The sequence below is a fragment of the Hordeum vulgare genome, chromosome 7H (assembly GCF_904849725.1).
Source record: "Hordeum vulgare subsp. vulgare chromosome 7H, MorexV3_pseudomolecules_assembly, whole genome shotgun sequence".
Lineage (NCBI taxonomy): Eukaryota > Viridiplantae > Streptophyta > Magnoliopsida > Poales > Poaceae > Hordeum > Hordeum vulgare.
The window spans coordinates 488,759,356-488,831,444 of record NC_058524.1 but is presented as its reverse complement, the minus strand read 5'-3'; the positions used below and the strand labels follow the sequence as shown (position 1 = coordinate 488,831,444).

Genomic DNA, 72,089 nt, shown 5'->3' with positions numbered 1-72,089 from the left:
ATTACAATAACATGATCATCTTATACATCATACATGCAACATCACAACTTTGGCCATATCACATCACGTGTCAAACCCTGCAAAAACAAGTTAGACGTCCTCTAATTGTTGTTGCAAGTTTTACGTGGCTGATTTGGGTTTCTAGCAAGAACGCCTTGTTACCTACGTGACAGCCACAATGATGATATGCCAAAGCTATTTACCCTTCATAAGGACCCTTTTCATCAAATCCAATCCGACTAGAGTAGGAGAGACAGACACCCGCTAGCCACCTTTATGCACGGTGTGCATGTCTGTCGGTGGAACCAGTCTCACGTAAGCGTACGTGTAAAGTCGGTCTGGGCCGCTTCATCCCACAATACCGTCGGAAAAGACTAAGACTAGTAGCGGCAAGCAAATTGACAAATGATCGCCCACAACTTTTGTGTTCTACTCGTGCATAGAATCTACGCATAGAAAACCTGGCTCTGATACCACTGTAGGGTAACGTAGCATAAATTCAAAATTTTCCTACGCATATTCAGATCTTCCTATGGAGAGACCAGCAACAAGAGAGGGGTAAGAGCATCTTTATACCTTTGAAGATCGCTAAGCGGAAGCGTTGCTAGAACGCGGTTGATGGAGTCGTACTCGCAGCAATTCCGATCTAGTGCCGAACTACGGCACCTCCGCGTTCAACACACGTGCAGCCCGGTGACGTCTCCCGCACCTTGATCCAGCAAGGAGGAGGGAGAGGTTGGGGAAGAACTCCAGCAGCACGACGGCGTGGTGTCGATGGAGAGACGAGGTCTCCCGGCAGGGCTTCGCCAAGCACCGGCACAGAGGAGGAGGAAGAAGAGCAGGGCTGCGCCGAGAGAGAGGGAAAAACCGTGTGTCTCAATGGCCAAAAGTGCCCGATATATATAGGGGGAGGGGAGAGGGGGTGCCACCCCTAGGGTTCCCACCCTAGGGGGTGCGGCAGCCCCCCCCCCCAGATGGGAGGTGCGGCGGCCAGAGGGGGGAGGAGGGGTGGCGCACCATCTTGTGGGCCTTAGGCCCACCTGGCCTAGGGTTTGCCCCCCTTTTCTCTCCCTTGCGCAATGGGCTGAGTGGGGAGGCGCACCAGCCCACCTAGGGGCTGGTTCCCACCCCCACTTGGCCCACCTTATCTCCCGGGGTCGTTGCCCCCCTTCGGTGGTCCCGCGGGGCCACCTCCGGTGGTCCCGGTGGTCCCGGTACGTTACCGGTGATGCCCGAAACATTTCCGGTATCCGAAACCATCCGTCCTATATATCAATCTTTACCTCCGGACCATTCCGGAGCTCCTCATGACGTCCGGGATCTCATCCGGGACTCCGAACAACTTTCGGTAACCTTGTATAACAATTCCCTATAACCCTAGCGTCACCGAACCTTAAGTGTGTACACCCTACGGGTTCGGGAGACAGGGAGACATGACAGAGACACCTCTCTGGCCAATAACCATCAGCGGGGTATGGATACCCATGGTGGCTCCCACTTGCTCCAGATGATCTCATCGGATGAACCACGATGTCAAGGATTCAATCAATCCCGTATACGATTCCCTTTGTCTGTCGGTATAGAACTTGCCCGAGATTCGATCGTCGGTATACCTATACCTTGTTCAATCTCGTTACCGGTAAGTCTCTTTACTCGTTCCGTAGCACGTCATCGTGTGACTAACTCCTTAGTCACATTGAGCTCATGATGATGTTCTACCGAGTGGGCCCAGAGATACCTCTCTGTCACACGGAGTGACAAATCCCGATCTTGATTCGTACCAACCCAACAGACACTTTCGGAAGTACCCGTAGTGCACCTTTATAGTCACCCAGTTACGTTGTGACGTTTGATACACCCAAAGCACTCCTACGGTATCCGGGAGTTGCACAATCTCATGGTCGAAGGAAAATATACTTGACATTAGAAAAGCATTAGCATACGAACAATACGATCTAGTGCTAGGCTTAGGATTGGGTCTTGTCCATCACATCATTCTCCCAATGATGTGATCCCGTTATCAATGACATCTAATGCCCATGATCAGGAAACCATGATCATCTATTGACTAACGAGCTAGCCAACTAGAGGCTTGCTAGGGATACATTGTGATCTATTTATTCACACATGTATTACTGTTTCCTGTTAATACAATTATAGCATGAACAATAGACGATTATCATGAACAAGGAAATATGATAATACCCATTTTATTATTGCCTCTAGGGCATATTTCCAACAAACCTCGCATACACTATACGCCCGTCTACGACTAAGGAAACTGTTCGGACCAGCTAGCGAGCCCCCAAGCCCGTGGAGCCGGACTGAGGAACTCTCAATCGAGTGAACAACTCTTGCCATGAATTTGAAAGAGGTGTGCCTCAAGCACCAACTTGAAACACCCATTGCATTCATTAAAAATCCCGAAAAGAGAAGAAGATACATACGTACATGCTTTTTCTCTTGCTTTTTAGCAATAGAACGGGTGAAGCAATGCTGCGTTCCATGGATGCTCCGTTTCCTGACCGGAGTCATCTCTCTTGTGCTTCATTGGCTTCTGGGCGTCTATTAGATTGCATGCATTGTTATGCAATGCCCTGCTGATGACAAAAGGTCCTTCCCATGGGGAGGAGAGCTTGTGTTGGCTGGCTGTTCGTTGGATTCTTCTAAGCACTAAGTCCCCCTCCCGGAAGGAGAGGGGTCTCATCTTGTTGCTGTGGTAGTACCTCAGCTTCTGTTGATATATGGCTGTCAGGCTCAAGGCCAGCTCCAGTGCCTCTTCGAGCAGATCGACGCCATCTTCTCTTTCCTCCTTCACTTACGTCTCCGTGTACAGGGTGACCCAAGGTTAGTCGAATTCAATATCTGAGGGGATGATTGCCTCGGACCCATATACTAGGAAGAATGGTGAAACTGGTTGACCAGTTCGGCATGGTGCGGAGGCTCCACAGCACAGCCGACAGCTCTTCGATCCAGCAGTCGGCTGACGTGACAAGTGGCGCCACTAGTCTTGACTTGATGCCGGCTAGGATCAGGCCATTTTCCCTTTCCACCCGTCCGTTGGATTGCGGGTGCGCCACCGACGCCAGGTCGAGACGGATGCCTTCTTTGGCACAAAAGAGCACCAATTCACCCTTGGAAAAGTTTGTGCCGTTGTCGGTGATGATGCTGTCTGGGACGCCGTAGCGGAAAACAATGTCCTTGATGAACCTGACTGCCGTGGGACCGTCAAGCTTCTTGATGGGCCTGGCCTCAATCCACTTGGTGAATTTATTAACAGCGACCAGAAGATGTGTCATGCCGCCTCGGGAGGTCTTGAATGCCCCCACCATATCCAGCCCCCAGACGACAAACGGCCATGACAAGGGGATGGTTTTGAGGGCTGAAGCCGGCAGGTGGCTTTGTGTGCTGAAGCGCTGGCAGCCTTCGCACTTGTTGACCATGTCTATGGCCTCATCAACGACCGTGGGCCAGTAAAATCCATGGCGGAACGCCTTGGCCACCAGGGTTCTACAGGAGGCATGATGCCCACACTCACCATGATGTATATCTCTGAGGATTTCATGTCCCCTTTCTGGCTCGACCCAGCGTTGAAACACGCCGGTCACGCTACGCTGAACCAGCTCGCGGTTGATGATGGCGTACGCCGAGGATCAACGCTGGATCTGCCTTGCCTCCGCCTCGTCCTGGGGAAGCTCCCCGCGAAGAAGGAAGGCTAGAATGAGCTGTGCCCATGAGGGAGCCAACACTGGAGCCGGCTCTGCCTCGACCTGAAGGTTAGGAGCTTATGAAGCCCCCGCGCTTGTCGATGCCGTCGCAGGCTCGAGACCTTCTGTCTCTGGTGGTGTCGTGGCAGCCGGCACGCCGTGTACCTCCATGACGGCCACCCACTGGGTGTTGAGCCGACAGGATTCGAGGCCTGGCGTGGCCGATGTTGTTGTAGCTGGCAACGCCGTTGTGGCCGGCACAACAGTTGTAGCCGGCAGAATAGTTGGAGCCGCAATTTCTCCGAGCCCGACGCCGATGGGATGGAAGGATCAGCTGGTACCAAGATCGATGCCGACTCCGGAGACAGCTGGATGGAGGGTTTGTGCAGTTGCTCGAGGGAGACGCGGGCTGGCATTGCCTGCCTTGTGGAGCCAATTTTTGCCAGGTGTCTCTCGCCTCGTTGTCTGCCCTGGGGACATGATGGAACTCGCGGCCCTTGAAAGGACCGCTGAGCTGCTGAATGAGGAAGCGGTAGCTTGCCATGTTGGCATCCCTGGCGTCCCATTCGCCAGAGACTTTCTACACCACAAGGTCAGAGTCGCCAAAGCAAAGGATCCACCGGATGCCAATCTCTCTGGCAAGCCGGAGGCCGTGGTCGAGCGCCTCGTACACGACGACGTTGTTGGAGGCGGCGAAATGTATCTGGAGAGTATACTTGAGTTGGTCTCCTTTCGGAGACATCAAGACGATGCCGGCTCTCAGACCAGTTCACATCTTCGAGCCGTCAAAGTGCATCCGCCAATGAGTGGAGTCTGGAGGCGGTGGAAGGAATTGGGTTTTGGCCCAATCGATGAGGAAGTCGGCCACCACCTGAGATTTGATGGCGGTGCGCGGCTCGTAGCAGATGTCGTGGTCGTCCATGGAGATGGAGCACTTGGCAATCCGGCCCGTGGCGTCACGGTTGCCCATGATTTCTGAGAGTGGAGAAGTGCTCACCACAGTGATGGCATGCTCCTGGAAGTAATGCTTCAACTTCTTCGCGACAAAGTAGACACCATAACACATCTTTTGATAATGGGGGTAGTTTTGCTTGGAGGCGGACAATACCTCACTGAGGTAGTAGACAGGGCGTTGTACTAGCAGCACCTTGCCCTCCTCCTTGCGCTCCTCTACCAGAACCACACTAACCATGCGAGTGGTTGCCGCGATGTAGATGAGGATGGACTCTCTTTCAGCCGACGCTCCCAAGATTAGCCTGCTCGAGACGACACGTTTGGGGTCGCGGAAGGCTTCGTCCGCCTGGTCGTTCCACTCGAACTTGGTCGTCTTCTTCATCACCTGATAGAGTGGAAGCGCCTTCTCGCCCACCGACTGAGGAACCGGTGGAGGGATGCCAGACAACCAGTGAACTTTTGGACATCTAGGATTCGATCCGGCTTCGCCATACGCTCGATTGTTCTGATCTTCTCGGGGTTAGATTCGATGCCACGAGCTGACACAAAGAAACCCAAGATCTTGTCGCGTGGAACTCCAAAGACGCACTTCTCCGGATTGAGTCGGATCTTGTATTCGCACATATTGGCGGATGTCTCTCGCAAGTCTTCTAGGAGACTAAAATGTTGCTTGGTCTTGATGATGATGTCATCCACATAGACGTGAATGTTCCTGCCGATTTGCGGCAGGAGGCATTGTTGCATGCAGCGCTGAAAGGTGGCACCAGCGTTCTTCAAGCCGAACGTCATGGTGGTGTAGCAGTAGGCCCCAAAGGGCATAATGAAGGAGGTCTTCAGTCGGTCGACTAGATCCAGCTTGATCTGGTGGTAGCCTGAATAGGCGTCTAGAAAGGACAGCAATCCGCAGCTGGCTGTGGAGTCGATCACTTGATCTATCCGGGGCAAAGCGAAAGGGTCTTTCGGAAACGCTTTATTCTCGCTTGTGTAGTCGATACACATTCGCCATGTCTTGTTTTTCTTCAGCACCAGGACTGGGTTGGCCAACCAGTCTGGGTGGAAAACCTGCATTATGAAGCCGGCTGCAAGCAGCCGGGCGATCTCTTCTCCTATTGTGCGCCGCTTCCCCTCGGCGAAGCGGCACAGGGGTTGCTTTACCGGCTTGGCATCCGGCCGCACATGAATCTTGTGCTCGGTGTACTTCCTCAAAACTCCAGGCATGTCCTTTGGGGACCATGCGAAGATGTCCCAATTCTCACGGAGGAAGTCAACGAGCTCGCCTTCCTATTTGGCGTTGAGGTTAGCACCAATGGTGATTCACTGCTTGGGGTTCACAGGGTCGAGCGGCACCTGCTTAGTTTCCTTGGCCGGCTCAAATGAGCCTTCGCCGGCCGACTGGGACGATGGAGTAGGGATCGCTAACTGCTCGGTAGCCTAAGCCACGAGCCGGTCAATCTGTCTCTTCTCCTCAGCGATCACCAGGGCGTCGGCCAGATGGCTACTGTCGCGTGCACACTCGAGTGATTTCTTGTAGTCGCCTGCGATGGTGATGATGCCCTTGGGACCCGTCATCTTCATCTAGAGGTAGGAGTAGTGGGGGATGGCCATGAATTTTGCCAAAGTCGGCCTGCCCAGCAGCTCGTGGTAGGGGCTGTTGAGCTCCACCACATCGGTTCGTGGCGGAAATGCGCCTTGTCGCCAAAGAGGACATCCAGTTGGATTTTGCCAATCGGCGAGCATGACTGTCCCGGCACGATGCCATGGAAGACGGTGCTAGTCAGCTGGAGGTCCTTCTTATTCAGTCCGAGCTTGAGCAAGGTGTCGCGGTAAAGGATGTTAATGTTGCTGCCGTCGTCGACCAACACCCGGGAGAACCGGCAGGTGAGCCTCTTGGAGGTGAAGGTGGGGTCGAGGACGAGTGCGTATGAGCCAGGGTTTGGCACCACCGCAGGATGGTCAGCTCGACTCCATGTGATTGGCTTTTTGGACCAATGCATGAATTGGGGAACCGAGGGAACCATGGCGTTCACCTCGCGCCGACGCTGTCACTGGCTGTGCTTGCACCGCCTTCGCTCGTGAAGACGACGTAGGCCTTGTCTTGCTTGGGGAACTGGTTGTGGAGACGGCCACCGTTAGGAGGCGGCGGGTGTGGAGCCGGAGCCGGCACTAGAGCCGGAGCACGAGGCGTTGCAACTGCTGCCAGGAGAGCCGACAGACCCTCACCCCGAGACAGTTGCTGTATGAAGCTGCATTGTCAGAGTGTATGGGTGGCCGGCTTCACCCCGGTGTGCATCTTGGACCGCCAGGTATTCTTGCTGGTCCGCTGTCGCTGAGAGCCGGCCTGAGCAGCCGGTGCCTCTTCCTCCATGTTAGCCACCTGCTTGCTTGCAGATCGCGTATCAAGTTGATCCGCCTTGCGCTTGTTGTTCTGGTCGCCTCGGTTGTCGCCAGCCGGCTTGGAAGCAAACGGCGTCGGGACAGGCTTGTCCGAGGCGGTGACCTTGACCCGCATGGCGGAGTCGGCTGTGGCATCTTTGTCCACCTTGGCCATCAGCACCGCCGAAGAGGTGGGCTCGGAGCACATGAGCTTGTGCTTGAGCAGGGTGCCGTCTCGGCAGCACTCAATGAAGTACTTAATTGCTTGTACCTCATGTACACCTTCACAGGAGTTGTGCAGCTCTGTCCAACGCATGACGTAGTCGCGAAGGGGCTCGTCGGGCTTCTGGACGCACATGGCCAACTCGCGAGGCTAGCCAGGCGTTTGTAGGTGCCGGTGAAGTTGCGGATGAATGCCTCCTCAAAGTCAACCCAAGAGTTGACGATGCCGGCTGGCACGCTGTTGAGCCAAGTCCGGGCCGAGCCGGTCAGCATGACAGGCATGTAGCGGACTGCTACGCGCTTGTTGGCCCGAGCGATGCCGACTGCGGTGATGTAGTCGATCAACCAATCCTCCGGCTTGGCGGTGCCGCTGCACTCGAGGGTGTCATGGGGGAGAGTGAAGCCTTTAGGGAACGCCTCCCCTCGGATCCGGGGGCCGAAGCACGCCGGACCAATGGGAGCCTCCTCCTCCAAGAGGGCCGACTACGCCAGAAGGTTGAGGCGCTTGCGAGCGTCGTTGTCGCTGTGAGGGACGCGAGGGCCGATCCGGGACGAGATCCCAAGGGTGCCGTGGGACTCAGCCGCCTTGGCATTCTCCCGATGCCTCAGAGGGGGAACCTCGTGCACCAAGTCACCCTCATCACCAGCCTCCTTGCAGTGCCGGCTGGAAACCGGCTCGCTCTGGTGCTGGGAACGCCGGTCTTGGCTGCACTCGCCCTTCCAGCTAGAAGTGCGATGCATGGAGGAGCCTTGGGCGTGATGATGGCCGTTGGGGTTGCGGTGAGCCTCCGGGTTAGCTACCGGAGACATTGACTGCGCGTGGCTAGGGTTGAAATGAGGTTGCTGCTCGCTGGCAGCGTTAAGGAGATCCCTGACATGCTTCTCTTGAAGGGCGCGCTCCTCGCCCTCCAAACCAGACATCTCTGCCATGGCCACCTGGGCGGCCCGCATGTTGGCCACGGGGGTATCATAGATGGGATGCCTGCCACCTAAGATTTCATCGATGACCCGGCCGCGGCCACGAACTTCGCCGTGCCAGCTGGGACCATCAGCACCCAGAGTGAAGCCGTAAGCGGATTTATACTCACGCTGCGCGACCTCCATCCGACGCTTGGCGGTGGCGATAGCAATCCCAGAACAGAAGTCGTTTTGCAAGTTCTCGACGCGGAGCCGCCGTCACCCTCGGTTCTTCGTCAGGAGAGCTAATATGGAGGCTGTTTTGGCCTCCGGAGAGGGGAAATCATCGCCATCGTCATCACCATCACCACTCCATCATCCTTACATGGCTTCTCCCATCATGTGTGAGTAATTCCCTGCTGTAGGTGAAGGGGATGGGATAGATTGGATGAGTTAGATCATGTAACAGTTCGTTGGATTGTTGGGGGCATGTGGCCTATCATTGGTGTTTATTATCTTTGCTACTACCTGTTACTCTTAATGCTTGTCACTTTGGGCCCGAGTGCCATGATTTCAGATCTAAATACCTTTTTTCATGAATATATTTGTGTCCTAGATCCTATCTATGAGTACTATGCACCTATTATAGTCCAGAACCGGCGATCCAATGGTGACAGCTTGGGACACCAAAGGGGATAAACTATAGCTTGAGGATTCCATGTATCCATTGGTTGTTAATGCTTTCTTCCGGTGCTCTTTGACAGGAGCATCTTAATCTCCATAAGTTCCTTTTGGCCCCGTTGATAGCGGGATGTTAGGACAAATTATGTTGTCCAAGTTCTTATTGCAAGCACGCACGACTACCTCGGGATACATGCCTAGATGATCATTACTTTTCTATGTGCCATGCCCCAAGTTAAATACATGATATCTCTCATCCATGACCAACCATCCATCTCCCTAGCCTAGAGTGTTTTAATCCTGCTGGTCACAAGTTGCTTTACTTTCGCTGTTTTACTTTCGTTGCTTTGTATTATTATTTCCGTTGCCACCATCACTTCCATATCACCGTTGCTACTAATATTTCGTTGCCAAGCAAGTATATTTCAGGTGAGGTTGAATTGACAACTCAATTGTTAAAGCTTATAAATATTCTTTGGCTCCCCTTGTGTCGAATCAATAAATTCGGTTATCTTACCCGCGAAAATTGTTGCGATCCCCTACACTTGTGGGTTATCAAGACCATTTTCTGGCGCTGTTGCCAGGGAGCATAGCTTTATTTACAAGTCTACCTGGAGTTATTTTGCTTGCTGCGATTTATTCACTATGGGTAAGAAAGGAGACTCCAAGGTTCCAATTTTACCATCCACTACGAGAAAAGGTACGGTTCTTAGCACTAGCGCTACGCTTTATTCACCTTCCATTATGAGTATGTTCGCTTCACCACCATCACATGATGCCTCTACCGAGTCTATTACTATGCGTGATACTTTTGATGATGCATCCACTACTATTGATGAGCTTGGTTTACTTGGTTATTTTATTGAGTCTCAGATTGCTAAGGCTGCTAAACAGTCTGGAATTGAACTTCCTGTTACACGCTACCCCATTGGTAGATCTTTAGGTTACCCAGACCTGAGTGGTCTCAAGGAAAGAATTCTTGATGACGATTATATTGAATTTGATGATGATTTATGCAGGGAACTTACAAAGTGTGCTGACTCTGACCCTGCTTCTGTTAAGAAGCTGCTTGAAAAGTATTCTATGAAGAACAAGTTTACTCCTGATCCTAAGTTTGCTTCATCTCCTATTTGCATTGAGGATGCTGATTTTGATTTCTCTGTCGATCTTTCACTTATATCCAGAGTTGAAGTTGACCCCTTTTATGGCAGATAATATGACGATGCTATTGCACACCTTACCAAACATACTGAGTTGGGTGTCTTATTCACTACAGAGGACAAGAAGAGAAATTATTATGTTACTAAGCTACTTCCTTTCTCTTTGAAGGAAGATGCTAAAGCATGATATGACCATGTGGTTCCATTAAGAGTCCTCAAGATTTAACTTAATCTTATTTTGCTAAATATTTTCCTACTCATAAGCAACATGCTGCTTTACAAAGAATTTAAAACTTTAAACAGTTGCAGGATGAGCACCTCCCTAAAGCTTGGGGAGGTATTGCACTTTTCTTAAGGCTAGACCGGTACATGGAATCCCTAAGAATGAATTGCTTGATATTTTTTATGCTGCTCTAACCGATGAATCTAGAACCTATCTGGATAGTTGTGCTGGTTGTGTTATCAGGGAAAGAACACCGGACGATACCGAAGAATTAATGGGAAAGATAGCTAAGAATCATGATGACTGGTCCGTTCCTGAACAACCTCCATCACCCAAGAAGAGAGGTATGCTTTTCTTCAGCCCAAAAGTTATGCAAGAAGCCAAGAAGTCTATGAAAGAGAGAGGTATTAAAGCTGAAGATGTGAAGAATCTACATCATATTGAGCAATTATGTGAGCGTACCACTCACCCACATATGGTACAGGTACACTCTCTTTTAGAATTCAATACAAGTGACATCCCTCATGGTAAGCCCCCTGATCAATGTTTAGATGAGCTTGATAATTTTATTGTCAAGGAAAATCACTTTAATGAGAGGATTCAAAGTCAATTGCATGATTATTCCCTTGCTATCAAAAGTTTGCTTGATGTTTTAAGTAGAATTGTCAATGATGTTAAAGGTCTTGTTAAGCATTTTCATATGGTTCAAACTCAGCTTGAACAAATTTCTAATGTGCAAGAAGATTTGATTGCTAACAATGCCAAACAAGTTGATACGCACGCATATGGTATAAAGACCCGAGGAGGTACACATACCCAGGACCCCCTTTATCCAGAGGGGCATCCATAGAGGATCGAGCAAGATTCTCAATTGCAGGAAGAAGACATTATCAGCTCCCCTAAGAAGAAGAAGAAACACAAGGAGGCTGACAACTCCAATGATCCCATAGTTGATGAAGTACCTATTGTTGATCCTAATAGTATATCTATTTCCGATGCTGAAACTGAAGATGGTGCTGAACCTGATAAAGATAATGAGAAGACTGATCCTCCTGAGATACGAGAAGAAGAAGCACCCGACAAGCGCAAAAGATATACTAGAAAATATTTTGTTGCAAGAAAACATGGAATGAAAGAGAACCATGGGTACAGAAATCAATGCCCTTCCCAGGTAAGTCTTTCAAAACCAAAGAAGAAGAGCATTACAATAAATTTTGTGAATGGATGAAACCTCTTTTTCTTCAAATTCCTTTGGTCGATGCTATTAAGTTGCCTCCGTACTCGAGGTATATGAAAGATATTGTTACTAATAAAAGAATAGTTCCTAATGAGGCAATATCTACTATGCTTGCTAATTACTCTTTCAGTGGCAAGATTCTTGAGAAGCTTGGTGATCCAGGTATACCCACCATTCCTTGCTCCATAAAGAATAATTATGTCAGAACTGCTTTATGTGATCTTGGTGCAAGAGTGAGTGTTATGCCTTTCTCTCTTTACAAAAGGCTTTGTCTAGATACACTAATCCCTACAGATATCTCTCTTCAAATGGCTGATAAGTCAACAGCCGTTCCTGTGGGTATTTGTGAGGATGTTCCCGTTGAAGTTGCTAATTGCTTGATCCTTACTGACTTTGTTGTGCTTGACATTCCCGAGGATGGGAGCATGTCTATTATTCTTGGTAGACCTTTTCTTAACACCGAAGGTGCTATTATTGATTGCAATAAAGGAAAGGTGACCTTCAATGTTAATGAGAAGGAGCACACAATATATTTTTCGAAGAAGATTGATAAAAAGCATGGCCTTAATTCTATTGAGAATATTGAGACCGTGAAGGTTGGAGAGTGAGATTGTCCTCTACATGTGCACCACAAATACAAAACCATTATGGTGGGGACAATATCCATTGAAAAAAGGTACCATGATTGCTTTATAAGAAGCGAAACTTTTTGCTCAATATAACACATGTTTGGTAGTAAGACTTGATCAACCTTGCTAAGAAATATGTTTTATATGAGTAAGAAGAGAAGCTTGTTATGTTTTCATTTCCTTTATCGTTCATCCTCCTTGTTCTACTAAAGCTTTATGTTTTTGAAGATTCATATGTTTAACCATTGTTTCGAGCTTTTTGGAAGTTTTGCAGCTTTCAGTATTTCGAAAGAATTCAAAAGTGAAGTTGTCAGAAAACTTCCGGAAAATTTATAATAAAAATTTCCATCAAAAAGAGACGCACGTGCACCTAGAGCTAGCCAGGGAGGCCACCCTTGGTCCAGGCGGCCAGCTGGCGCGGCCTGCCCCCTAACCGTGCCCACAAGTCGCCTGGGCCCACCTGGGCTCCTTTCCACGTACTTCTTCCTCCCTTCTCTCTCTCCCACTCCAAAAATCCCTATTTTTCTCCGGGAGCTCGAGTTCTTGCTGTTCTTGGTGGCAAATTTCAATCCCTCTCTACAACCCATCATTTGCATTGAGAATTTGAGCATTTTCTCCCTGGTATGTGACTCCTCCACTCTTCCAATTAAAAATTTTATTGGTGGTCTTATATGTGAGTATTTAGGAGTTCTTGGTGCTGTTCATATGAGCTTGCATGCATGTTTAGAAATTTATTTGTTAAGTTTTGATGCAAGCTTATGTATGAGGGAAGTGAGTGGAATAGTTTGCTCCAACTCATTTTTGCTTAAACCTCCATTTTTGTGCTGAACCAAAAATTTCAAAAATGAGCTTGTTTGGAAAAGCAAAAGGATGGCTTGGGAAGAAGAGACCCGAGCCTCCTGATAGACTAACTAGAGCTGCAGCTTCATACTCTACTGTGAGGACAAGTTACAATGATGATATCGTGCCACCAGAGTTGTTCCATGAGACGGACACGGCACGTACCATGGCATACCCGTGTTCAGATTTCCTTATGGCGGCAGGTATTAAGGATGAGTTTGATAACCTCTGTGCAACTGAAGGTTTGACACAGCTCGTAACACGTGGTGTGCAACAATATCCAAAACTCACCTACTTTTTTGTCAACTGGTTTAGATATAATGATAAAACTTCCATGATTGAATTCAGATTACATGAGGATGTCTTCACCATGTCTTTGGCAGAATTTTGTGATATTATAGGTGTGCGGAATGTCGGGAAGACGACCAAAATGAGCGTTCAGCCATACGAGCTGAAATCTCTATTCGCTTTCCTTTGCAGTAAGGACCCGCGAGAAATTCACCGGGGGAAGATCTCTAGCATCTTGTTTCCTCACATTAGGTATTTTGCATACTATATTTCTCGAGGGGTGCTAGCTCGTGACAACACGAGTAACATCACATTAGGTATTTTGCATACTATATTGCTCGAGGGGTGCTAGCTCGGCTCCAGATCTCGCTATCTTGGCAGCCGCCCTCTTAGGAGATAACACGTATAATATTGGTGCTTTGATTGCTCGTCGCCTCGCCGCTAACAGCGACAAAGGGCCTCACTTTGGTGGCATTTATGCCACCCTTATCCTCGAGCACCTCGGGCGCACTGTGCACACGGATGATACGCCTTTTTCATTCATAAGCTTTGATCTTTCCACTATGAAGAGGCATGAGTTTGTTACTAGGACTTCCGAGTTTGGTAACCTTGTTTATATTATGAGGTTTGGCGAGCTTACTACTCGCGAGATCCATCTACCTGCACCACTTTTGTTTGATTACACTAGCAGGAACGGGTGGTCTTTCACCTCGACTGAGTTGGACGAGTTCGTGATCCAGCAGTAGTTCCACAACCCCGTGGAGGAGGTTGTTCCTGAGGAAGAAGAGTCTTCTGCTTGGGAGGCCAGTCGGGCATCAGTGTACGCGCCCGAGGCCTTGAATGATTCTTGGAGCCACAAGTACCACTCCGGAGCCGGAGGAAGCTCCTGGAGCCCGCAGTAGCCAAGCTCAACTTAGGCCAAAAGCATAAGCTTGGGGGAGTACGTATCCTTCTCCCCTTTAATTGTATCATTTGTAGCATCCTTTTTAAGTCTTTTTAGAGTTTTTGCCTGTTCTTTCTTTGCAAAAACAATAAAAAGATTTCTCTTTTATTTTGCTTATGTTTAACCTTTGGAAAATCCAAAAAGATTTCTTTCTCTCTTTAGTTTGCTTTGTTTGCAGAGTTCATCTCCACGTCCATGGTTGCAATTGCACTTGATTATATGTTTCTACGTTCAATCGTGCAAGTAACGATGAATAATGACGAAGATCAATGGAAGGAATGCAACAAGGAAAGCCGTTATGAACTCTATTTGTTTCTACTTTTCTACATATGCGAGTACTTATGATTTGGAGACCAGCTTGTAGTGACATAGTGCTATGATTATAATGCTTTCCCAGTAGTTCATGCTTTCTTTGTGACTACTCTCAAATAGCTAGAGTGCATAACGTGTCATTGAAATGTTTAGCATGCCTTGCATTGTTCGTGGTTTGGCATATTAGAGTGGTATTTCCCTTCGGAGAGTTTTTGGATTGACTTGGCACATGCTTACACATGTTTATGACTAGAAGTCTATCAAGCCTTGACGATCTTTTATTTCAGAATAGTTATATCGCTTTCATGCCCGATTCAATGTTGCTTTGTCGCTCTGCATGATTATGACCGTTATTGCACTCTAGTTGGTCGCTTCCCAATCTTTTGCTAGCCTTCGCCTGTACTAAGCAGACTGACTGCTTGTGAATCCAAAATCCTTAAAACCAGTTGCACCATATGAGACCACCATACCTACCTATATGTGGTATTTATGTGTCGTCCTAAGTAAATTTGCATGTGCCGTGTTCTAAATTTTCAAATAAATATTTTGTTTTGTATGCCCAAATCGCTCATGTAGTGACTACGGGCTATCAGTATCTTCCATGCTAAGTAGGTTATTCTCAAGATATGTGTTGTTTCACTATCATTCACGAGAAAGTGGCTGGTAACCGGGATGCCCAGTTCCATGCTCAGAGTCAAATAAAATTTAATGAAACAAAACTCCCCCAGGATTGTTGTTTGTATGGACGGTACCCGTGGATTCGGCCCGCCGTGGAGTGTGATTGATTGGTGGAGGGGAGTTAAAACTTTACTTTTCTGCTTGGGAACCGCCTATAATGTATTTAGCGTGGAAGATATTGAGATCTCTTAGTTGTTACGTTGACAATGAAAGTGTACCACCCAAAATTTTGATTTATCTCTGTTTTAAAGCTCAAGCTCTGGCACCTCTGCAAATCAATGCTTCCCTCTGCGAAGGGCCTATCTATTTGACTTTTCTGTTGAGTCATCCTCTTCTTATAAAAAGCACCAACTATAGAGAGCATAGTTTTCATTCTCAGTGTAATGTGCATTGTCCCAAAGCACCACATTGTCTTCTGCATGATTGTGATATTGCTTATTCTGAATTATTTATTTCTAGTCTCCTTTAATACTCCGAAGGAGCGTCTGCATTTATGATTTGCTTCACTCTTGGGGGCTAGCGAGATACCACCCTAGTATATCCAAGTCATGTGCATTGTGATCTCGTTATGATTTTCAGTTACATATTATTCATTCTTAATACTCCGAAGGAGCGTCTACATTTATGTTTTGCTTCACTCTTGGGGGCTAGCGAGATACCACCCTAGTATATCCAAGTCATGTGCATTGTGATCTCGTTATGATTTTCAGTTACATATTATTCATTCTTAGTTGTTTGAAACTCTTCACATGATCGAAGGATTGCTTCGTGCGTTGTCTTTGTAGAATTAATTCAATACTTGTTGGACTAGTTCGTAGTGCATGCTTATATACATCTGATGAAGCAAAAGAGTTTGTCAAAGTTTTCTTTGTCGCGTTCAGTTCGTTAAACTGAATTGCTTGAGGGCAAGCAATATGCTAAGCTTGGGGGAGTTGATACGTCTCAAACGTATCGACTTTTCCAAACACTTTTGCTAATGTTTTGGCCTCATTATTGCATGATTTGAATGAAACTAACCCAGACTAACATTGTTTTGAGCAGAGCTGTTTGTATGGTTTTCTTGTGCGCGGAAAAATGGATATTTAGACGTCCCGGAAAATTCCCATAAAATAGAGAAAATCCACGCACGAGGAGGAACCATGGGCCAAAAGATGGGCCACAGGGTAGCCACAGGGCCCGAGGCGACCTGCTAGCGCGGTCTGCCCCCTGACCGCGCCGGGAGGTCGCCTGGGTGGGTCCAACCCCCTCTGGTAACCTATTTTGACTGCTATTTTTACTCGTGACGCAAAAATACGAGAACAGAAGTCGTCTTGCAAGTTCTCGACGCAGAGCCGCCGCCACCCTCGGTTCTTCTTCGGGAGAGCTAATCTGGAGGTTGTTTTGGCCTTCGGAGAAGGGAGATCATCACCATCGTCATCACCATCACCACTCCATCATCCTTCCATGAGTTCTCCCATCATGTGTGAGTAATTCCCTGCTGTAGGTGAAGGGGATGGGAGAGATTGGATGAGTTAGATAATGTAATAGTTCTTCGGATTGTTGGGGGCATGTTACCTATCATCTACTATGGTGTTTATCATCTTTTCTACTACTTGTTACTCTTAATGCTTGTCACTTTGGGACCAAGTGCCATGATTTCAGATCTGAATACCTTATGTTTTCATGAATATATTTGTGTTCCAGATCGTATCTATGAGTAGTATGCACCTATTATAGTCCGGAACCGGCAATCCCAATGATGACAGCTTGGGACACCAAAGGGGATGGACTATAGTTTGAGGATTACATGTATCCATTGATTGTTAATGCTTTGTTCTGATTCTCTTTGACTGGGGCATCTTAATCTCCATAAGTTCCTTTTGGCCCCGTTGATAGCGGGATGGTAGGACAAAATATGTTGTGCAAGTTCTTATTGCAAGCACGCATGACTACCTCGGGATACATGCCTAACGTTTGATATATGCCTAGATGATCATTACTTTTGTATGTGCCTTGCCCCAAGTTAAATACATGATATCTCTCATCCATGACCAACCATCCATCTCCCTAGCCTACAGTGTTTTAATCCTGCTGGTCACAAGTTGCTTTACTTTCGCTGTTTTAGTTTCGCTGCTTTGTCACTATTATTTCCTTTGCCACCATCACTTCCATATCACCGTTGCTACTAATATTTCGTTGCCAAGCAAGTATATTTCAGGTGCGGTTGAATTGACAACTCAACTGTTAAAGCTTATAAATATTCTTTCGCTCCCCTTGTGTCGAATCAATAAATTGGGTTATCTTACCCGTGAAAACTGTTGCGATCCCCTACAATTGTGGGTTATCAACCATCTCCTCCATGAAGTTGGAGCTGATTGTGACGTCGTGCGGGGCAAAACATCCCACAGATGAAGGTGGATCGTCGCAGACGAGCACCTCGCTAGGGTACTCATCAGGCGCAGGCACATCCTCAAGGGAGAGCCTACTTAAGCTTGCGTATAGCGCATCAATGTCGATGCCCACACCAAGGTGGCAAGGCTCATCGTCGAGGCGCAAGTCGCTGAAGAGGACGCTGAGGTTCGCGACGGCGGCGACGATATCGTTGGGCAACGGCCCGATGGAGAACTCCTCATCAGAGTCCGTGAGACAACCTGGATCATCGATCAGTATCGCAGAAACCTCTGCAAGGGCAGGTTCCATGGGCATGCTGATCGATCCGGATGCGAGGCATCCGGTGGTGTTGGCGAAGGTCCCCGCCCGGAGTGAAACTCCGACAGGTGCCGCGGATGGCCCCAAGGTGGACGCCAATTGTCGTTGTTTACTCACGACAGTAGTCATGGGTAGGCTACTCGAGAGTGGTGGGAACCGAAGGACACCTGCGGGCTCCGAGAACGGGATTGGTACAAGCGAGATAGACGCACAATGTACCCAGGTTCGGGGCTCTCCGTGGTTGATAATACCCCTAGACCTGCTGGAATGGTTCATGAACCAGAGTGACTACAATGCGCTCCTTGAGCTGTTCGACGGAGGAGGAAGAAGGAGCTGCCGGCTCGCGTCTACCGCTCCTGTATGAGTGGGTGAGTGTGTGTGTGAAGTTGGCCCACCCTCCGCATGGAGGGGTATCGGGGAGGTTTATAGTCGAACCCACCGACCTACAATATGGATAAAAGTACATAAGAAGGGGCCCTCCTGGCAGCCTCGTCGGCTGGCCAGGGGGCCCGCCGTGGTCTGCTGTTGTCGATGGAGGGGCCCGCCGGCTACGAGGTCCCATCTGGTCATGGGACACGTTGGCTAGCCAATGGGGCTCTCACGTGAGGCCCATGCGGGACACATGTGGTACGTCCGGCGTCGTCTTAAAAGATTCATCATGGGTCGCTGATACAGCCGTCTCCACTCTTACCACGCCGAGCTTGGTAATGGAGTGGGTGCTGCCGGGCTGGTACTGTGCCGGGTTGACGGATCGGAGTCGGCGTAGGTCAACGGCATGGCCGCTGACACTGTATATGTCGTGCGCCTCAACCTTGTACCCGTGATGACGCGTCTTCACCTTTAATCATAGAGTCCCATCACAACCTAGGATTGGATGTGACCGGAGCTCACCAGGCGGCTAGTGGCCTCGCTAGCCGACCTTGGAATTGTCGTCTTGCCCCTACGTGGCACGCGCTTCCTAGCAGGCCAGGAGGACTGGTTGTCTCGCTCCTAGCCGGCAAGCGCTTCCTAGCCGGCCAGGTGGAGTTGGTCGTTTGGAGGCAGCTGAAGATTCCCTTTATACTTGGGCACAAAGGAATAGGCTCGATGAGCCTACCCTGGAGTTATCCCCCCGTCAGCGATATAGAGATGGAATAAGTGGGAGGTACTAGTAAACGGTTGTGGTTAGTAAGAATATTGGTGTTAAGGTTTGTGATTCCTGAAGCATACACGTATAGTATCTCGTTATACCGGGAAGTTGGAGCATAATTTATCCTTGATTGTCTATCTTTGTGTGCAGGTCGGGGACGCGCGATTTTTAACTCCTACCAACCTACCCCCTACGGGCATGCGTAGTAGTACTTTGCTTCGAGGGCTAATAAACTTCTGCAATAAGTATATGAGTTCTTTATGACTAATGTGAGTCCATGGATTGTACGCACTCTTACCTTTCCGCAATTTGCTAGCCTCTACAGTACCGTGCATTTCCCTTTCTCACCTCGAGACGTGGTGCAAACCTCGCCGGTGCATCGAAACTCCGTGATATGATACGCTTTATCACACATAAGCCTTATTATATCTTCCTCAAAACAGCCACCATACCTACCTATTATGGACTTTTCATAGCCATTCCGAGATATATTGCCATGCAGTTTCGACCGCCTTCGTTTGACTTGAGCATTCATTGTCGTATTGCTTTGCATGATCATATAGCTGACATAGTAGTTGTGGCTCAGCCATCGTGCATCATTTTTTATACATGTTACGGTAGATCATTGCACATCCTGGTACACTGCCAGAGGCATTCATGTAGAGTAATATTTTGTTCTAGGTATCGAGTTGTAATTTTTTTTCTTTTGAGTTATAAGTAAATAGAAGTGTGATGATCCTCATTATTCATTATTAGAGCATGTCCTAGTGAGGAAAGGGTGATGGAGACTACGATTCCCCCCACAAGTCGGGATGAGACTCCGAACAATGACAGAGAGAAATATATAAAAAAATAGAAAAGAAAGAAATAAATAATAAAAAAAAAGAAAAAAAAAAGAAAAAGAGAGAAGGAGCATGCTAGTTCCACACTTGTGCTCCAAAGTAGCACCATGTTTTTCATATGGAGATTCTCCTATGTTGTCACTTTCATATACCGATGGGAATTTTTCATCATAGGATTAGATGCACACCCACTTAGTTTTCATACGTAGCTTTCCTACACTTATAGCTCTTAGTGCATTCGTTGCATGGCAATCCCTACTCCTCACATTGATATCAATTGATGGGCATCTCCATAGCCCATTGGTTAGCCGCGTCGATGTGAGACTTTCTTACTTTTTCGTCTTCTCTATATTTACCCCTATCATCATACTCTATGCCACCCGTAGTTTTATATCCATGGGTTGCGCTCATGTATTGCGTGAGGGTTGAAAAAGCTGAAGCGCGTTAAAAAGTATGAACCAATTGCTTGGCTAACACCGGGATAGTACATGATTTATACTTTGTGCTAAGAAGACAGAGCATGACAAGATTATATGATTTTGTAGGGATAGCTTTCTTTAGAATTGATATTTTGAAAGACATAATTGTTTATTGGGATGCCTGAGTATAGATGTCTTTATGTCAAATTATAAACTATTGCTTTGAATCACTTATGTCTTAATATGCATACCATGATTAGATATATGATCGAGTTTATGCTAGGTAGCATTCCACATCAAAAATTATTTTTTTTATCATTTACCTACTCGAGGACGAGCAGGAATTAAGCTTGGGGATGCTCATACATCTCCATCCTATCTATAACTTTTGATTGTTTCATGCCAATATTATACAACTTTCACATACTTTTGGCAACTTTTTATATGATTTATGCGACTAACCTATTGATCTAGTGCCCACTTCCAGTTCCTTTTTTTAGATGTTTTTTGTATCGCAGAAAATCCATCTCAAAAAAAGTCCAAAGGTGATAAAAATTTACGGAGAATTATTTTGGAATTTATGTGATTCTTGGGAGGTGGAATCAACGCAAATGGGGGGCCATAGAGCCCACAACCCACCGGGGCGCGCCACAGGCCCCAGGCGTGCCCTGGTGTCTTGGGCCCTCCTCGAACGTCGGTTGGAGCCCTTCTTCTAGTGCAATAAATATAATTTATGGAAAGAATCGTGTAAAAATTTCAGCGCAATCGGAGTTACGGATCTCCAGGAATTTAAGAAACCGTGAAGGTCTAGATCTGGGAAGCGCGAAACAGAAGAGGACAGAGAGGGAGATCCAATCTCGGAGGGGCTCCCGCCCCTCCACCTCCATGGAGGCCATGGACCAGAGGGGGAACTTTCCTCCCATCTAGGGGGGAGGCCAAGGAATAAGAAGAAGGAGGGGGCTCTCTCCCCCTCTCTCCCAGTGGCGCCGGAGTGCCGCCGGGGCTAGGATCGTGACGTCGATCTACATCAACAACCTTGCTACCGTCAACCCCAACTTTCTCCCCCTCTATGCAGCGGTGTAACAACCCTTCTCCCCACTGTAATATCTACTTAAACATGTTGACAAAAGCTATCCACTTTTATTACCTTGCAGTTTATTCGTAGTTTTATTCTCGCAAAGTACTCGTAGTTTTATTCTTGCAAAATAGTTTCATACTTATTTTAGGTAAAGCAAACGTCAAGCGTGCGTACAGTTGTATCAGTGGTCGATAAAACTTGAGGGAATATTTGTTCTTCCTTTAGCTCCTCGTTGGGTTCAACACTCTTATTTATCGAAAAAGGCTACAAACGATCCCCTATACTTGTGGTTTATCATCATTCTCGACGGAATCTCATCTTCCTCACCCAAATAAGGCTTCAAATCTGCAATGTTGAAAGTGGGACTAACCCCAAACTCTGCAGGCACCTCAAGTTTGTATGCATTATCATTTATTTTCTCTAACACCTTAAAAGGACTATGAACACGTGGCATTAGCTTCGACTTGCACAAATCAGGAGATCTATCCTTACGCAAATGTAATCAAACAAGATCTCTGGGTGCAAAGACAACATGTTTTCTACCCTTATCTCCAACATGTTTGTATTTAGCATTCATACGATCAATGTTTTCCTTAGTTACTTCATGCATTTTTAAGATCAATTCAACATGTTGTTTAGCATAAAAATTAACCTTCTCCGAAGATGGGAGAGGCAAGTAATCAATAGGTGCACGAGGTAGGAAACCATACACAATTTCAAAAGCGCACATCTTAGTAGTAGAATTCAATGAACTATTATAAGAAAATTCAATATGAGGCAAGCATTCTTCCCACATTTTCGAATTATTCTTCAAAATAACCCTAAGCATAGTAGACAATGATCTATTGACTACTTCAGTTTGTCCATCAATTGGGGGTGACATGTAGTACAAAAAAGCAGTTTAGTCCCCAACTTAGCCCATAAACATCTGCAAAAATGGATAAGGAATTTAGCATCACGATATGAAACAAATGTGTTTGGCATACCATGCAAGCGAATAATATCACGAAAGAACAAATCAGCAACATTAGCAGCATCATCACTTTTATGACATGGTATAAAGTGTGCCATTTTATAAAATCTATCCACGACAACAAATATGATATCCCTCCCCTTCTTTGTTCAAGGTAAACCTAAAACAAAGTCCATAGATATATCCTCCCAGGGAACACTAGGTACAGGCAAAGGCATATATAAACAATGAGGATTGAGTCGTGACTTAGCTTTCTGACATGTAGTGTAGCGAGCCACAAAACGCTCAACATCTTGTCTCATCTTTGTCCAAAATAAATGTGTAGCAAGTACGTCCTGCGTCTTCTTCCCACCAAAGTGACTCATTCATCCTCCTCCATGCGCCTCCTGCAACAATAAAAGATGAACCGAGCTAGTTGGAATGCATAGCTTGTCAGCATGGAACACAAATCCATCATGAACGACAAACTTGTTCCATGTTCTCCATTCTTTACAATTCTGCAACACATCTTTAAATTCAGCATCATGCACATATTGATCTTTGATGGTCTCCAAACCAAATATTTTAAAGTCAAGTTGTGAAAGCATAGTATAACGACGAGACAATGCATCAACAATAACATTTTCTTTACCCTTCTTGTGTTTAATGACATAAGTGAAAGTTTTAATGAATTCAACCCATTTAGCATGTCCACGGTTCAGTTTTTCTTGACTTCTAATATGTTTCAAAGATGCATGATCAGAATGTATAACAAATTCTTTGGGCCACAAATAAAGTTGCCATGTTTCCAAAGTCCGAACAAGAGCATATACTTCCTTATCATAAGTAGAATAATTCAGAATAGGCCCACTCAATTTTTCTGAAAAGTATGCAACAGGTTTACCATCTTGTAATAATACACCTCCTAATCCAATTCCACCAGCATCACATTCAAGCTCAAAAATCTTATTAAAATCAGGAAGTTGGAGTAAAGGAGCATGTGTTAACTTATCTTTCTATACCGTGAAGGTTTCTTCTTGTGCAGTACCCCAAGCAAAAGGCACATCCTACTTTGTAATCTCATTGAGAGGTGCAGCAATGGTGATGAAGTCTCTCACAAAACGCATATAGAAACCAGCGAGGCCAAGAAAAATTATCACTTGTGTGATCGTTTTGGGCTCCAACCAACTCTCAATAGCTTCAATCTTGGCTTTATCAACTTCAATTCATTGTGGAGTAACAACATAGCCAAGAAAATAGACTCGGTCGGTGCAAAAGGTGCACTTCCCAAGGTTACCAAACAAACGTGCATCATGTAGAGCAATAAAACCAGCACACAAATGTTCCAAGTGTTCCTCCAAGGATCTACTATAAATCAGTATATCATCAAAATAGACTACCACAAATCATCCAATGAAAGCACGTAAAACCTCGTTCATTAATCTCATGAAAGTACTAGGTGCATTAGTTAACCCAAAAGGCATGACTAACCACTCATATAATCCAAATTTAGTTCTAAATGTTGTTTTCCATTCATCTCCCAATTTCATACGAATTGATGGTATCCACTACGCAACTCAACTTTGGAGAAAATAGTAGAGCCACTTAATTAATCAATCATATCATCTAGCCTAGGAATAGGATGATGATAACGAATAGTAATATTATTAGTGCCTCTACAAACAACACACATAGGCGATGTACCATCCTTTGTCGGCACTAGGATAATAGGAACAACACAAGGACTAAGGGATTCACGTATATAACCTTTGTCAAGCAGCTCCTGTATTTGAGCATAGTCTCCTTCGTCTCCTCTAGATTGGTACGGTATGGCGCACGGTTGGGTAGTGACGCACCGGGAATTAAGTCAATCTAATGCTCAATCCCTCTAATATGTGGTAGTGCCGGTGGCACGTCTTGTGGAAAGATGTCAGTGAACTCCTGCAAAATGTTAGTGACAGCAGGAGGCAAAGAGGGAGGCACATCCTTGAATGAAAATAATACCTCTTTGCAAAGAAATGCATAGCAAACAGATGTTGTAAAATCCAGATCAGTAATATCAGATTCAGTAGCAAGTAAACATCCACACTTTAATTTTATTTCAGATGCAACGCTAGATGATGGTTTATTAGGCTTATTGTGTTTCTCAAATTCCTTTTCCATAAACCGATTTTCACTCTTATTTAGCTCATGTTTTGCTTTACTAGATCTAACAACGTCATCTTTCAAAATATGTTCAGGAGACATAGGAAGCAAAGCTATATTGTGATCCTTATGAACAAGAGTACATTGATTTTTCCTGTCATGGTGTACATAATTTTTATCAAATTGCCATGGTCTACCAAGTAAAACAACATTCGGGCCTCATTGCTATCATTGTTGTTGTTATTGTTGGAGAGGGACAGAAGCTGCAGCTGGTGGTGGTAGAAGGACAAGCACCTTAATGAACTTGGCGACCATCTTGGTATCGAATGTCTTCTCCAAACCGTCTAGCTTCTCCATGGCCTCTCCAAGGCTGGTCACAGAGTCTTGTACCTGGTCAACAATCATTTGCTAAAATTTATCATGAAGCTCCTGGTTGGTCAGACTCTCCCAGTCGATCTCGTTGGCTTGTGAACCTGACATGGTTAGCAGCAATAGGAACACAAAAGAATATTAACCTACAGACTACTAGGAAGTGGTGGTGGTGGTGGCGTGTCAAAAATCCGTCAAGCAAATCTCAAATTCTTACCAGTTCTTACCCACCAGCAGGTCGTGATCGGCAACCGGTGTAGTCAAAACTCTCAAAGCTTAGACAGAGTGATTGCGAGGTGGTGTCAAACACACGATGTAGTGGTATGTGGAGCTGGGAAGGCTTATAATATGGTAGCAAAAAGGGTCAGCAATAATTAGTTAAGAGATGCAAAGTTGAAAGAACGCTCAACGAAGGTACTGTGCTAGTCCTAGGCTAGACCGGACTAGAGACACGGGCCTAGAACACCAACAAAATCACGACGCTACACATAATCATGGGAAGAGCCACTCTAATATTAGTTTTCCCTTTATTGTTTGCGCTCTTTTTTTCAGAAAATCACTATAATGGCGAGTGTCCCAAAACGCTTCCGGAGGACTAAAAAGAGGACATGCACTAAAAATATTGACTATTATTTTCGGGAGTGATTCGAGGCTGCGACGACCAAAAATTGCGACAAAAAATCGCTATGATGGCGAGTGTCTCAAAACGCTCTGGACAACCTAAAAACACGATACGGAAAAAAATATTTTCACCCACTCAAATTTTGGCCTAAAGACTGCTCTGAAAACTATGCTAGATTTTTTTCCGAAACCTACTCACGCAAGGAAACGCGGAACCGAAAACAAAGGAATCTCAAAACGACACCCAATATGTAAAGGACTCGGATTGGTGGTGGATATGTGGTGGAATATATGGTAATGATGATGATAATAATGGGTGATGCTATATGGCAGCAGTGATGATAGTGGTGGGTGGCAATGAGATCAAAGATGGGGCGACGACAGCGTGTCAACTCGTGAATAAAACTCGAAACTCTAAAGGACTAGACTCTAAGACCAACAACTCGACACGACGATGGAACCGCAAGTTCAAAAAAGAAAAATACCGAATAGAAAATTGCAAAAGGCTGACATTGTTTCAGATAGGATGAACTAACCCTAATGTTTATGGATTTTTTGCATGGACTATAGGTACGAATAACAGATGCGATCTAAATTATGAAAAACTAGTAAAATCTCACTAAGCAACCTGGAAATATGATACCACTTGATAGAGGAGAAGTTGTCCCTGTCTTTCGATGAGAGGGTGGCTAATGTTTTCAGTGGAGTAGGCTTTGACGATCCGACTATGAATGTGCGAAGAGTTTGCGCCTTATCAATCGCTAAACCAACTCCGATAAGTTATTGACCACGCTGGAGCACGATCAACATGACCACAAGGGTCTATTTCCTGCACGCAAACCAAGTACAAGTAAGAAACTAAAATTGCAATACGAATATTGCGAATATAAGAGGAAAGCTTTATTGATGAAAGTGGGGTTTTGTGACGTCTTGATCTAGTCGTAGAACACAAACGAAGAATGCGAAGTTGCAGCTATGGCAAACTTGTAATCTAAACAAAACCCACAGTCTAAACGGTGCCCTAAGGGCTGCATATATGGGGGAATAGAGGTAAATTTTGTGACCCCTTCGAGGAGGGGTCAAAAACCAACCCTAACTCCGTTCCCCCACACATACGGTCTCTAAAAACAGCCTATAAAGTGGTATTTCGAAATTACATGGCTCTGGCCCAAAAATAAGGTAACAGAATGATGATTGTGATCTGCCTTGGGTTTTCCGTGAAGAGGAACGGGTTATGGCAGCACAGTGCAGGTAAGTATTTCCCTTAGTTATGAAACCAAGGTTTACCAAACCAATAGGAATAATAATCCTCAACCGTTTTCACTGATTACACACAAAGAAACAAACAACTTGCATCCAACGCGCGCAAGAGGGTTGTCAATCCCCTTGATCTCGTTATTTGCAAGTAAATGAGGTGTGTAGATAATTGTTGATAATTGTAAATTGCAAAATAAAATAAAACACAAATAATGGCAGCAAGGTAGTAGTAGTGTTTGTAAATATATAAGTGAATAGACCCGGGGGCTGTAGTGTTCCCTAATGGCATCTCTCATGGCAAAGGCATATGGTGGGTAAACAAATTACTGTTGGGCAATTGACAGGACAACGAATAATTATGCGCTTTTCACGGCAATGATCATGTGTATATAGGCATCACGTCCATAAGCAAATAGGCTAACTCCTGCCTGCACCTATTACTATTACTCCACTTCAAGAGCGCAACTATGTTTGTGTCTCTACTATTAAGTAAAAACCAAAGTAATGCTTGGAGAACAATGACATGATGTAGACAAAGTAAACTCAATTAATATGAATAAACCCCATCGTTTTATCCTTAGTAACAGCAACACAAATACACATCTTGTCCCCTTCTGTCACTGGGATATACAAACTCGCCAGGTTGAACCTACTACAACGCACCACTCCCACTGAAGCAATATTAATCTAGTTGGCCAAACTATCTCAATAGATGGGAGAGCATTACGAAGCTATGATGACCATGCAGTTAAGAATCATAATAATCAGAGGTGACTCAAATAATTTTCATGAATAATCTGAACATAAATCCACAATTCATCGGATCCCAACGAACACACCATACATAATGATTACATCGGATAGATCAAAGCGAAGATGCGATGAACATGGTATTGAATATCATAAGAGAGAGAGAGAGAGAGATTGCCATCTAGGTAGAGCCTACGGACCCGTAGGTCTGTAGTAAACTACTCACACATCATGACGAGGGAGCAAGGTTGATGTAGAGGCCCTCCGTGATTGATCTCCCCTCCGACAAATCGCCGGAACAGAAGTTTAGATGGCCTCCGTCGGAACAGAGACTTGCGGTGGTAGAAAAAGTGTTTCGGGAGCGCTCTTAGGTTTTTTGGAATATTTGTGAATTTATAAGCCAGAGAGGGACGTCGGGATACATCCGGGGGGGCACAAGCCATCAAGGCGCGGGCGCGCCCTGGGCCGCGCCCTGTTGGCTTGTGCCTCTCTCGTTCGGCCTCTTGTCCACTTCCGATGCTTGCAAGTCTTCATATAGTCCATAAAAAATCATATTAAAGTTTCGAGGCATTTGGGCTTCATTTGGTAGGGTAAACCCGCAAAGCAAAAAACACGGAGAAAACATGAACTGGCACTGGGCATTGGGTCAATAGGCTAGTACTCAAAAAATATTATAAACTAGTATATAAATGCCCAAAAAGTATCCTAGAATGATAATATATCAGCATGGAACAATAAAAAATTATGGAATAATTGGCACAAGTGTGGTAAAGGATAGTAGCATTGTTCCTTCTCTCTTTTTCTCTCATTTTTTATATGGTGGGATTTTCTCTCTTTTTTTCTTTTTGTCTCCCCCATAATATTATATATATATGGTGGGCTCATATGGCCTACCTCATTTTATTTATTTTTCATCCGGAGTCTCATCCCGACTTGTGGGGGAATCATAGTCTCCATCATCCTTTCCTCACTAGGACAATTCTCTAACAAGGATGATCATCACACTTTTATTTACTTACAACTCAATATGGAGAAATGATAGGAATAGATGACTCTCTGAGAATACCTCTGACAGTGTACCACGGTGTGCAATGATCTAGCGTGGCATGTACAAAAAAACATGATGGAAGGTGACTTTTCCACAAATACCATGTCAGCTCTATATGATCATGCAAAGCAATATGACTATGAACGAACTAGTCATGTGAAGTGAAGATGGAGTTTGCATGGCAATATATCTCGGTATGGCTATGGAAATTCCTAATAGGTAGGTATGGTGGTTGTTTTGAGGAAGATATAATGAGGCTTATGTGCAACAGAGTGTATCATGCCGCGGGGTGTGGATGCACCGATGAAAGTTGCACCAATCCTCGAGGTGAGAATGGGCTATGCACGGTACCGAAGAGGCTAGCAAATATGAGAAGGTAAATATGCATATGTCCAAGGTGTCACATTAGTCATAAATAACTCACATACTTATTGCGAAGTTTTATTAGTTTTATCACACATCAAAGCACTACTCGCATGCCCCGAGAGAGGGGTTGGTAGGAGTTAACTGTCGTGCGCCCGCGACTCGAGACAACACTAGGATTTTAACGAGGAATGAATGCTCACACATCATCACCATGCCTCTTTAATATTTAGATGAACAACAAGTTAACACCCCTTTAATACCGACACTTATATGAATCAATAGTTATGGACTTACACCTTTTTCATATTACCATATCAATGTCATTAACTCACAATTTCTCTACGTGTGCTACATGATGGTTTTGATTATCATTCATTGAATGCCTATTATTTTTGGACTAGTCTTATGACCCATGCAAATTACCGTCGCTATTATTCAGATCTCAAACAAATATAAGTGAAGAAAGAGATAAAGTTATTTCTACAAAATCTACACGCCACCGTGCTCGAAAATATATAAGTGAAGTACTAGAGCAACGTCCAAGCTCAAAAGATATAAGTGAAGCACATAGAGTATTCTAGCAAATCATAATGAAGGTGAGTCTCTCTCTAATAGGTGTTTCCAGCAAATTATGATTGTGATAAACTGAAAGTAAAAGAAAACAAAAGCAAACGACGCTCCAAGCAAAACACATATCATGTGATGAATTAAAATGTACCTCCAAGTGACATACCGATGGTTTGAGGCGAAAGAGGGGATGCCTTCCAGGGCATCCCCAAGATTAGATGCTTGAGTCTTCCTTATGATAATACTTGGGTGCCTTGGGAATCCCCAAGCTTAGGCTCTTCCAACTCCTTATTCCATGGTCCATCGTGATCACACTCAAAACTTGAAAACTGCAATCACACAAAACTCAACAAAACTTTGTGAGATCCGTTAGTATAAGAAACATATTGCATACTTTATGTATTATTATAAATTGATTCTTAATTTATAATTTCATAATAGGTACTGTATTCTAACTTACCCAAGACTTATACACTCCCATATAATCCATAGCATCATCCCATATAATCCATAGCATCATCCCATATAATCCATAGCATCATCAAAACAAGAAAACTATGCACGCAAAACAGAATCTATGCAGGCAAAACAAGCCATGAGGGCGCGACCAAGCCCTGGGCCCCGCCCTGTTGGCTTGTGCCTCCCTCATGTGGCCTCTCGTCCACTTCCGATGCTTGCAGGTCTTCATATAGTCCAGAAAATCATACTAAAGTTTCGTGGCATTTGGACTTCATTTGGTAGGGTAAACCTGCAAAGCAAAAAAAACACGCAGAAAACAGGAACTGACAGTGGGCACTGGGTCAATAGGTTAGTGCTCAAAAAATATTAGAAATTGGTATATAAATGCCCAAAAAGTAAACTAGAATGATAATATATCAGCATGGAACAATAAAAAATTATAGATACATTAGATACGTATCACACAACACCTATATTGGCTTATGGACAAAATTTATGAAGTGGCATCTTGTATATTTCGTCCAAGCATTCATGCTCTCATTATGGTGGCTTCAAAGTGGGAAAATCACCACGGGAAGCTCCATTGTTCTTTCCTGCGCGCGCACCTTCTCATCCATGCTTGTTCCCTCTCCAATAGCCATCCTTCTTGTCCATGCTAGGTCCTTCAGTCATAAGTAAAACAAAAGTATCTAACTTAGGCAACATCATATGTTCATGAATATTAGAAGGCTTTCCAAGAAACAAAAGTATTTGGTAATTCAATTGGCGTGCACGTGCTCTAGTAACTGGTCGAGTGTGTATAGAAGTAGGGGATGTGGGTATAACAATGGTATTGATATCCTCATCACTTAACTAAGAGAAATATTTTTCATTGTTATGCTACATCATCCTTCGTCCTTCAGAAAATCCAACAACTCATATGGAAGTAGCAGCATTGTGTGTCCTGAAATATCAGTGGCTTCAATATTTGGGTGAGTGAAGGATGAAGTATATAGCCACATCCAACTTCAAATATTTAGGCTCGTGGATTGGATTTTGAACCGGACACCAAAAACTATATCGATCGAGCATTCAATGAGGATTCTGCTAGAGCGATTTTTTGAGTAACATTGGCATTAAGGCGTGCGGGCTTGATTTGGAGCAGACCACAAAACTTTATGCAGATCGAGTGCCAAATAAAAAAATTCTTCTAGAACAATTTTTTTGTAAATTTATCATTATAATAGTTATCATGATGACCGGGTTGATACGATGAATAGAGTTCGTATGCATTGGTGAAATTACCCCGCAAGAAAATTATGCAATTGGGAAATCGAACGGGATTGTGCAGCCGATTATAGTGGCAATACTCCATCCGCAGCTACTGCATCACAGCTTCTACAACCATACCCCCCCCCCATATCCACCGCAAGCGCTCGAGTGAGATGGCCGGTCACTAACTGGACGCAAAAAACCACACCGAGTCGAACCTCACAAATCCATCCTAAACGCCCGAACTGTTCGGCAACCCCCCATACCCGATCCATATCTAGGAAGGATATGAGGATGCCCGGATACACCCAAACATGCCCACCACATCGTCTCTGACAAGTCCGGCCCATCCCAAATCCTCTCATAATTCACTTCTTCTCCTCCTCCTCTTCGACCGAAACCCTCCCGCCCCCGTCCTACATTTTCTGTCTCCGTGCAGCCGCCCACCTCCTCCCTTGCTCGCCGACCTCGTGTGTCATCATTTATGTCATCACCGACAACCCTTTCCGTTGCCATGGCCACTCATGATGCCTCGGAGAATTCGTTTGGGCTTTTCATCCTGGCGCTTCCTTACAATGAGGAGAAGCATGCCCGGAAGGAGAAACGTCAGGGGCAATGCAAGCATGAGGTGGTGACGAAGGCAGCGGAGGCGACCGGTTCTGAGATATCGTTCGTGCTCACTGCTAAGGGCATGGACTTTATCGCAACAACCAACAATCTAGGGGTCATGTCTAAGGTTATAGGCAGCTTGCCGGCGGATCCTGACTGTGTTCCGCCCTCATAGTTGACGGGCATCCTAGATTTGAGCTTCTCATAAGCCCCCCCTCCCCGACGCGTCCATGATAGCCGACTCACCGCAACTTCAAACGCACCGACCAATGCTGTCTTCTGGCATGCCCACACGTTATTCGATGGAATGCTCGACCAAGACTTAGTAGAATCTTTCTCCTTTTCCTACTTGCGTCAGTAATTCAATTGTTGCACATACCATCGGATCAAACTTGTATGACGGTATAAATTGTGATCCATATTGTAGGAACAAATATTGCATGAAATGATAAATGATGGTCAAGAGTCTCTACAATTTACCATGGAGGATACCAATTCCTCGATGTTTGGGTTTAGGCAAAAATCACGCACTAAAGCAAAAAAAAAGTTGGTCCGAAAGTAGTGAAGACTAGAGGTGTGACATTCACGTAATTTGAAGATTTTTTGTTTTTGTGAAAGTTTGTGTAGCACGACATGTACCCAATATGTGGCACCAAGCAAAAAGGCGAGAAATATTAGGAAAGAGTCACAAACTTTACCATGAGCAATAACACTATGTGAAGCCACACACAATCATTACCAACCATGTCCCAACCTCTCTCTAACATAGATGGTCACTCATTCAAGAGGCCATGAGCAAATTTGTTGGTTATCTTAAGCAAATTGTTGGACGGAACCAAAGTAGAATCAGAGTTCAAACCGATGCAACTTTGGTAGCGGTATTATACCATCAAGTGGAGAAGAATACAATCACTTTTTCACATTGTTGGATGGCGTTGAATGGGAAACCATCGTCCTCAACGATATTAAAAATGCACAAAGAAGATGAACAAAAATGATGGGTATAGCTCCACCCAATCCATTGGACTAGATGAGGAAGAAGAAGTAAATGATGGGGCGGACATGCAAGCAACCATGTCGAAGATAAATCAACACGTGATGGGGAACAAGTGAAAGAAGGATATGCCGGCGCGTGAAGACATAGCAGGAAAAATGTCTGCCACTTGGAAGAGCATTATTTCCACCAAGGAGGAGAAGAAGGAGGAAAGGTACAAGATGTTGATAGATAAGCAAAAGGAGAAGATGGAGTTCGGCCAGTAGAGGTTGATCTTGCAGAAGAAAAAGTTGAATTGGAGAGGCAAAAAAAAAGGTTGCAAAATAGGAGCATGAAAAACCTATAATGATGCAAGGACTTGAACTCGAGAAAGAAAAGTTGAGACTTGCGAGAGAGATGGGGGAGTCGAGGATCATGTTGCAGGACATCAACCTCTTTGATGATGAAGGAAAGAAGTGGTGGATCCGCATGAAGAAGTGGATCAATGACGGGGAGGAGTGACGTAATTGATTCATTCGTGTATCGTTTACCTATATATAAAGTATTGTTTTTATTTTGATACGTAATGAATTTATTCGGACTACACTATCATTGTATAGTTGAATTTGTGATGAATTTGCATTGTATGATTGACGTGTTTGGATTTGCATGAATTTGAGTATCGGGATATGAGGAGTGCGATTGCAGATGCGGGAAAATGGGGACTTGAGAGGCAGTGTCTTCGAGCATGTCTACAAACATATAAGCGGATCTACAGTCGGGCACCCCATACCCCCCTCAAATGCGTGAGAGGACGTCCCGGTCAATCAATGAACGGTCAAAAATGAACGGACACCAGCAGGCACCTCAAACAGGCATCAAACGTCCGGGCCGACCAACCCCCCTCATATCCAGCCAAAATATGGGACAGAAATCAAAGAACGCGACCTAGCACGTTGAGTATGTCAGAATTGATAGCACAACCCCAACAAAAAGTGACCAAATCTCCCTTCGACCCATCCCCTATCACTTGCTCCTCTGTGTTGGACGTCTGCTACCTCACCTCCACCGCCACCCTTGCATCGGATCTTGCCTTCCGCCGCCGAACTACATACTGCAACTATGAAGCAAAAAAAGTAGGGCAACCATCAGTGTTCTTTTTGTGAGGGATATTGACAATGGTTATGAGTCATTCACAATACCACTCAATAACCTTTAAAAAATGTACAGTAATGATCAATGCTTATCATTTTTTTAACGATGTGATTATTTAAGTTGGTCGCCTTAAAAAAGCTGGCAGCCTTGCTCCTCGCACGATGAGGTGGGACTAAGCCCCCTATTACATGAGGCCAACGCGAATCTAACACTGGAAATATGAACGACCCCGACGGCCCAACACGAATTATTAGTTGGGGATCATCTACACTTGAACTGACATCTAAATCCAAAATTATCAACGTGCATATATTTCATGTTTTAAAAATAAAGTTTGTAGTTTTTTTTGTGAAGAAAATAAAGTTTGTAGTTACAAATGATTTTTTTCTTAAGACCGTCCTATCATTGTCCTCGGCTGCCTCCGAACGCGTCTGGCAACACTTGATGGATCAAATTTATTCATTATGGCTGTAGATACTCTCAGTCTATCTCGCAACCACTGAGGATATATACCTGACTGATGATATATATCTTGAGTGGTCAACTTTTATGAAGATAATCTCAAACCCTCAAGGAAAGAAGAGAAAGAGATTTGCCCAAATGCAAGAGAGTGATAGAAAGAATGTGGAGCGTACTATTGGTGGGCTTCAATTCCGATGGGGTATCGTTTGAAACCCTGCATTGACAAGGGATGAAGGGAAGCTTTGGGGGATGATGACGGCTTGTGTGATCATGCACAACATGATCGTTGAGGACGAGCGTGATGATTCCATTTTCGACCAAGGATTTGATTTTCAAGATAACAATGTTGAGCTCCTGCACCAAAAACCGACCAGTTATCCAATTCCATCGTGAAATCCGTGATTGACACACTCATTTGCAGCTTCAAGAAAATTTGGTTGAACACATGTAGGATCACATTGAAAACCAATAGATGTATTTGTTAATTATCTTTATTCAAGGCAATTTTGATTTCGTTGTAAAACTATTTTATTCGAGACAATTTTGATTGGGTTGTAAAACTATTTTTATTCGAGACAATTGATATTTGAACGTGCAAACTTGTTTAAAATATTGATGAATGTGAATATATGGACATATTAGTCGTGGCTGACAGGATGCGGCCGAAGGATGCGTCCGCGCGTTGGACGCACGACCACCGCATTTCAAGACAGGTCCGGACACGACCCCATCGTTCATCCCGGACGAAAAGAATCCGGACCAAACAGACGTCCGGATCACACGTTGAAGTTGGGCTTAAAACGTTTGCATGTCAAATATTTTTTTTAGAGCGACATGTGAAAAGCTAGCTCCGTCGCTGGATACTCACATTTGGTACTTTCGACTCTCACATTTGGTACTTTCGACTGCAGATGCTCTCACTCTATCTCGCAACCACCGACAGCGCGCGAGAAGTGAGATCCACCATGCGGTGCATGCACCATGCACCATCAGTCGTCGCCTCCATTGGCATCATCACGAGGCGGACGATCAGCCACGCGGTCCACGCCGCTGCTCCCCGAAAAGGCCCGCAATAAACCGGACCAGACACGCGCACAGTTGCCTAAGCCGCTACGCTCGCCTACCCCGCGCGGCCGCGCCCCTCCGCAGCTCCGCATTCTGACGCCCACCGGTGCCGCTGCAGCGCCGGGCCCGGTGTCCCAGAGGCCCGCCCGTCGGCGAGGCGAGCCGGGGATGCGAGGCCTGGATCGCGGCCACGCAGCGGGGCTCGCGACCGGAGGATACCTGCGGCCAACGCCTGGCGTGGCGCGGCGGTACGTGGAGGACCAGCGGCCGTGCGATCGGTACGGGAGTCGGCGGGGTGGACGGCTGCGGGTGACGCCCGAGTCCCGACGCCTGGACTTGAGTCCCTCTCGGCCTCAAAATGGCAAGCTGGATGTGTACAGGGAAAAAGCGCTCTGCTTTTTGCGTAAAGGTCTAGCTAGTCTTGGCTAATGTCGAACGGCGCCCTAGCAGTTCTGTAATTGTTTACATGAAGGTCCATGGATCAATCCGTTGGTCTGGCATGGTTTAGCTTGGCAAAAAAAAAAACCTTGGCAATGCTGGACCGTGGATCATACAATAGGTAAATTATGTATTATACTCTACAAAAAACTTCATTGCACACGTGAAAAACCATGATTGTGATGTCTTGTCTGAAACAAATGATTCGGTTCAAATTTGGTTTGGGACACCTTGAGTTATTTGACTAGCTTGAAATTATTTCTACTGGAATTCTTCTTTTAGTTTTTAAAAGTTTTGGAATATTTTTTCAAGCTTAATGTTTGTAGCTATGCTCCTAAATTAATGCAAATGAAGCTTAGATTGGCTAGAACATCAGGATTGATATGTTGTCTAATTCTCATGTTTTTCATTCACCACACATGACATTTCTGTGCTTTCTCACTCCTCGCCTTTTATGTCTTGCGTTTAAACAAACAACATGCAGTGACTAGTCATTGTATCAAAGAAAACTCTAAACTTAAGCAAGGGTCATCTGCTTAGAAACCATTTGCCTTCAGCGAAAGGATTACCAATTGTTGTTATAACCAACTAGCTATGTGTACTATCAGTTCCATGTTGAAATGAAATTAAGAGCATGAGCTCCTTTCCTCGGGAAAAAAGCAGCTACCTTGCGGGAGGGAGAGGGGGGGTGCTGATACCCTACCTAGATGATTGCCTCCTCTATTGGTAGCAAGATTAAGTTTGTGTTGTTGAATTGTGCTTTGTTGCATTTATTTTCTTATTCTTTCATGAAAAATATGCACACAAAAAGGGAAAATCTCTGGTTAGCCAAACGATAAAAGAGCAAACACTGCAACACCAAAGTAGGCTAAGCATGCGTAGTATTAGATGCCATAATTGATAATGGAAAAATAGTACTAGGTCCAGAGAAGGTAGATGGCTTTGTATGCAAAACAAGAAGGGCACGAGCAAGATATACGCGCGACCACAGGGGTTAACCTGCAACAAGACATAGTGGCGTCGGGAACAAAGAGGCTGGCCATGCCCGGCAGTACTTCCAAGCAAGCCAACAAAGGAACAGCCAATCAGAGATCAAATCAGAGGATAGAGAGAGAGAAACGTGCACACAACTAATAGGATCTCCCCGGAACAAGCGCGGGAGAGGGAAGAAATGCAAGATCAGACGGCCACGACGACGAGCTCGCCGCCTTCCAGCAGCGACAGGTCGTCCAGCTCCAAGGAAGGCACGTACTCGCTCGTGCACTCATGCACGCAGATACGCATCTATGCGATCAAACCCTGGTTACAGATTTTTGTCCATGCATGATCATGCGAGACTAGTTAGCCGTAGATGCTAATTGGTTTGAAGGGTAGCTGAACAAGCGCGCGCGTGCAGGGATGGACAGCGACGACGACATAGGGAGGGTGCCGGAGTTCAGGCTGGGCCAGGGAGGTCCATCGACGTCGGGAAGGGAGGCAACGGCGGCCGGGACGTCGTCCGGGCTCGCGCAGTCGGCTGCGGCTGCGCAGGCCAGCTCCCACCGCCGCGGCCGCAGCCCCGCCGACAAGGAACACCGGCGACTCAAAAGGTATATATGGTACTCCTATGCGCCACGATTGCTGTGTCGTGTTCGTAGCTCGCCTAGTGTCGATGGTGCACTAGTTTTTCCTTTTTCAAATTATTAAAACTGAAGGATATTGCATACTGGTGTAGCCGAGCGCTAGACGGCCGGTGCTCGGCAGTTGGCTGCAACTTTTTGTGTTTAGAAACATGGCTGTAAAATAGCTGACCTTGAATTAACAAATTCATCAACCGGTCACGAATCACATCGACCGAATACTTACAACAAACAAGAAAATAAAATGGGAGATACATAGTGCTTACACACAGCTAACATGCCACACCATAACCAACACTACAAAGACATAAATGAAAGAGAGCGCTAGCATAGTAGCATTGTTGAAGCCGTCATACACAAGCACACCAAAACCAAAGGAACCATGCTGGGCTAGGGCGAGATTTGACCATACTTGGGACGAGATCTTGGCGTCTCTCCAAAAGGAACACGGGCAAACCCATCAATTTCCTTCGCCGAAGAGGAACCCTGCCTCTCGTACTGACTCGAAGGACGCCGCACCGTCGGCGTAGAGAAAGTTCACCCTAAAACCCGGATGAACGAGCAGGATGCCTAGGGAGGGGAACAGCTGGGCTGCCCGTTGCACTACTCGAGCTCCACCCTTGACAAAACACTTGCTCACTTAACTGAATTGCCGATAATTTAATTAAAAGGTCAAGTTTTGAAAAAAATAATTGAAAAAGGATGGTATATCACCAACCTCTGCCCGTGGCGATGCATGCAATCATTTTATTAATTATTCATAAAGTATGTATAAAGTAGTACATTTGTAAGCCTGAAGTCATCATCTAAACAACACATGTCGCTACTTTTATCCCCTGATGGAGGGATGCCGAATGTCCGAGCCGAATATCAAACAAACATCGCATCAAAGCCTAACATCTAAAGTCGAATGCCTTAGTCCAGCCACCATGCCGGGACTGGGTCACACACCGTTTTAGCGCACTCTGAGCAAGTGGCACAACCGGTCTTGAAGACCCTTAGCGCGTGCCAGCACACACACTCGAGAAGTCTATACCGCCGCCGTCTTCCGCATATCCATCTTCAGGAAAAATCAATGCAATGATCTTGCGAGGCCTGGCATCAACGCCACCATGACACCAGACGGTGCCACTGTCCTGCGCGTGTTCATCATCCCGCGTCCTTCGTCGAGACCCTGCTGCACCATGCCGCCGAAACTCATCTTCGTAGATGGTAGATGCCATTCTGCCCCACCGTGGTCACCACCCGACAATAACGTGGAGACTGACGCCCAGCCACCAAGCCGTCCACATGTTCGTTCAGCCGATGAATGCCTCCAAGGATGATGCCCCCACGAGGGGTGATGAAGAAGTCGTCACCATCATCCGATCCAGGACGCCCCTTCAACGCCTCCAACGAGGGCTATGCCACCCACGGGCGCCACCGTCAATGGTGACCTCCCCCAGATCTGAGGTTTCCCCTGGAAACAATGGAGCGCGGGACCCCCCCACCATCACGTCCAATGAGAAAAACGACACCCACGGGCGCCGCCGACAATGGTGGCATCCTTACCCACTTCAGCAGCTAGGCCCCATCTCCTCCTCAACTTGATCTGCCGCCAGGAAGACACCGCGAGGCAGCACCCACCGTTCAGATCCCTTTAGATCGACGAACAACCAAAGGTAGAGGAGGACACACCGTTGCGTGACCGGGGCCATGGCCACACACGCATCGTCCCGAGGTGCGTGCTCAAGATCCCTCGCCACAGCCACGCCTTCAAGCTGCGATGGAGGGTTTCCCTGCCACTGCTATCATCCCCCTGCATGGGCTTTGCCCAGCTAGGATCCGACGACGGCGGGAATGGGTGGCGGTGGCAACCCTAGGGAGGGAAGGGAGGCGGAGGAGAGGGAAGGGTGGCGGCCGAAGGAGAGGAGGGGGAACCTGAGTGGCTATTCCCTTATTATACTTTCTTAACATTACAACAATCCATAACAAGTTGTCAAGGCTCACTGTTGTTAGATGCAAACCAGAATTGCGGTGAGTTGATCCATATGGCCTGGGATATAAGTTGATCTTAATATGCATTGATTATGTTCAATATATGTAGTGATTTATTTTAGACAATTTATTTTACTTAATTTTCATGTTGATTATAGTTTGCATAGATGATGAATGATGTTTCCATCACACTGATTCTACAAAATGCAAGTTCTAGAAATCGTCATACGTTTTCAAAACTAGCTATGACTTCAATAGAATTAAGTACATCTTCCTAGCTACATCCCACACTTTGCAGTCCCGGGCTATCTTATGGAAGCTTACCTCAGATCTGATCACCATCTTGGCAACCTTGCTTAGAATTTGAGATTATTGATTGTTTTATTAAACATGAGTACCTGTGTACACCATTACACACCTCACATCCAATCAAAACAACGGTGACTACAACTCAGTTGATATAGTATCGTAAATGTTAATATATTTTTTCTTATATAAATTTTGTCAAACTTTGCACCTTTTGACTTCAGACAAAAGTTACAAGACTTCTTTGAGAGACGAATGGTGTATTTCTTATTAAACTACTAATAGTCGTCCAACCAATACATTCTTATTTTTTTTGCACTTGCATGAAAAATTCGAATTAAACTATTTTTAGCAGTGACATATAAATAGTTGTTTCCTGTTTACCTAAGAAATACCAAGTAAAAGTGAACTACATAACTCAAATTACCGATAAGCTCAAAGCTATAATTAGCAATTACTCCCTCCGTCCGGGTTTATCGGGCCCGAGAGAAAAGGCTAGCAGTAGCACGGTTTTTAAGGCTCTCGGTAGCGCGGGTACCGCGGTACTGATACGACACTACAACTAACGCTTATCAGTAGCGTGTTTTTGCCTGCGCTACTGCTATAGCTACTTAGCAGTAGTGTTGTCCTTACCAGCGCTACTGCTAAGTGGCTTAGCAATAGCGCTTTTTATTTTCAGCGCTAAAGAGCGCTACTATTATATTTTCACATTTTTTTTGCTACGTATTTGCGATGTTTTTGTACAGATTTTATATAGTTTTCTGGACGAGCATATATCAGTTTATGATATGATTATCATACACATAATAGTCCCATCATACCATCCAACACAAATCATGTTGTCACATCATAATCATGATATAGCTATACAAGTTACATGGCATGTCTCATCATACATAATGTAGTATTTCTTAAGGCACCGGTTCGTATCCCTCTCTCGCACTAGCGTGAACCTAAACTAACTACTTTCTGCTTCGGCTCTGCTATCTAATCCTCTCTGGCTGTCGCTTGGAAACATGTACACCTGGGCCTGACACTCCGATCACTCGTCGTATACTCCTGGCGTAGCACTTCTTCGCCATCGATGATCTATGTACCTGCATCGTCACATGAGTCGATAATATGCAACATATATAGTTGAGCAACAGAAGGAGATAGACTTGGCAAAAATAGAAGCAACATCTCATAAGCAGAAATAACAAAGTTCACAGTACCCAAAATGCGCTAACTAGAGTGATCTTCGCTAGTTGAGGCGGACGGTTTAATTACATCACAAATAAAGTTTCGTCGTGCATAACTCAAAGTTTCGTCAAAGAGAAAGTATGGACTAAACAGACACTTTGTCATATATCGTCAATCACTCCAACATGTCGTGCCATCCATCCAAGTCTGGGAGATAGTCCCCGAGCGCAGTGAAAGTATGGACTTAATGGACGTCTTCCCACGACATTTTCCCTTCTTCGTAGAACATCCCTGTTTTTTCGACGATCTCCTTCATGATGATTTGGGCAAGTTCACGCTGGATATGGTAGAACTCAGCTCAAAGTCGGTGATCCGGGATATCTCCTAGGTTCTTTGCCCATTATAAGATATGGGCATCGCCGGATGTAGGTGACATGCGAAGGTTCTGCTGATCCCGTTTGTACTCTAGCATGTGGTGCGGGACATAGAATCCATCACTAAGAGTACAACTCGGTTGCTGGATGCAGCAGAAGTCGGTCTTATGAGCGAAGGCGGGCGCGCAGTACCTTGTTCTCTGATGTCTACTACGCAACCTTCTCCTTGTAGACGTTGTTGGGCCTCCAAGTGCAGAGGTTTGTACGACAGTAGCAATTTTCCCTCAAGTGGGTGACCTAAGGTTTATCAATCCGTGGGAGGCGTAGGATGAAGATGGTATCTCTCATGAAACCTTGCAACCAAATAACAAAGAGTCTCTTGTGTCCCCAACACACCCAATACAATGGTAAATTGTATAGGTGCACTAGTTCGACGAAGAGATGATGATACAAGTGCAATATGATAGTAGATATAGGTTTTTGTAATCTGAAATTATAAAAACAGCAAGGTAATTAATAATAAAAGTGAGCACGAATGGTATTGCAATGCATGGAAATAAGGCCTAGGGTTCATACTTTCACTAGTGAAGTTCTATCCATAATGATAACATAATTGGATCATATAACTAGCCCTCAACATGCAACAAAGAGTCACTCCAAAGTCACTAATAGCGGAGAACAAGCGAAGAGATTATTGCCGGGTACGAAACCACCACAAAGTTATTCTTTCTGATCGATCTATTCAAGAGTCCGTAGTAAAATAACACGAAGCTATTCTTTCCGTTCAATCTATCCTAGAGTTCGTACTAGAATAACACTTTAAGACACACATCAACCAAGACCCTAATGTCACCTAGATACTCCATTGTCACCTCAAGTATCCATGGGCATGATTACACGATATGCATCACACAATCTCAGAATCATCTATTCAACCAACACATAGAACTTCAAAGAGTGCCCCAAAGTTTCTATCGGAGAATCAAAACGTGTGCCAACCCATATGCATAGGTTCCCGATGTCACGAAACCCGCAAGTTGATCACCAAAACATACATCAAGTACTCACATGAATATCCCATTGTCACCACAGATAGACACGTGCAAGACATACATCAAGTGTTCTTAAAGACTCAATCCGATAAGATAACTTCAAAGGGGAAACTCAATTCATTACAAGAAGGGAGAGGGGGAAGAACATCATAAGATCCAACTATAGTAGCAAAGCCCGCGGTACATCGAGATCAAGACATCTCAAGAACACGACAGAGAGAGAGAGATCAAACACATAGCTACTGGTACATACCCTCAGCCCCGAGGGAGAACTACTCCCTCCTCGTCATGGAGATTGCCGGGATGATGAAGATGGCCACCGGAGATGGATTCCCCCTCCGGCAGGGTGTCGGAACAGGCTCCCGATTGGTTTTTGGTGGCTAGAGAGGCTTGCGGCGGCGGAACTCCCGATCTAGGTTTATTTCTGGAGGTTTCTGTATTTATAAGACCAGATGGCATCGACAACAAATCAGGGGGACCCACGAGGGAGTCACGAGCCCCCCAAGCCCCTGGCTCATGGCTTCCTTGGGACTCCTCTCCGGTATCGTTTTCTTCTGGTATTTTTGATATTTTCCATAAAAAATCACGGCGAAAGTTTTATTCTGTTTGGACTCCGTTTGATATTCCTATCTGAAAAAGGTTAAAAACAAGGAAAAAAAACAGAAATTGGCACTGGGCTCTAGGTCAATAGGTTAGTCCCAAAAATAATACAAAATAGCATATTCATGCATATAAAACATCCAAAGTTGATAATATAATAGCATGGAACGATCAAAAATTATAGATACGTTGGAGATGTATCAAGCATTCCCAAGCTTAATTCTTGCTCGTCCTCGAGTAGGTAAATGATAAAAACAGAATTTTTGATGTGGAATGCTACCTAACATATATTGTAACATGAATATTCAGATCCATATGATTCAAAGCAAAAAGTTTAATATTGACATAAGAACAATAATACTTCAAGCATACTAACAAAGCAATCATGTCTTCTCGAAATAACATGGCCAAAGAAAGTTATCCCTACAATATCATATAGTTTGGCTATGCTCCATCTTCCCCACACAATGTATTTAAATCATGCACAACCCCGGTATTAGTCAAGCAATTGTTTTCACAATTTTACTTTCTCAAACTCTTTCAACTCTCACGCAGTACATGAGCGTGAGCCATGGACATAGCACTATAGGTGGAATAGAATATGGTGGACGTTGTGAGGAACAAGGGAGGAGATGGTCACATCAACTAGGCGTATCAACGGGCTATGGAGATGCCCATCAATAGATATCAATGTGAGTGAGTAGGGATTGCCATGCAAGAGATGCACAAGAGCTATAAGTGTATGAACGCTCAAAAGGGAACTAGTGGGTGTGCACCCCAACTTGCTTGCTCACGAAGACCTAGGGCACTTTTGAGGAAGCCCAACATTGGAATATATACAAGCCAAGTTATATAATAAAAATTCCCACTAGTATATGAAAGTGACAAAATAGGAGACTCTCTATTATGAAGATCATGGTGCTACTTTGAAGCACAAGTGTGGTAAAGGATAGTAGCATTGTCCCTTCTCTCTTTTTCTCTCATTTTTTTGGGCTCTTTGGCCTCTCTTTTTTTCATTTTTTTCATTCATTTTTTTTGGTGGGCTCTTTGGCCTCTTTTTTTTAATCCGGAGTCTCATCCCAACTTGTGAGGGAATCATAGCTTCCGTCCTTTCCTCACAAGGGACAATGCTCTAATAATGGTGATCATCACACCTTTATTTACTTACAACTCGATACTTAGAACAAAATATATGACTCTATATGAATGCCTCCGGCAGTGTACCGGGATGTGCAGTGAATCATGAGTGACATGTATGAAAGATATGAATGGTGGCTTTGCCACAAATACGACGTCAACTACATGATCATGCAAAGCAATATGACAATGATGATGCGTGTCATAATAAACGGAACGGTGGAAGTTGCATGGCAATATATCTCGGAATGGCTATGGAAATGCCATGATGGGTAGGTATGGTGGCTGTTTTGAGGAAGGATATATGGTGGGTGTATGCACCGGCGAAAGTTGTGCGATACTAGAGAGGCTAGCAATGGTGGAAGGGTGAGAGTGCGTATAATCCACGGACTCAACATTAGTCACAAAGAACTCACATACTTATTGAAAAAGTTTATTAGCTATCGAAGCAAAGTATTAGACGCATACTCCTAGGGGAAGGGTCGGTAGGAATTAACCATCGCGCGATCCCGACCTCTACACAAAGGATGACACTCAATAAATAAATCATGCTCCGATTTCATCACATAACGGTTCACCATACGTGCATGCTACGGGAATCACAAACTCTAACACAAGTATTTCTATCAATCCACGATTACTCACTAGCATAACTCTAATATCACCATCCTTATATCTCAAAACTACGTGCAAAGAATCAAACTTCTCATAGTATTTGATGCACTCTATATGAAAGTTTTTATTATATCCCTCTTGGATGCCCATCATATTAGGACTAGATTCATAACCTAAGCAAATTACCATGTTGTTTAAGACTCTCAAAATAATATAAGTGAAGCATGAGAGTTCAACTATTTCTATAAAATAAAATCATCGCAATGCTCTACAAAGATATAAGTGAAGTACTAGAGCAAAAGGCAAACTACTCCAAAAGATATAAGTGAAGCTCAATGAGTAGTTGAATAATTATTTGTATGTGTGGAGACTCTCCAATTTAAGAATTTCAGATCTTAAGTACCTTATTCAAACAAAATAAATTTACACTCCAAGGATAGCATGAATCGTGTGAAGAAGCAAAAAATTTAGGTTCAACCGATACTAACCGATAATTGTTGAAGAAGAAAGGTGGGATGACAACCGGGGCATCCCCAAGATTAGGTGCTTGAGACTTCTTGAAATATGTATTGGGGGTGCCTTGCGCATCCCCAAGCTTGAGCTTTTGTGTCTCCTTAATTCCTCTCATATGATGGTTTCCGAAATCTTAAAAACTTCATCCACACAGAACTCAACAAGAACTCGTGAGATAGGTTAGTATAAATCAATGCAAAACTTTATCATCCTCTACTGTAGCAAATCATTAAAATTATTATTTTACATTGCATACTAAATTCCTCTGCATATTTAAAACTCCCATCCTCAAATGGAATCATTAAACAAGCAAACATATGCAAACAATGCAAACAAAATAGCAATCTGCCTAAATAGAATAGTCTGTAAAGAATGCAGCAATATCCATACTTAATTAACTCCAAAAAATTTGAAAAACTTCCACGCTGTAGAGAATTTATAAGATCATACTGTGTCCAAATTGCAAGGTATTCTCACATACAGAAAATTATAGGGAATGTTTGCACTACAAGCAAACTTTCTGTTTTGGAACAGCAACTCCTAAACTTGCAAATTAAGCATGGTAAAGGCTATCCTTGACATTTTTATTGAACTAAATGATGCAAAAAATTAATACAAATAACAGCAAGCAGGTATTAATAAAATAAAACGATGCTCCAAGCAAAACACATATCATGTGGTGAATAAAAATATAGCCCCAAGTAAAGTTACCGATGGATTGAAGACGAAAGAGGGGATGCCATCCCGGGGCATCCCCAAGCTTAGGCTTTTTGGTGTCCTTTAATATGGATTTGGGGTGCCTTGAGAATCCTCAAGCTTAGGCTCTTGCCACTCCTTGTTCCTTAGTCCATCCGAACTTTACCCAAAACTTAAAAACTTCACAACACAAAAATTAACGGAACTTCGTGAGATGCGTTAGTATAATAAAGACAAATCATTCATTTTGGTACTGTCAAGACAAGATTCATAAATGTCCCCACACAATTCCTACTGTATCTTATCATTTACACAATTTATATCACTTTATATACTCTATGGAAACACTAAAACAAGCAAACTATGCATTGAAAACAGAATCTGTCAAGAACAGAACAGTCTGTAATGATCTGAACAATAACCATACTTCTGCACCTCCAAGAATTCTGAAAAAATTATGACAATTAAGGAAATTTGTATATAAATAAGAATAAAAAGAATAAACCTAAAAGCACTATCTGGATAGAAATTAAAAATGATTTCGTGAGTGTAAAGTTTCTGGCTTTTTCAGCATGATCAAACAACTATCACCCAAACTAATCATAAAGGCTTTACTTGGCACTTTATTGAAATAAAACCTATAAAACATGATTAATACAGTATCTTAGTCATGTGAACACACAAAACCAGTAAGGATACATATTGGGTTGTCTCCCAAGAATCGATTTTCTTTAATGCCTTTCAAGCTAGGCATGATGATTTCAATGATGCTCACATAAAAGATAATGGTTGAAACATAATGGAAGCATCATGAAGCATATGACTAGCACATTTAAGCCTAACCCTCTTCCTATGCATAGGTATTTTGTGAGCAAACAATTTTTAGAGCAAGAATCAACTAGCATAGGAAGGTAAAACAAGCATAGCTTCGAAACTTTCAACACATAGAGAGGAAACTTGATATTATTGCGATATGTAGAAGCATATGTTCCTCTCTCATAATAATTTTCAGTAGCATCATGAATGAATTCAACAATATAACCATCACCTAAAGCATTCCTTTCATGGTCTACAAGCATAGAAATTTAACTACTCTCCACAATAGCAAATTTATCCTCATGATTAATAGTGGGAGTATCGTAAAAGACTTGAGCACTACAAATTATTTCCACATTAAAAGAGTGATGTTCAGTGAAAGGATACTCAAGAGTATGACAAGTTTTATCATCCCTCTTCTTTATAGCATAAGTATCATCAGAATAATCATCATAAATAGGGGGCATGCTTTCATCATAGTAAATTTGATCAGTCAAAGTGGGGGAACTAAAAAGATCATCTTCATCAAACATAGCATCCCGAAGCTTGTAGCTTTGCATATCATTAGCATCATGGGTATTCAAAGAATTCATACTAACAACATTGCAATCATGCTCATAATTCAAATATTTTATGCCAAGCATTCTATGTAATTCTTCTTCTAGCACTTGAACACAATTTTCTTTTCCATGATTTTCACGAAAGACAATAAAAAGATGAAGCATATGAGGTAACCTTAATTTCATTTTTTGTAGTTTTCTTTTATAGACTAAACTAGCGATAAAACAAGAAACTAAAAGACTCGATTGCAAGATCTAAAGATATACCTTCAAGCGCTAACCCCTCCGGCAATGGCGCCAGAAAAGAGCTTGATGTCTACTACACAACCTTCTCCTTGTAGACGTTGTTGGGCCTCCAAGTGCAGAGGTTTGTAGGACAGTAGCAATTTTCCCTCAAGTGGGTGACCTAAGGTTTATCAATCCGTGGGAGTCGTAGGATGAAGATGGTCTCTCTCTAGCAACCCTGCAACCAAATAACAAAGAGTCTCTTGTGTCCCCAACAAACCCAATACAATGGTAAATTGTATAGGTGCACTAGTTGGACGAATAGATGGTGATACAAGTTCAATATGGATAGTAGATATAGGTTTTCGTAATCTGAAATTATAAAAACAGCAAGGTAATTAATAATAAAAGTGAGCACGAACGGTATTGCAATGCGTGGAAACAAGGCCTAGGGTTCATACTTTCACTAGTGAAGTTCTCTCAACAATGATAACATAATTGGATCATATAACTAGCCCTCAACATGCAACAAAGAGTCACTCCAAAGTCACTAATAGCGGAGAACAAACGAAGAGATTATTGTCGGGTACGAAACCACCACAAAGTTATTCTTTCTGATCGATCTATTCAAGAGTCCGTAGTAAAATAACACGAAGCTATTCTTTCCGTTCAATCTATCCTAGAGTTCGTACAAGAATAACACCTTAAGACACACATCAACCAAGACCCTAATGTCACCTAGATACTCCATTGTCACCTGAAGTATCCGTGGGCATGATTATACGATATGCATCACACAATCTCAGAATCATCTATTCAACCAACACATAGAACTTCAAAGAGTGCCCCAAAGTTTCCACCGGAGAGTCAAAACGTGTGCCAACCCATATGCATAGGTTCCCGATGTCACGAAACCCGCAAGTTGATCACCAAAACATACATCAAGTACTCACATGAATATCCCATTGTCACCACAGATAGACACGTGCAAGACATACATGAAGTGTTCTTAAAGACTCAATCCGATAAGATAACTTCAAAGGGGAAACTCAATTCATTACAAGAAGGGAGAGGGGGAAGAACATCATAAGATCCAACTATAGTAGCAAAGCTCGCGGTACATCGAGATCAAGAGATCTCAAGAACACGAGAAAGAGATATCAAACACATAGCTACCGGTATATACCCTCAGCCCCATCGGGAGAACTACTCCCTCCTCGTATGGAGATCGCCGGGATGATGAAGATGGCCACCGGAGATGGATTCCCCCTCCGGCAGGGTGCCGGAACGGGCTCCCGGTTGGTTTTTGGTGGCTAGAGAGGCTTGCGGCAGCAGAACTCCCGATCTAGGTTTATTTCTGGAGGTTTCTGTATTTATAAGACCAGATGGCATCAAGAACAAGTGAGGGGGACCCACGAGGGAGTCACGAGCCCCCCAGGCGCACCCTGGGGGGTGGGCGCGCCTCCCTGGCTCGTGGCTTCCTCGGGACTCCTCTCCGGTATCGTTTTCTTCTGGTATTTTTGATATTTTCCATAAAAAATCACGGCGAAAGTTTTGTTCTGTTTGGACTCCGTTTGATATTCCTATCTGAAAAAGGTCAGAAACAAGGAAAAAACAGAAACTGACACTGGGCTCTTGGTCAATAGGTTAGTCCCAAAAATTATATAAAATAGCATATTCATGCATATAAAAAATCCAAAGTTGATAATATAATAGCATGGAACGATAAAAAAATATAGATACGTTGGAGACATATCATCCTCTTGGTCGTGATCTCTCGACCCCGTAGGCCATAGAAAAAGATAGCACTGTCGAGAACAGACTTGATGTGGGTGTAATCCTTTTTCTTCATGGTCTTCGATGAGTCCAAGTAAAGAGCATGGGAGAATCGGGGGTAAAGGATGATGAGGACAGCTTGCCCGTCGCTGCGCGAAATATGTACACCTCAAATTAGCCTCCACGCGTGCAAAGTGAATGATTGAAATTGAAGGAAAGATATCTCTGGATGACTTACATGGGATGATAAGGCACGAGAATCATCTCCTTGTCCTTATTGGCGACCATGAAATTGGCGATATAGTTACTCGCGTATTCACGGTGCTTTGGGTAGGTTGCCAAGAAGGCCTCGTGCATGAAGTACGGGTCAGCGACACATATATAAGGTATCTGCTCAATCCTGATGATGTGGTTCATGTGCAAGGCAAAAGGCAGACAAACGTAAAATCCAGCCTTTTCAAGTGAAACATGTCGAAGATGTAAGCGAATCGAAGGAAGATCTTTTCCACGGGGAATATGTCAACGTACAACCTTTCCTGCGGCATGTTAACCACGTAGAGTGGGTATCCTGGATTTTTCGAGGCGATCAGGCTTTTCTCTCTCCGCAACACATCGTCATGAAGTCTCCTTAGATCGCCGTATATGGCCTCTACCGCTGCCTTAGTTAGGATCAGAACACCGGGAATATGAAATTTTGCCGCACCGGGGATAGGTATACGGTCTTGAAATCGAGGTTGCTGAGGCGGCTGGATCATAGAAGCAGCTTTGTTGCCTTTCCTCGATCTCTTCCTATGCTTCTTTGCTACTGGAGGTGAGCCTATAATACGTTCATCATCCGGCAATTCAGGCACCAACTCATCACGCTCAAAGCCTGAGTACTCTTAGTGTTGAGACATCAATCCTCCATCGTCAGAGGCACCGGTATTCAGATACTGTAGAGGGTCATCGTCATCCTCGACGATGGCATCACGCATTGCTTCTTCGACGGCGGCAATCTCATCAGGCACTAATGTAGCCTCTTCCTCACCCGGCACGACAGGCGACGCTAATTAGGTAGGTGGGGTGTTGGTGTTCATACCTTGCTGAGGCTGCTTGGTCGTGGGTATGCTCCCGGCCGCCTCCAGACGAAGCAGACTCTTCAGCCACAAGAGGACACAACGCTTGCAATCGCCATGCCGCCGCGGGGTCTCATCGTCATCTCCCCCTAGTGGTACCAGAGGAGCCAAATTCTCGTGGCCCGATTCGACACTAGCCACGGAAACCTTGAAGACGTCAGGGGGATCGGGCGGTTGTGGAACAATTGTTCCTTCGGCTTCATTATCGTCGCCTTCCCCACGTCCACCTTCTGGCCACTGATGGTGTACACTATGGTGCACGGGGTTACGTCGGCCTACAAAGACATGTCTGCCACGTGAGACATCCGAAAGGCAATGGAAACGAGAGATTATACATATATTATAGAGGGTCGGTGTGATAGGTACTGTGAGGGCGTCGAGCTCAGCCAAAGAGGAAGCACCGCTGAGCACGTCCGAGATGGAGGACGGGCTGCTACGAGCAGGTGCGGGAGCCGATGCAGGAGCAGGTGTGGGAGCCGGTGCAGGAGCAGGTGATGGTGCGGGAGCCAATGCAGGAGCAGGTGTGGGAGCCGGTGCAGGAGCAGGTGCTGGTGCGAGAGCCGGTGCAGGAGCAGGTGCTGGTGCAACGCTATTCGATCTGCTCCCCAAAAAGTTGGAAAGGGGAAAGTCGGTGCATCCTTATTTCGATTTTCCTTGGTCCAACTGACGACAGACGGAACCAAGAAACTATACGAAGCTGCAATCTCCTCTTTTACGGCAGCTACCGCTGCTTTGACACTCTCATCTGATTTCTTATCAACCGCAATCGCAACCTTCTTGTCGATGTTTTCTTCATTTAACCTCCGTCTTTGCTTTCTCTCCTTCGTGGTCTCATGGTAGTACTTCTTCCACGTGGCACCATCTCCGACGCCGTGCACGCGTCCATACGATGACCGAATGTCCATCGGGAGTCCTTTCAATATGTTCAAGGCCCGGTTGAATGGGGTGTCCCACTAGGGCCTCGCTAACGCCTTAGACGGCGAGTCGCTTTTGGCCGTAATCCTGTGCTGCTCTTTCTGCAAAAGGAACGTGGACCGTTTACAAATGTGACTAAAAGTGCAGTCGAATTGATTAGAAGCTAAAATGAAGGGGGAAATTAATAATTACTAGAGGTCTCACGAACTCCTTCGTGACCCCATTTGTATTGAAACCCTTGTTGACTCGGTTCCAATAGTATCGGGCCCTAATGATGTCACGCTCCTGCGAGACAGTGAACTCCGCCTAGGGGTCGGGGATGCCCAGACTTTTGCGTTCCACGTCCTCCTTGGCCCATGTGGACCTCTTCCCCGTGTAACCACGGCTTCCAAGGTGGTGGCACCCATGTTACTCTATTGAAGCCCCTTCATGTACTCCGACTTTTCTTTGGTAGCTTCGGCAACGCAAGTCGCCTTGAATATTTCAAAATGCTCTTCCATAATTGTTGGATTATCCTTTACAATCCCTGAGTAGGGTTCCTTTTTGTCGATGATATTTGTTTTCACCCTTACTTTCGAGGCATACAACGCGCCGCTAAACTTGCCCATGGCGCGTGTGTATATCTTCTTCATTGTCGGGTCTTTATGTGGAACAGTATAATTTTTTTCATCCTGGCCCGGGAACAAGAATACCTGGTGCAGCTTCGTTAGAAGGGAGTGCTCCATATCTGATATCTTCTTTAGTTTCTCATCGTTGATGGTGGCAGTTGTCCATAGGATGCAGCCTATTTGATTTTCGCAGCACATGCGCGCTTCCGCAAGCAATTTTGGCTCAAAATTGTCGGAGTCCACCTCTATGACCACCATTCTAGTAGTGATGACCTTGTTCGGGCGTCGTATCCTCTTCGGTTTCGGTTCAATACCGGCTTTGCCAGTCTTGGTGTCGGTCTCGGTGCCGGTCTGGGTCTCAGCGCCGGTCTCGAAGTCAGTCTCGGATGTGACAGGTGGGCCCTGCAACGACCATTGCTTGTCCAGAAGGTTCAAAAAAGTGTTTGCCGCGTCGTAGACGTTGCAATCACCAGAACCCCGTCCTTCAGCATTGCTAGCCATGTGTCCTACGATTAAATCTAGTCAATTAATTCTAGACCTAGTAAAATGAATAATGATATAAAAAAGGCCTATGTTTTGCAGGAACGTTGACTCATCCCCGGCGCAGCAAATCCCGGGCACTCGATATGTCCTAGTTTGTAGCAGAAGTCATGCCAAAATTCACAAAAAAATTCGGCATGACCTTTGCTAAAAAGCGGACAAATCGAGCACCTGAAATTTCCCGGAACGAAAATGAATCAACATTCCAGCAAAACATAGGCCACTTAGCTTCATTCCCAAGAAACAACAAAAGGCCACTTGGCTACAATCGAACCACTTCAATGTTGCATATAACACGACCACTTAAGAGCATGTACATGAGCAACTACAACAGTTGATAAACATGAGCAAACACTATTGTGGAATTTGCATATAACATGACCACATCAAATTTGCATCTCCTAGTGTTTCACACTTAAAGAAAATCTACACAAATTGTCGGGGGGATAACCCCGGGGTAGGCTCATCAAGCCTGTTCCTTCATTTCCGGCCCAATGGACATGAAGGTATGGAGATTCCCAAGACCCAAGTCTTCTGACCGGCTAGGCATCACCTGCCAGCTGGAAGACGAGGCGGCCACCTTTCTGGCCGGCCAGGCAGCCCCTGCCAGCTAGAATGCAGGCGGCCTCCCCTTCAGAGCCGGCCTGGTCCCGCCAGTCAGACTGAGGAGGAGGCGACCACCCTCAAGCCGGCTGACCAAGCAGGCTAGCCGGCCGAGGATCACAAGTCACATCAGATCGTAGGTCAAGAAGAGACCTCATGATTAAAGGTAGCTACACGTCAGCAAAGTTACATGATCAGGGCGCCCGGCAGGTACGAGCGTCGGCGGCCACGCCGCTGACCTACCCCGGCTCTGATCCATCACCTAGCATAGTGTCGGACCGTCACACTCCCACTCCATTACTGCACTCGGCGTGGGGAACAGTGGAGGCGGTCGTACTGCCTGCCCATGAAGAATCTCGCGGGGTGACGCTTGATGCACAGCGCATGCTCAGCGTCAACCTTACGCGGGAGCCCCATTGGCCAGCCGGCGGGTCCCACAGGCAATCGAGACCATGCAGCCGGCGGGCCCCTCATCGACAAGACAAGACCCTTGTGGGCCCCTGGCCAGCCGGCGAAGCAGCCAGCCGGGTCCCATGCCTGTACCCTTTATCCATATTGTAGGCCGGCGGGTTCGTCTATAAAACCCCCCGGCCGCCCCCCATGCAGAGAGGCCGATCATTAACCAGTCATCCGACACTACACACTCACCAACCCACCGAGAGAGAGGTAGAGACGAGTCGGCTGGTCCCCTCTTCCTCCTCCCAACACAGCTCCAGGAGCGACATTGTACTCTGTTCCCATACATCAAAGACACCAGCAGGATTAGGGGTATTATCTCTACGGAGAGCCCTGAACCTGGGTACATCGTGCGTCCCATGCGTGTACCAACCTCGTTCCCAGCGCCCACCTTTGTCCCTTCGGTTCTCACCGACTTTAGCCTACCTATGGCATATGTTGTGAGTATTCACCAACACAAATCTCATGCTCTCTCAAACTCAATTCAAAAAGGTTCATAACTAGGGTTGGAACTAGTGTTCACCTGTGTTAATTCATTGGGTCTTCCTAAAGCAACAAAGGTTCTACACAAATCGAACCATTTTCACCTAGTGTTTGGTTTCCTGCCACACATGGTTAGAATCACCTTAGAGCTAGAGTGGTGAGATTACTTGGCAAAAATCACATATATAGCATGCTCTAATAAATGTAAGAAGATTTTCTCACAACAATAATAACAACAAAAAATAGATTGGAGCATTTTCTATTAATCCCATCAGCGTAAAAATAAGCAACCCCAATCAGTATAAAGATACAAAATAAGATAGATGCATGCAAGTTTCAAGCATCATTCATAAAGTCGCAAAATGATGTTTTCAAGAACAATGTCACAAAGTAATAGTTCTAGCCATATCACAAGTTCCAGCCAAGTTACATTAAAGTGTTTCACTACACATCAAAAGATCTACTTCCCAAAAGCAATGGTCATAGCACAAGTTCAACTCCCAAAAGCAGTGAGCAGACACATCACACACAACACACGATTATCATGTCCTAATTACCAAAAGTTGTCATCTTCTAAAGTTCACAAGTTTCCATCTTCTAAACATCACAAGTGAGAAATTTGCAAAGTTCACGGGTTGCTATCTTCTAAATGTCATCTTTCTCTAGCAATTGAGCACAATATTCACCTAGAGAGGAGGGGTGGGGTTTACCGAGAGGCAGGGGCGTTGTGGGTGGCTCAGGGGAGACGCTGGAGCGGAGGGTGGCTCCGGTGGTGGCGAGGCGGTGATGGCAAGGGAGGCAGGGGCGGTAAGGAGCGGACAGGGTGGATCCAGGGGCGCGCGGCTCCGGTGGCGGCGATGGCGCGCGGCTCCGCTGGCAGCAACGGAGGGACAGGTTGAGGGCGACGAGGGAGCAGGTGCGGCGAGGGAGAAGCTGGAGCAAGGGTGGCGAGGAAGAATGGGGAATTGGGGGAGGGACGCCGGCATGCGGGGGCAAGTCAAACTTAGCAGTAGCGCTCTTACACAGCAAGCGCTATAGCTACTTACTATAGCGCGTTATATAGAAACGCGATGCTGCTATAAAACTTAGTAGTAGCGCGGTTCTAAGAAGAACGCTACTACTATTACAAGCCTGGCAGCAACGGTTAGAATAGCCATAGTAGCAGCACGTTTTATTTGTTCGCCACGCGCTACTGTTATTTAGCAGTAGCGCTTTGTTTTAACATGCGCTACTGCTAATATTCTGTGTATAAGCTTTTTCCTAGTAGTGGGAGGGGAATTCTTCAGCCCATATATCCCTTGCCATGGCGACCAAATTCTCTATGTATGTGTTAATGTCACAATCATCTTCCCAACCCGATGAGCCGAAGTCAAAAGTCATGAACTTCAAGATTGTTATGGACATGCCAACGGGTTTTCCCACCAATATAATGAAGTCAAAGTTGTTCTAGACGAATGTAATGGTTTGGATCTCCCTCATATCCTCATCACCAAAGGTCGCTGACTTTGGTGCTATTTTGGCTTCCTCTCTACAATAGAAGATTCCAAAAGCATGATTACCATATTCTCACTTGGCCATGTCATTTACTAATTAGTTAGTTCTTCCGATCACCTTGACTTATTGGTGCATATGTAAGTGGGTGATAATGTCATGAGGGGTCTATCATCCCAAGATTCAGTGGGTGGTTGTCCCGGCATAATGGACATTGAGCGGATTATCATAGCACTCTTGGAAGAACCTGGAAAGGCACTAGTTAGGATCGTGGTTACCTTCCAATGATACATAAATCTCGCTTTTGTTCTATTTGATCAAGATACACTTTGTGATCATGAGAAAATATTAGTATTGGGCATCTAAACAAGGCAAGGAATGGCGAATTCCTCACACATGCTCTAAAGCCCTTCAATATTTACACTCAGTCTTGAGAATATAACACTCCTAAAGGAGTTGGAAATGGTAATTCATAATAACTCATGCCATTGCTCGGTCTAGTTAGACCGACAACATATTAACTAACACAAATCAATTCATGTACTTAATCCGATGGATCCTCATAATATTAGTCAACCTAACGCCGCAATGACTTGATCAAATGCCATTGGATCACTAACTACGCAAAGTATACTCATGCAATTCGATTATGTAGAATACAACCAAAGTTCCCCATGAATAAGATCCAGAATGCACGGGCAGATCTCAGCATAGATCGTGTTCATGGATTTTATTGCACGGGACAATCCTTGCAATTGACATACTCACTAACTGGAGTTTGGCCACACAACACAACTTTGTCCGATTTTCTTGTAGTAGTTCAATGACCACTCACCTTTGTTTGGGTTTCCTTTTCGCTCACGTGATATGGGACTAGTTGTGTATACGGTTTAGGAAGCATCATACAATCCATGTTTGCCTATGTTTCAATATGTCGATGAGTAGTGGTACATTACCTTTCAATCTTCTCAAAACAACATTAGGTTCATCCGCCACTCTATCAAGTTGGTGTGTGCCCTCTAGATTGTTGGAATAATGAAATCAATGTATATTTAATAGGACAAGTCTAACAATAGAAGAATACAAAACAAAGAGACCGTGAGGATCGGAGATTAGAGAAACTCTAGCCGATCCCCTAAAGTTAACTCACTAAACCCCAATTATTCTAGGGCTCCCGCAAAAATGCAGGTATTGGGAGGCTTTGTTTTGGCACGCCCCCAATAATCTTAACTCCCATCAATTTTTCTCTACCTATTTCTCACCTATTGTCCATATAAAGACCTTTTGAACTACATTTTCACATCATATTGATCCAACCTTGATGTTTCAACCGCACATAGTTCAGTAACATTTCGAAGAAAATAGTCCAAAAATAAACATGATGCGATTGAATAAACTAGTGCCCATGAAGTTGCTAAGTGTGCTCCAAAGGTCAACTCAAAGTTTCTCATGCATCTGGCTATCTTCGATCTTTTGATGCACTTCAAGAAATAGGGTTTTGTCTACATGTTACTCAATCGTCACATTTGTTCACATGTAACCATACTCAAAGTTGTCTTGGACTATCTCATTTTATATTATCATGTAATGCACGATCACATATGTTACCATGGTCATACATATTTTCTTTTGGTCCAAAAATCTAGCAGGCCCACGGAGGATCACCCTAAAAGCTCTCTCAACCTCCTTTCTGAGAGCTTTTTGAGCCTTGGCAAAGTTAACTCTCTTGTTTTGTTGAGGGCATGCAAATTGTTTCGACAAATGTAAACAATGAAAGATAGATGCCATCTGCAAGGTAACACATATCATGCTGCTATCTAACCATTGACTACAAAGTTGCAATGTAGAGCATTTCAAATAGAAAGCCTTGCAAATAGTAGAGAAGTTTGGAGGACATTGAGTTTACTATGAGAGCCAAGAACCGCAAAATAGGAAGCCAAATCCATTGATCATGTGATGCAACAATTTAAAGTATGACTGTTGGATCATACCAATGCCAAGTGAATTTCTCATGTCATGCGGTCGGACAATTCTTTTATCTTCAGTACATGCAATTGATGCACCGATTCCCGTCAGCCTTACAATGCCATCTGCATTACTGGGTGCTCTGAAACACTTGCCTCCGAAGACCAAAATCACAACCTTTGAAAAAATCCTTCATACTCTTGATGATGACACCTTCCCCGGTGCAAAGGTACTCATTTGTAGTGTCAACTGGGTATGCAATTGCACATATTGACTGACACTATCTCCACAAGCACGGCAGCCAAGATTGTCTGCATGCATTAGTCTCCTACTTGAATCCTGATGGTGTCTTCCACATCATTTTCAATGTGCAAGAAGAGCTTCTAAGATTATTATTTTTCAAAAGAAGGATGACCCCCAGCCTCTGTATCTAGACGATGCATGTAGCCGGGCAATGCATGAGTCATTTTATTAATTATTTACAAAGACTTTACAAACTAATAGATTAGATAGTGTAAAGCCATTGTCTTGACAACATCTATCACCACTTCTATCCAATTAATGAAGGACTGTCGATTGTCCGAGCCGAATACCAAACAGACACCATACCAAAGCCTAATATTTAAACCAGAGGCCCCAACCAAGTCGCATTGTTGAGGCACACACTTGTCCGACGCACTCTCAGAGGCTGCCAACACCATCTTCCGCCGATCCATCTCCATAGCAAGCACTGATGCATCGACCTTGCTAGGCATGTCCTCAACGCCACCTTCCGTCTATATGGATATATACTCCATGCTATGATATGTGAAACATACTGTAACCATTTCGGTAGGGAACATACGGTATATCATAGAATGAGTCGTGAATTATATATGTAGAGTAACTGTACGAAGTGAATGTGCATGTGCTAACTCTTATTTACCCCAACAATTACGTGGCCTCTACAATCTAATTAATGTAGATTGTTGAGGAACCGGGTGTCGGCGCAGCAGGCACGGGAGAGGAAGAAGGCGTACATGGGCGAGCTGGAGGTGAAGGTGAAGGACTTGGAGACGAGAAACTCTGAGCTCGAGGAGAGGCTCTCCACGCTGCAGAACGAGAATCAGATGCTTAGACAGGTACGTTAACCAAAAACCATATTCTCTCCATTCTTAAATATATTTTTTTCTACAGATTTTACTACGGACTATATACAGATGTACATAAACATATTTTAGAATGTAAGTTCATTCATTTTGTTCCGTACATAATTCGTACTTCCTCCATCACAGTTTATAAGGCATGCACGTGTACCTAGATCGTCAATTTAATTTATATAAAATATATTATTTAACATAAAAATTATATCATTAGAAAATAGAACATCTAAAGTTTCTAATGATGTATTTTTTTATAATATATGCATTTTATTAAGTTGGTCAAATTGACGACCTAGATACACGTGCCGGACTTATAAACTAAAACGAAGGGAGTAGTTGAATTTTTAAAAAGACAAATATTTAGGAATGGAGGGAGTAGTACATACATGAGACTAGTTGACATACGCCACCTCCGGAATACTATATCTGTTGGTTAATGCGATCTTGTAGAGCTATATAGCTTGTTAAGCTGGATATGCCTTCATAATCTCCCGTTTGCAGATACTGAAAAACACCACCGGTAACAAGAGAGGACCGGGTAGCGGCGCCGACGGGGACAGCTAGAGCCTATAGTACCACCGTGTGACGTCTGGAGTTATCTGCTACGCTACTTCATTGTGAAAAATGTAATAACGAAGTCTCAAGAAATTGCTTAGTCTCAAGAACTGAGGGGAGCCGGCACCACATAATGTACAGTGAAGGACCGGTCCTGACGTATGTATTCACGTCAGACTTGTCTATGTATTGATGAAGGTTGAGTATAATATGTATGATGTATGTAAACTGCTTACCATATGCTCTAGCAGGGGTGTGAATTGTTCAGACTGCAAATGCAGCCGATTTAAGCTTCTTGTACCATCAGCCCACGTAGTAGCCATGAATCGTTGACACGGGCACAAAAACCAATAGCAAAACATGGTCCTATGGCCGTACGGTTTTGAGTTGACCGAGATTTGCTAGATTTGAAAAGGCTTATTGGAATTAGCAGGTAGCGATTTTAAAATGTAGGCGTACGATCCTGATCTGCCGGCCAAAAAACAAACGGCAAAAAAGGTGCAAATATAGGAGTTGACATGTGCAACTTGATGTAATTCTACAAATATTGATAGCGAAAATTTCAATAATTTCTAGAGAAATTTTATAAAATTATTCAGTACTAACAAAAAAGCGAACTGCCATCAATTCAACTTGCACAAACTAAAAAAGTGTGAATTTAATGTTTGAAAATACGAAAATAAATATAAATTTTAAAAAAGGATGCCTAAATAAATAAATAAGTGAACCAACGTGGTTGGATGTTCAGGAGCACACTAGTATCCTCACAAAGGTTAAAGTCTAGACTTGACAGTAGTGCTCGCATTTACATGGATTTATTTTAAATTTATTTCAGACCTTTTGACGATGTACGTTCAGTGGGAGAGAACGTTCCCGTCGACTATGACGACGTCTGTCTGTGGCGGCTTCGTCAATCCTAAGAGTATGTGTATATTTAGTCTTTTCGAGGTGCGCACAGAAGTAGGATGTATGTGTACGTTTATAGCGATAAATATATGTGCATATATACAAGCGTCCGTGTCTTTACTACATTCAATAGATAAATAATACATAATGATTACTAAAAAATGTTACATATCTTCCGAAAATATGATATAATAAAGAGTTGCATGTCTGCTAATTCAGGTTGCACAAGAATATGCATAACTTTATTCAATTGAAATTTGGGACTGGACATAAACTTTAAGTATTAAATAATAACCAAAATATTAAATAAGTCAATTGAAATTAATGGAGAACAGTTTAACATACTTATAGTAGGAAAGTTTTAATTAAAAATGTTAAACTAAGACGGTCAAATTAAAAATGTTCTACTAGTATTTGCTCAATTGAAAAGTGTACAACTTCAGTTTTCCTATATGCACATCTATTGAAATTGTGTTTGGCTCTCAAGTTGTACAAGCCTGGTTTTTTGAAAATCAGAAAAATAAAATGTTTCAAAATTTTCTAAAAAAATACACACATAACTACAACTGTGTATTACATGTTTGTATAGCTTCATGGCGAAATACGTTTTTATACCAGCTGCGCAAAAATAACAAAATCATGCATTTTACTATGCACTATAAAAGTTATTGGCATTGTTTTTCTTATTATAGCTCACATAAAAATATATTTCATACTGAAATTTACACAACTGCAGTATAATATCTAGGTACTTTGTTATTTATTCTGAAAGAAAAATAACATAAAAGCTCAACTTTAAATTATTATCATTTTTAATATTTCAGTCTCTAGGGAGCCCGATAGCCAAAAATCTCTCTCCAAATATAAGCTTTTAAAAAACAAACCAATAACCAAAAACTAATTAACTCATCTGTACACTAACAAAAATGAATGTGCTATCAAAAAAATGTGGGAATTTTTTTCGAGTAAAAATGTGGGAGTTTCTTGCGAGTAAAAATGTGGCTAATTGTTGGATATATGTTCAACCAAATTTTACATACAGTAGCATGACCCTCCCACACCGCGTCTCCTCGTCCTCGTCGCAATGCAAGCTGCGCGAGTGGCCAGTCGCATGGCGCTGACACACCGGCCATCCCATTCTAAAATCATGTATAGCAAACCCCGTATAATGCCCTGATCCATAAAATAACTATCAAAATACGGATTAGCATGTAAAAAGTTGTCTGATCAGACTCTGCAAACGCGTCGGATCCGTAAATATTTTTACGGGACGCTGCAAAATTCTCAACCTAACCCGCGAATACGGAGATTCTCCCTCTTGCCCCGTCGGTGCCCTGTATATAGCGGGAGCGGTTGGTGGGTGGTACAGTTCAGCCCGTGCTTTTCCCCCATCCACAGCCGCCGGGCTGCCGCCTACGATTTCAGCCATACCAGCTGCTGGGATCACGCCAGCGGGCCGCCACACGCCTGGGATTGACCTCTACCTTCCTGCTGCCTCGGCCGATCGAGAAGTTGCAGATCGGCTGTTGTTTGTCGTGCCTGGCGGATCTGGCATTTTCGACCACCAACGGTTACGCCAAGCCATGGATTGGTCGGGGGCACCCCGCACAGCCCCGGCAAAGCACCAAAGCCGCATGCAGGTACTCGTTCGTCCTCTAGTCGTCGTCGTCGGTTTGTCGACAAGGACTTAGACGGCCGTCGCCCAGGCTCGATGCTCGTGCAGCGGCTCGCCGGCTCACAGATGCCGCTCATATAGTGCGAAGACTGCACACAGACAGTGCTGCAGCTAACATCTAGCACGCGACAACACCTCGGATGGGTATTCTTCAAATGCAATAACGACATGATATGTTCTTGTTTTCATTCGGCTTTGTCAACTTATTTGGTTCAATTTCGATAGCTTATTGGCATCTTCATGTGTATAGGAAGGTGGATGCTCGTTTTGGTATTGGGAAGAAGAATACATCGATTTATTGATAGGAATAAACTTAATAGATGTCCGTTCACTCCTTACTATAATTGAGGCTAATGATGCGGCTGCATGTGCAATTAGAAAAGAAATTGGTGGAGAAGCAACATCTAATTCTTTAGAATCAAAATCGAAGAATGAAGAATGTAAGATCAAGAATCCGCACATCAACAATGAATGCATGGAAAAGATGTTGGTCCAACTAGTGGGAGCAGTTATGAAAGTTGGATATGTTCTAAAATGCCAAATTGTGATTCTTGTTTTCTTTGATCTTGCTAGTTTAGCAAAGATTTGATGAATTATGATGTATCCAATGCTTTTGATTAAAATAAAGAAGCAAAAAAGTGTGTTTTCATGTTTGAAATTGAAATGCAAATTACTGATTTACAGGTCGGCGACGAACGACGTCCAAGCCCGCGCACACCCGTAAAACCGTTTTTGTGTAAACTGTAAACTTATTTTACGGATGAGTCAATTACACCACTGGTGTTACAACTTGACGCACAATACCAGTTTAGTACTAGAACTTATGACGTACATTAAGCTGGTGTTATAATTTATTTCTAGATGCATAGACGGTGCAAATCATATTTCTATACTAACATAGTGTTGATTAGGCGTGCCACCACTGCATGGAGCGACTAGACTGCGTGTGCCTGCTATTTTGCGGAAAAAATCATGTAATTTTTGTTATCATGGAAAAGCTTCTACCTGCCACCGATATTTTTCTCACAGACGGAAGCGTGTGAGGTTTATTTATTAACTACCCATAGTACCCTCCAAAAAAATGTATCCCAGAGACATTCCATCGCCTGACTGCCGGATTTAGGAGGCCAGGGCAAACCAAAAGACACAACAGTGTTCGTTGAGACTAAGGCCTTCATAAGTCCTAGGACTTTTTTAGGCCCAATCCTACCTGTTTGGTTTCTAAAACTTAACATGGACTAAAAGACCATGTTACAACTATAAGTCCCTATAAGACTTTTCTTGAAAGTCTTATTTCATAAGTCTCAAATGCTAACTTTAAGTCCTTATAAGTCCCTTCTGTTTGGTTTTAAACGGGACTTAAAGGGACTTATAAGTTCTAAGTTCCTAATAAGTCCCTGTAACCAAACACCCCCTAAATGATACGTAGATTATACAAGAAGTGTTCTGTGCAATTAACTTTTTTCTAGGGACCTTGAGATTAACTATTTTTAGGGGACCTTGTGATTAACAGATACGTAGGATTATACAAGGAGTCCCAGCAGTCCATTTCGTACTGTTATTTTTGGAAATGGAAAAAAATACATGTAAATTGTAACCGTGTGTCATACATAAAATGAAATCCAAAATGACAATGTATATTTGTATATACTACATAAATTTTCTATTGTAATCAAGAACATTTTAAACTTATATTCACATTTTTTAAATAAAATATTCAATTATTTAATTATTGTTCATTAAATAGGCCAATTATTACGTGATTTTTTGTAATTTATAAATTAATTATATGAACGAATACTTGAATATTTTTATTATGTAATATTATTCTATATTATTATTATTTATAATATAAAAATATAATTAACATATACTCCCTCCGTCTTAAATTTTTTTGTCTTAGGTTTGTTTAGAATTGAATGTATCTAAATACTAAATCATGACTAGGTGCATTCATATCTAGACAAATCTAAGACAAGAATTTTAGAACAGAGGGAGTATGTCATAAATTCCTAAAAAAAAAGTAACGCTGCTGGGTGGTGTGGTGGCCACTTACACATGATCATTACATGTCGCTGCTTCTAATCCCAGCCAACTGGTAATACATTATATGAATGTTTGTTTCAGCATAATCCAAACATTCGGAAATCACAAATATCATTTGTTAAAACTGTAAATGTTTGAAACTTATTTAAGGATTTATGAAAATATATAGTAAAATGAATAACTTTATTAAAGGATGAATACTTTTATATATTACATTAATATTTTGTTAAAACTGTGAATAATTTTAAACTTGTATAAGCATTGCACGTACCAAGTACCAATTCTTCAATTATTTGTGGATTTCACGAGGAAAATAATTCTGAGTTGTTTTTTGCAAAATAGAAGGTCACAGGTCCCCTTTGTCGTCAATTTGCTGATAGCAGGCTCCATGCCATGTTGTCATGCCTAATCAGCGCGATGTTCGTATAAAAATTAATTTGCACCGTATATGCGCGCCAAAGCTAAGTTATGACACCAATTCAATGTATGTCACTACTTTTAACACTAAACTGACTTTCTACGCCAAGTTGCAACACCAGTGGCGTAATTGACTCATAAAAAAACTGATTTGCACTGTGTATGAGTGCCAAAGACAAGTTATGACACCAATTCAATATATGTCACTAGTTTTAGCACTAAACCGACTTTCTGCGTCAAGTTGCAACACCAGTGGTGTAATTGACTCTTTACGGATCGACATTATACAGGGTCTGCTAGACATGTTCTAAGGTTAGAACATCATTTTGAGCATGCAAGCTAGAAATCTCATTAAGAAATCAATGTGCTTCTTCTTCTTTGCGGAAAAAAAATCGGTATTGTTTGTAGCGTAATTCTACACCTACGGTAAAAAAAATACGGAGTAGATTTACCACAGTGAAAATTGGCGAACCAAAAGTGAAAGTCAGGAAAATATTACTGTCGGTAAGCATTTTGGATTGATATTGTATATGTCTCTACTATTAAAGCAGGATCGAACGTCGTGATGGTTCAACCTCGCTCATGGTTCGACCACTTCCCAGCCCATCGATACTTCCTCCCACGTCCTCACGCAAGTTAGATCTCTCCCCCTCTCTTCTCCAGACGTCCCTCTTCTCCACCCCGCATCCCCTTCCTCACGCACGCAGACGGCTTACCTCTCCCCCGCCACGACCTCGCAGTCGCCGCCATCGCGCACCTTCCTAACCAGGAACCCACGACCGCCACCATTCGAATCGCCGCGAGATGATGGCCTCCCGGCGGGCCAGCGGCAGCAACACCATCAGCAGTTGCGCGCTCTGTGAGGGATCCAACCTCCCCTCCTGCTGCGTCGCGTGCGTCAACACGAGGTACACCCCTTCTTCGCCCCGTCGCTCGTCCGTCCCCGATTCGATGGAAGCTCGCCCTCTCCCCGGCCTGACACTTGCCCACCCCTCGCCTCCGCGTCGGAATTTATTTTGGTTCTGCGCAGGCTGTTCGAGTACTACGCAACGCTGCGCCTGAGGAGGAACCTCCGCGACACCCTCCAGTTCCACATTGTAGCGCCTCGAGGCCAAGGTTGGTCCGTCGCTCTTGCTGTGCCCGTCCTCACCCCGCCGTCAATGAGAAGGCTAGGACTTGGGCGAAAGCCTGTTTCGAGAGGGTGTAGTTGTCGTTGTCGTGGAAACCTAGGACGATATGTTTCTACATCGATGGTTAGGACACCCCAGCCGCCAGAGCCCTTCGCCATTGCCGAGGTCCGAGAGGAGCCGCCGCCGCCGAGGTCTGAGAGGAGCTGCCTCCGTCTTCCCCACCCAGAGCACCGCCCTCTCCCCTGCCAACGCTGTTGTCCACTCACCTTTTTTCCTTAAAGCAGGGAGGCCCCGGATCGAGTCTAGCAACTCAGCGGGGCGGTAGCCAGATCCGCCACGGCCAAATCTCGTTTAGATAGGCCGCGCCTGGAGAGATTGATTGAGGGGGTGGGCACCTTCTGCGTCTTCTCTCTCGGGGCGCTGCTCCGACCCAACCCGATCCCGGGACACCCATGGATTCTTGTGTCATTCATTCTCATTGCAGCTCTAATGTGGGGATTACGAGTTGTGCTAATTTCATTTGCTAGAGACCAACTTCTGGTTTTGTTATTGGCAAATTTGTGCCTTCGAGATTGCTGCTCGCGTTTGTGTTCTCGAGCTGAAAATTCAGTTTATTATCCTGTTTGGTCTGCTGAATATAAACCATGATTGTTTGCATCTCAACTGCAGACCAACAACCCATTCCGTCCTACTATTCGTTTCCTGCGAACAAGGGACCGAGCGGTTGCATCTTGATGGCTGGTGGGCGCTCCATTTCAGTAGTTTATACTTCAGTCCGGAAGAATGGTTTAGGATCTCAAGGCATGCTTTTGTGTTAGGTGAGATGTGAATTGATTTTGACCAATATGAAATTCATTCAAATTTTGTTGCTGATGTATCTGCATTTAATTTTATGTGGACAAAAGCGTTGTAGTTGAGAAGCCAGAGAAGAATATATCACTTTGGTACATATTCGAGCTACGGTTTTTCATTCTCCTTCCAATACATTTATCATGGGGTCATTTGCCCATAAAAGACATACATGATATATTAATTCTACCCATAAATTTCAAGTCCTGGACATGTATATTACACATCTCTTGCAGGATATATTAATATTAGCCTATGTGTTTGCTGCATTGCATTCATCTTTTTTTTAACAAGGCAGGGCACCCAAAGGTTCCAATTTCATGCAGCTCCAAAGCAAAGTACAACAGATATAACAGAGGCCCGAAGAGGAGAGTAGAGAGGAAAGCATGACCACTACCTAAGAGCTGAAGAGAGGATACAAGAAGGAGGTTGATCAAAAGATCAGTCCGATGATCTACAGATCCAGAAAAACTGAAAGAGGACCAGCATACGGAGACTGTTTAAATGTAAGCTAATGTAGGAGCCAGCACTATCAGAAAGTTTAAGAGAACACACAAGCTGGAGCTGCATCAGCCGAAGACCACAACTGCTAACTTCCTCCAAAGATACTATAGCCAAGACACCTGAAACATTTACCTCATCTAAAAAACAAAGTGAACTCAGGGCAAGCATGTAAGGGCTTCCACCAAATGCAGATTTTTCCTCCAAAAACAGCAGCAATGGATGAGAAGGACTGAAGGATGATATTTGTAAGCTTGGTTCAGGCTGCGCCGCTTCTATCTATTTAATACACGGTATTTGTAAGCTTGGATCGGGTTGTTTCTGACAACAACTGACAATCTGTCCCCATGTCATTCCTCTTATATGTACATAAGAATTGTGTGCACAGATCAGAGTGTGTGTATGGGGTCATTTCCATATGTTTTGTGTTGCCTTTATTATTTTATCGATGTAAAACGCTTGACAAATTGTCCTTTCAGGTTGTTTGTGACTCATACGTGCACGTTGTTTGATTAACAATTACTCATTGTGATGATGGAGTTGGGCACCTGGGCATGAAAAATTACCGTTCACAAAAAGGTTCTGGATGTATTAAGCCCAGGAAGGTTTTGCTTTAGTAAGTCGGGTGATATCTTGTATTTTTTTTGTAAATTTGTCCAGTTATTTTTTCGCCTTTCTGTTACACATGATTCTGACAGTTATTTGTTTGAAATCTGTAGATACAAAAGCGCATCAAATTTGACTGCACAGTCAATCATAGTCGCATATTACAAAGTAGTAGAACTTAGGCTTATAGACAATGGTGAAAGCAAAACATTCTATATCCAGGACAGGAAATAGTATTTAGAGGGGTCAAAGAAGAAAACGAAATTAGGGTGTGATTATTAGATGGTGGTGCTACAAGGGGCGGTAATCTCAAGAAAAATTTACGGGTAAATAACTACTCGCTCTGTTATTATATATGCTGTATTTACATCTTATATCGTGGGACTGAGGGAGTACCTCAAAGAAGACATAAATGTTTTGATGTAGAAAATCTGTAGGCTGACTATGCTTTGATGCATAGTTTGCAGTTTTCACTTAGGTAAAATATAAGTTCTTAGCATATTCAACAGTACTTCTATTGAACAATGCTCAATTGATATTAGGCTAAAACTTCGAGAGTACCTGAGGGGCCAAGGAAAGTGTTGTTTATAATCTTAACATGAGTCATCTTTACCATCTTTACTATCGAGAATGCTACAAGATCAAAATTAAGAAGAGTGTCAAAGTGGATCGTACACACCAAAAGTACTCGTGCAGAAAATCATCAGCAGGTACAAATTTGCCAAGGCATTGTGATTTTAGTTTGATTGGGATAGGTAGCAATCTACATATTTAATTCTTTCTTTTTTCCCTTACATTCCGTTTAAAGGTTCAAACAATGGATTTTCATTAAAATGAGCTTGTTAATAAGATGGTAATCAAAATCCTTTAGATGTCATTCCCGTGTCTTCACTTCCATCTTATATCATAATTTCACATGTTACATTGATGTTAATAGACGAACGACACAATCAAGGCTTTCATGTTTTTCACTCAATAAGTTCTCTGTTGATAGAAGTAGATCATAATTATTTAACTTGTCTTCTTGGATAAGTTGTAACATTAACATTTTCTTTTAAAAATCTATACTATGTAACGGATAAAACTCCTATATTGACTACAGGTGATGTCGAAGAATTGGAAAGAAAGAATAAAAAATGATTCGGCAGACTTCTTGTCCATCTCAGAACTACTACCTCAGAGCAAACCATGTAATTTGAATATTTATGCATCTATTGGCAAAATTGTCTTAATGGGTTCTCTTAGACCTGAATTGAAGGGGCACTTGTCAGTCATTGAGAAACATTCCTTGAATGGACATAATGATATCGTCAGAGATTTTATTACTACTGGATGCAAGTTATGTGGTTTACCTCTATACGAAAAGTATGCAAATGCATGTCATCTTATCAACATTTCATCAGTTAATCTATATTGCTCTGCTTGTCATGATTTATAGAACTCTCTATTCAGGAATCTTCATGGAGATAGTACTTATCCAATCGATTGCCTTGATAATCCAAAGTATCTCCATGTTGTTGGACAGATATATAAACCATTCATGGTAAGAGATCTAGCAGCCAACCTCAAACAATTTCTTTGTTGGAAATAGATTAGTAAAACCATATCTTCACGATCTGCAGATCTATGTGCAAGACCAAACTGGACAAGTTCCTGTGCTTGTGAAGAATAAAGTTGCCGAGATTCTGTTTTCAAATATCAACGCAGATGATGTGTCTGAATGCTACAAGAGCCGCCATTGCATGCTGGTAGATACTTGTGACTCTGGCCAGTCAAGCACTTGTGGGATGCTAGATGGCAGTGGCAAGACAGGCATTGCTAAAAGGAAAAGAACCAAACATAAGCTTGATTTTCATCTTATCTGGCTCATTGTTATGAAATGCCTGCTGAACCAAGGCAAGAACAGTCCATTCTGCTTCCAGATTTCAGTCAACCCCGGGAGAAATGTTGAGGATGGACGATTTGAACTGATTTCGTTGACAATGCCAATACCATGAGATGGGAATTCTTCTTTTACCACCTATCTCAAACCAAACTAATGGTTATTATGTGCCTCTGCAAAAGGAATTGAAGGTCTGTTTTTCACAGGTGATTGCTGAGTACACGAGAGGTGCTTTGGTGTTCCCATGGTTTGTACAGCGACATGGTTAGGACGACAGAAATATTAGACCATTAATCTTCAGTTTTAGCAGGATCAACTTAGCAGAAGCAAAGACCTAGCACATTTATGACCAATCCTCTGTAACACTCTGCTCCTTACTTTTAAAGAGTCCATATTCAACTGGGTCTCCAATTAAAATTGCATCACCCTATTTTGATCACGTTAACAATTTCTTAAATCTTTCTCATCCAATTCTTTTATACTATCCAATTCTTTTATACTATCCAATATCAGCGCACGGGCATGCTGGACCCCTTGCCCATGTTACATTGATGTTACATTGATGTTAATAGACGAACGACACAATCAAGGCTTTCATGTTTTTCACTCCATAAGTTCTCTCTTGATATAAGTAGATCATAATTATTTAACTTGTCTTCTTGGATAAGTTATAACATTAACATTTTCTTTTAAAAATCTATACTATGTAACGGATAAAACTCCTATATTGACTACAGGTGATGTCGAAGAATTGGAAAGAAAGAATAAAAAATGATTCGGCAGACTTCTTGTCCATCTCAGAACTACTACCTCAGAGCAAACCATGTAATTTGAATATTTATGCATCTATTGGCAAAATTGTCTTAATGGGTTCTCTTAGACCTGAATTGAAGGGGCACTTGTCAGTCATTGAGAAACATTCCTTGAATGAACATAATGATATCGTGAGAGATTTTATTACTACTGGATGCAAGTTATGTGGTTTACCTCTATACCAAAAGTATGCAAATGCATGTCATCTTGTCAATAGATGCAGTGAATATACCCATGCCTCTGCTGCCGCACGTGCCAGTTGCCGCACCGCCGGACCCACGCGAGCACGACGCCCTCGCGCGACCAGGCCGTCCCGCACCAGCCCAAGATCTGAGCGGAGGATACAAGAAGCCCGCCGCCACCCGGCGGCATGTGCCCACATCGGCGGGGAAGGGGGGCCGGAGGAAGGGGGAGGAAGCCGACATCTAGGGTTCGCCCTCTCGGTCGCCCGCGGGGCTACACGAGAGGAGAGTGGGGGGAGGGGGTCGGGGCATCAATATAGTATATGAAACCATTGATCAAAAAAAATTCCACATAAATATAAGTTGAGAGTGGATGAGACAAAATCACACCATGGAAGACCCATCAAATAAACGTACTATAAATAAAAATAAAACATACTATCATCTCTTTCACGTCACGGAAGAGATGATAGTATGTTTTATTTTTATTTATAATAATGGGAGAAACCTTCCACCAAACAACTCCCTCTCTTTTCAATGCAATGAAACGCAAAATCTCCTACGTTTTCTTGAAAAAATAAACATTCGTCAGTTTTAAAATATAAGGGGTACTTTTTTTGAAAAGTCAAATTTCTATAACTCTGTCCAAATTCAGAGCAAAAAATATCAACATCCACAATATTAAATAAAAATGAATGGAAAATAAATTTATGACGAATCTAAGCATAATAATTTAATATTATGAATTTTGATATATTTCTCTAGCCAGCGTGTCCGTATCAATCCGGTCCGGGAGACCTAGGTTTGACCCAAGGTACTCCCGTTTTTTCTAGCCATTTCTGAAACCTCAAATATTTTACAGATTAAAGTATTTTTAAAAATATTCATATCTTTCAAACCTCAATTTCAAATTTAACATGTTAATTTTTTCACAAAGACCATCTCGCAAAATTATCGCTTAATTGTCACCTTCACCCATTGTTAAATATCATCTATAAGTGATAAAAAATATTCATGATTTTAAATATGTTCATGATTTTTAGAAAATGTTATGATTTCTAAATTGTTTATGATTTCATGAAATTAAGAGTGATAGTGTATCTCACTGATGCAGTAAAATATGGTCATCTCCATTAAAAATTAGGAAAAAATAATCCGTTGCAAGTTAAGATTACATCCTACTTCATTATCGATCCACGTGTTTGCTTAAGCGTCAGTTGATAGTTTACTGGGACGAGCAGGTAGCGATTGACTGCTTCATCCTCCATAGACAGACACTTGTCCGTTGTTGCCACAAACATCGATCCGATCCGCGCGATGCTGTTGTTTCTTTCGCCGAGACCGCCTCGCGATCACCGTGTGTATCACGTACAGCATCTTGTCGCTGCTACCAAGCCCCAGCCGGATACGTGGAACGGAATGCCGCAGCACTGGACTCGTCGACGGCGACAAAAGGAATCCACTGAAACTATGCTACTCGATCGGGTTACACTTGGGCTAGTACAAATACACACATAGACTGTGTTTGTCAGCGTGAGACGATTTCGCGCGCGACGGAGCTAGCTAGGTCACCTGGTTCCCTCTGAGATGGACGAGTGGAGCCTCCACGAGGCGCCTCCAAACAGCCCGGCGCATGGCCTCCGTGCGAGTGCAGCCCGCGGCGGCGATGACCGGCCGTCACCGGAGCCGCTCAGCACCAAGGTGCCCGTCCCGTCCGCGCAGCTCAACCTGTACCGCGCGTCCGTCGCGCTCCGCGGCGTCCTCCTGGCGCTCTTCCTCCGGTACCGCGTCACCCACCCGGTGCCCGACGCCTACGGGCTGTGGCTCACGGCCGTCGCCTGCGAGTCCTGGCTCGCGCTCTCGTGGCTCGCGGCGCAGCTGCCCAAGCTCTCCCCTACCAACCGCGCCACGCACCTCCACAGGCTCGACAAGGACGACTGCTCCGGCGGCGGCCAGCGGCGGATGGCGGGCGTG

The 72,089-nt window shown here is 44.0% G+C and overlaps 3 protein-coding genes across 3 annotated transcripts in view; all 3 read left to right on the top strand.

Moving 5' to 3' along the window:
- The first annotated feature begins 36,821 nt into the window (after positions 1-36,821).
- LOC123413561 (transcription factor HY5) lies at positions 36,822-59,443 on the top strand. The gene is made up of 4 exons (XM_045106492.1): positions 36,822-37,031; positions 37,184-37,376; positions 58,376-58,532; positions 59,055-59,443. Exons 1-4 carry the CDS (start codon positions 36,959-36,961, stop codon positions 59,115-59,117), a joined length of 486 nt encoding a protein of 161 aa, XP_044962427.1. The 5' UTR covers positions 36,822-36,958; the 3' UTR covers positions 59,118-59,443.
- Positions 59,444-64,959: 5,516 nt separating this feature from the next.
- On the top strand, positions 64,960-69,254 carry LOC123409134. Its single transcript, XM_045102110.1, has 7 exons — positions 64,960-65,060; positions 65,183-65,473; positions 67,352-67,406; positions 67,868-67,948; positions 68,341-68,603; positions 68,691-68,781; positions 68,861-69,254. Exons 1-7 carry the CDS (start codon positions 64,960-64,962, stop codon positions 69,233-69,235), a joined length of 1,257 nt encoding a protein of 418 aa, XP_044958045.1. The 3' UTR covers positions 69,236-69,254.
- Positions 69,255-71,804: 2,550 nt separating this feature from the next.
- The window catches only part of LOC123409132 (putative cellulose synthase A catalytic subunit 11 [UDP-forming]), a 2,908-nt gene continuing 2,623 nt past the window's right edge, over positions 71,805-72,089 (top strand). The window contains exon 1 of the mRNA XM_045102108.1: positions 71,805-72,089. This exon is cut by the window's right edge and continues 306 nt beyond it. Within this exon, the coding sequence (XP_044958043.1) occupies positions 72,078-72,089 (12 nt within the window). The 5' untranslated portion in view covers positions 71,805-72,077.

Bases quoted from the DNA above. Each gene is read 5' to 3' on its own strand.
- LOC123413561 (XM_045106492.1), top strand. From the start codon at position 36,959: ATGCAAGATCAGACGGCCACGACGACGAGCTCGCCGCCTTCCAGCAGC. The intron at 37,032-37,183 runs GCACGTACTCGC...GCGCGCGTGCAG, and splicing joins GTCGTCCAGCTCCAAGGAAG to GGATGGACAGCGACGACGAC. The intron at 58,533-59,054 runs GTACGTTAACCA...TCCCGTTTGCAG, and splicing joins AGAATCAGATGCTTAGACAG to ATACTGAAAAACACCACCGG.
- LOC123409134 (XM_045102110.1), top strand. From the start codon at position 64,960: ATGGCCTCCCGGCGGGCCAGCGGCAGCAACACCATCAGCAGTTGCGCG. The intron at 67,407-67,867 runs GTAGTAGAACTT...TTTACTATCGAG, and splicing joins TCATAGTCGCATATTACAAA to AATGCTACAAGATCAAAATT. The intron at 68,604-68,690 runs GTATGCAAATGC...CTCTCTATTCAG, and splicing joins GGTTTACCTCTATACGAAAA to GAATCTTCATGGAGATAGTA.